We start from the raw sequence: 70841 nt of genomic DNA, 5'->3' as shown, positions 1-70841 counted from the left end.
GTCGGCCTTCTGATGAACTTCTCGAATTTATTAAGTTAACTACTGGAATTTGCTTCCAGCAAACTTCATTAAGTTTGCCCTAAAAAATAAAGCCATGAAATAATGGGTTTAATGTGCAAGTTTTATTTTTTGAAATAAATACGTACTACTTTAAAATATCTGGTCATATACCACTAAAACCATCACTAGAGACCCCAGTGGTGGTCCTACCCCATTGTGGAAAAGACTACCAGATGGAATTAATGAAAGTGCCCTGGGCAGTAGTATGAGGTCACTGTTGAGCCAGGTTCATCTATGTCCCAAGTAAAGGGCTTGCTGCTTTTCATAATTCTTCTGACCCCTCAGACCTACCAGTGTATCTAATCTTATCTTTTCTGTTTGGCAATCCTTCTGTCTGGATGAAGAGTAAATGCCTTAATATGGCTTGCAAAGTCCTTTGGGACCCTAGGATTGGCCCACCATGGCCCAATTAGATTGGTGAAGAAAGGAAGATGGGAGACAGGATTTCCTGGAAGAAGTGACATTTGAGCTGAAATCCAACAGATTTATGACAGAGAGCCAGATGATGGTGGTGAAGAGTTTTTCAGATAGAAGAAACAGATATGCAAAATTCCTGAGGCAGGAACAGTGTACATGTGGGCACCTGAGAGAGGCATGAGGCAGAGGCAGGGAGAGGAGCTTGTAGAGGCCAGTTCCTGCCTGTAGTCCCTGGAGGCCTCACAAGGTCTTAATTGCTTGCTGTGCCCTATGGGGAGCCATTTAGAGTTTCAAGTATAGGAATGACTTCTAGTTAGTTATTCAAATAACAAGTACTCTTTGAGCACCTACTCTGTGCAGAAGGCTGGGAATTTTACAGTAATAAGACTCCTGGTCCCTGCCATCAGGAAGTTTATAGTCTTCTTTTATAAACAAAGTTAAACATACACATAGTTTAAAGAAATAACAAGTATAAGGTTTTCTGTGAAAACAAGGCAGTCCATGACCCTCTTCTCCCATTTCCATTTTCCCAGAAACACCTATTTTCAACTCTTTTAGCTGACTGTATAGTTATTTCCATTATCTCTAAGTAACATGTTTTGCCATTTTTGATGTTTCTGTTTTAAGCACTACCTCTTGATTTTCTACTATGGGGGATAAAATTTTAACTCTCTTTCCCCATTACCTGTTCCACCATACACACAATCCCCACCTCCCCAAACTGCCAATATAATTTGGGTTAGTTCAGTAGTCATTGTTGACATGGCTATATGTAAGACACAATTACTTTCCTTTCCTGTACAACTTCTTGTTTCCTCAGAGTTAATAATTGTCCTGTTTTGTCACTTGCTTAATTTTTATGTACTCCATTCTCCACCAGTTATCTAAATCTCTTCTCAAGAAGTTCATACATGAGGTTGAAATGGCCCCGGTGAGGCCGAGAGGCCCCGGTGAGGTTAGGACAGATAATGGGGACCAGTATAGACTGATGAAAAGGGGTAGATGCAGAGGCAGAGCAGCATTGAACGGACTGTCAAACTTCAGTGGGAAGCCTGGGGAGGGTTTGGGGGGGGGGGGTGGTTAGGGGATCAACCCGGGGACTTGTATGCATGCATATGGGAGTAACCAATGGACACAAGACACTGGGGGGTGGGGGCCGGGGGAATGTCAGGGGGGCGGGGAAAAGGGAGACATATGTAATACTCTTTGTAATACTTCAAGAAATAAAAATTATTTTAAAAAATTAATAAGTAAATAAATAAATAAAAATAAATAAATTTAAAAAAAAAAAAGTTCATACAAGCCCTAACTGGTTTGGCTCAGTGGATAGAGCGTCGGCCTGCGGACTCAAGGGTCACAGGTTCAATTCCGGTCAAGGGCATGTACCTTGGTTACAGGCACATCCCCAGTAGGGAATGTGCAGGAGGCAGCTGATCGATGTCTCTCTCTCTCATCGGATGTTTCTAACTCTCTATCCCTCTCCCTTCCTCTCTGTAAAAAATCAATAAAATATATTAAAAAAAAAAAAGAAGTTCATACAAATCGGGTGTCTCTGGAAGTGGACATGGAGATAAAGATGTTTATTAGGAATCAACACCTGTGAAAGGAATGGGTGAAAGCAGGACTGGGCAAAGGGAGAAGTCCGACTGCAATGAGGCCTGCCAAAGCCTCTGCCAACCTGGCAGAGAGCTCTGGAGCAAGCCTTGCCCATCAGAATGTCCTGAGCCCAGCCGACATGGCCAGGCCCTCAGATTCTGCCTGACTCAGTCACCCAGTGTAGGCTGCCCCAGGGGAGGGTGTGATGTTGGGGGAGGCAGCTTTCTGCATCTGAGGCTATCCCTGAAGGAGCTGACAGCTGGAGGAGGCTGTCCAAACTCTCCAAGTGGGGCAGCAATCCTTTTTTTTTTTTTTTTTAATGTATTTTTATTGATTTCAGAGAGGAAGGGAGGGAGAGAGAAAGAGAGAAACATCAATGATGAGAGTCCTACATGCCCCCAACTGGGGATCAAGCCCTCAACCCAGGCAGGTGCCCTTGACCGGAATCGAACCTGGAATCTTTCAGTCCCCAGGCCGACGCTCTATCCACTGATCCAAACCAGCCACAGCAGCAATCCTTTCTAATGGGGGCTCTCCATGACTACCACTTCATGTATTCTGTCAATTTCATTTTCTTGAAAAAACTTTCCTTGTTTTCCCTCTGCTCCAGGCTGGAGTGTTTGCTCTCTCTCTCTTTTTTTTTTTTTTTTTAAATATATTTTGTTGATTTTTTACAGAGAGGAAGGGAGAGAGATAGTTAGAAACATCAATGAGAGAGAAACATCGATCAGCTGCCTCCTGCACATCTCCCACTGGGGATGTGCCCGCAACCCAGGTACATGCCCTTGACCGGAATCGAACCTGGGACCTTTCAGTCCGCAGGCCAACGCTCTATCCACTGAGCCAAACCGGTTTTGGCGAGTGTTTGCTCTTTATTATAGACAGGGAAACATCCAGATTTTGTTGGGTTTAAAGTTTGTACAAGTTGGGGGCCCTTAAAGAATACAAAATTAGGTATAATTTATTTAGATTGATAAAGCAATAAATTCCTGGAGATTCAGAGCCTTTGGAGTCTCAGGGCCTTTTCTTCTGAGATCTCATTAGGTAATCTGGCAGAAATGCTTTCTGGTTGACTTCCTACCCGCCAAGAACCACCTACAATCCCCAGCCCTCACAGGGGCGGGGCAAGTGCGGGAACCTGAAGTCCAGGCTGTAGGAGCTTCTCAAAAAGCCTGCCTCTGACCCTGCTTCACAATCATCCTAGGGATTCCCTTCGTCTCGCTCCTATGTTGAATTGCCTTTTTCTTGATTTACTCCATCCTTTTGGTGGAGAATCTACTCTAATAGTTTCTTGGGGAAAAGGGTTGGGAAGGTGACTTTTTCCGTTTCTAGAGGAAAGGTGCGGGCATGCTCCTGGGAGGGAGAGCACGCCTTTGAGACTTTGCATGCCAGCAAATGCTCCCTTTTGGGATGGTTTCTTTTGCTGTTTCTTTTTTTTTTTTTTTTTTTTTTTAAATATATTTTATTGATTTTTTACAGAGAGGAAGGGAGAGAGATAGAGAGTTAGAAACATCGATGAGAGAGAAACATCGATCAGCTGCCTCCTGCACATCTCCCACTGGGGAAGTGCCTGCAACCCAGGTACATGCCCTTGACCGGAATCGAACCTGGGACCCTTCAGTCCGCAGGCCGACGCTCTATCCGCTGAGCCAAACCGGCTTTGGCTCTTTTGCTGTTTATTTTGATGTAGTCCCATTTATTTACTTTCTCCTTAGTTTCCTTTGCTCTAGGTCCTAGAGTCTAACAGTGGTCGGCAAACTGCGGCTCGTGAGCCACACGCGGCTCTTTGGCCCCTCGAGTGTGGCTCTTCCTAAGCCTTAGGAGCACCCTAATTAAGTTAATAACAATGTACCTACCTATATAGTTTAAATTTAAAAAATTTGGCTCTCAAAAGAAATTTCAATCGTTGTACTGTTGATATTTGGCTCTGTTGACTAATGAGTTTGCCGGCCCCTGGTCTAGGAGATGTATCTGTAAGCAAATTGCTATGAGAGATGTTTGAGATTTTGCTGCCTATGGTTTCTTTTTGGATTTTTATGTTTTCGTGACTTACATTTACATCTTTTATCCATTTTAAGTTTATTCTTGTGTATGGTATAAGTTGGTGGTCTAGTTTCATTTTTTTTTTTTTGCATGTATCTGTCCAATTTTTCCAACACTATTTTTTTTTTAATGTAAAGGTTTGACATTGCAATCTTTTTTTTTTAATCCTCACCCTACGACATTTTTCCATTGATTTTTAAAGAGAGTGGAAGAGAGGGGGAAAGACAGAGAGAAATATGGGTGAGAGAAACAAATCGATTGGTTGCCTCCTGACCAAGGCCCATGCAAGGGAGGAGCCTGCAACCAAGGTACATGCCCTTGACCAGATTCAAACCTAGGACCTTAGTCCAGCGGTCACCAACCTTTCAGACCTCACAGACTACCAGTGGTCTGCGGACCACCAGTTGGCAATCACTGCTCCAAAGTTTTCCTTAAATCAGAGGTCACCAACCTTTTGGACCTCACGGACCAGCAGCTGGCGACCGCTGCTTTAGTCCGCAAGCCGACGCTCTATCCACTGAGCAAACTGGCTAGGGCTCAGCACCATTTATTGAAGGGACTGTCTTGACTCCATTGAATGCTCTTGCCTCCTTTGTCAAATATTGAGTGTAATGGCTTGGGTCAATTTCTGGGCCTTCTGCTCTGTTCCATTGATCTATATGCCTGTTCTTGTGCCATTACCAGGCTGTTTTGCTTACAGTGGCTTTGTAGTATAACTTGATATCTGGTTTTGTGATCCTTCCAATTTTGTTCTTTCTTAAGGTTGCTGCAGCTATTTGGGGTCTTTTTTGGTTTCATATACATTTTTGGAGTGTTTGTTTTAGATCTGTGAAATATGCTGTTATTTCAATAGGGATTGCATTGAACCTGTAGATTACTTTGGGTAATATGGACATTTTAATGATGTCAGTTCTACCAATCCATGAACACGTATGTTCTTCCACTTGTTTATATCTTCCTCTCTCACTCTTTTAGTATTTTTTAATTGACTTCAGAGAGGAAGGAAGAGGGTGAGAGATAGAAACAACAATGATGACAGAGAATCAGATTGGCTGCCTCCTGCACACCCCACACTGGGAATCAAGCCTGCAACCCGGGCATGTGCTCCTGACCAGAATTGAACTCAGGACCCTTCAGTCCACAGGCCAATGCTCAATCCACTGAGTCAAACCTGCAAGGGCTTTTATTTTTCCAGCTAGGACTTTAAAAATATCCTATATAATAAAAGGCCAATATGCAAATTGACTGAATGGCAGAACAACCGGTCGCTATGACATGCGCTGACCACCAGGGGGCAGACACTCAATGCAGGAGCTGCCACCTGGTGGTCAGTGCACTCCCACAGTGACTGCCCCCTGGTGGTTAGTGCACTTCCACAGGGAGCGTCGCTCAGACAGAAGCCCTGAACTGGGCTCAGGGCTGACGAGCACAGTGGTGGTGGTGGGGAGCCTCTCCCACCTCCACAGCAGCACTAAGGATGTCTGACTGCCAGCTTAGGCCCATGGGCCTAAGCCATCAGTTGGACATCCCCTGAGGTCTCCCGGACTGCAAGAGGGCGCAGGCTGAGTGAGGGACTGCCCCCTGTCCTGAGTGCACAAATTTTGTGCACCAGGCCTCTAGTATATGTGTGTGTGTATGTGTGTGTGTGTGTGTGTGTGTGTGTGTATATATATTTGATTTTAGAGAGGAAAGGAGATAGAAACATCACTGATGTTAATATATTTTTTTTAAGAAGAAAGAAGTACTCTTTGCTCAGATTACACCTCCAGCCCTGGTGGAGGACTTAAGGAGAGATGAAGTATTTTGTTGTAATTGTTGTTAATCCTCTCCCGAAGATATTTTTCTTTTCTTTTTAAAAGATATATCTTTTTATTGACTTCAGAGAGGAAGGGAGAGAGAAAGAGATAGAAATAGAAACATCAATGATGAGAAAGAATCATTTATTAGCAGCCTCTCGCACACCCCACACTGGGGATTGAGCCCACAACCTGGGCATTTGCCCTTGGCTGGAATCAAACCTGGGACCTTCAGTCCACAGGCCAACTCTCTATCCACTGAGCCAAACCAGCTAGGGCTCAACCAGCCTTTTAGGAAGCCTCAGCAAGGTGGAAGAGAGTAAGAATATTTATATAAAGGCATTAATATAAAGATAATCACTGAACAAAAATATACCTTTCTAAATACCAAACAGCTAATAAAACATTACAAAGAAAAAAAAAAAGAGAGAAAAAGTAACTACATAAGGACTAGATATAAAAGAGTTGGAATACCTGTAAATATAAAACAATATGCTCAGAGGGAGGTGAAGAAAGGAAGGGGTTTAGAAGGAGGACACCTGCAATAATGTCAACATTAAAAAAATTTTTTTAAAATATATTTTTATTGATTTTTTTACAGAGAGGAAGGGAGAGGGATAGAGAGTCAGAAACATCGATGAGAGAGAAACATCAATCAGCTGCTTCCTGCACACCCCCCACTGGGGATGTGCCTGCAACCAAGGTACATGCCCTTGGCCGTAATCGAACCTGGAACCCTTCAGTCCGCAGGCTGATGTTCTATCCACTGAGCCAAACCGGTTAGGGCTAAATATATTTTATTGATTTTTGTACAGAGAAGAAGGGCAAGGAAGAGAGATAGAGAGTTAGAAACGTCGATGAGAGAGAAACATCGACCAGCTGCCTCCTGCACACTACCTACTGGGGATGTGCCTGCACACAAGGTACATGCCCTTGACCGGAATCGAACCTGGGACCCTTCAGTCTGCAGGCCAACGCTCTATCCGCTGAGTTAAACCTGTTAGGGCAACATTAAAATTTTTTTTTTTTAAATTTATTGCTTAAAGTATTACAAAGGGTATTACATGTGTCCATTTTATCCCCCCGCCCTAGACAGTCCCCTAGCCTCCCCGATCCCCCAGTGTCTTATGTCCATTGGTTATGCTTATATGCATGCATACAAGTCCTTTAGTTGATCTCTTACCCCCCTACCTCCTGCCCCCCAACCCTCCCCGGCCTTCCCGCTGCAGTTTGACAATCTGTTTGAGGCAGCTCTGCCTCTGTCTCTATTATTGTTCAAAAGTTTATAATGGTCTCTATTATCCATGAATGAGTGAGATCATGTGGTATTTTTCCTTCATTGACTGGCTTATTTCACTTAGCATAATGCTCTCCAGTTCCATCCATGACGTTGCAAATGGTAAGAGTTCCTTCCTTTTTAGAGCAGCATAGTATTCCATCGTGTAGATGTACCACAGCTTTCTAATCCATTCATCTACTGATGGGCACTTAGGCTGTTTCCAGATCTTAGCTATGGTGAATTGTGCTGCTATGAACATAGGGGTGCATATATCCTTTCTGATTGGTGTTTCTGGTTTCTTGGGATATATTCCTAGAAGTGGGATCACAGGGTCAAATGGGAGTTCCATTTTCAGTTTTTTAAGGAAACTCCATACTGTCTTCCATAGTGGCTGCACCAGTCTGCATTCCCACCAGCAGTGCACGAGTGTTCCTTTTTCTCCACATCCTCTCCAGCACTTGTCGCTTGTTGATTTGTTGATGATAGCCAGTCTGACAGGTGTGAGATGGTACCTCATTGTTGTTTTGATTTGCATCTCTCGGATGATTAGTGACTTTGAGCATGTTTTCATATGTCTCTTGGCTTTCTGAATGTCCTCTTTTGAAAGGTGTCTATTTAGGTCCTTTGCCCATTTTTTGATTGGATTGTTTATCTTCCTTTTGTTAAGTTGTATGAGTTCCCTATAAATTTTGGAGATTAGGCCCTTATCAGATATGACATTGGCAAATATGTTTTCCCACACAGTGGGTTTTCTCATTGTTTTGTTGATGGTTTCTTTTGCTGTGCAGAAGCTTTTTATTTTGATGTAGTCCCATTTGTTCATTTTCTCTTTAGTTTCAAGTGTAGGGCAACATTAAAAATTTTTAATAAAAAAAAAAACACCTAGTCCTAGCTAATTTGGCTCAGTGGATAGAGTGTCGGGCCGAGGACCGAAGGGTCCTAGTTTCAATTCCAGTCAAGGGCACATACCTCGGTTGCAGGCTCTATCCCTGGCCCTGGTCAGGGCACATGTGGGGGGCAACCAATTGATGTTTCTCTCTGACATCAATGTTTCTCTCTGTCTCTCCCCCTCCATTCCACTGTTAAAAAAAATTAGTATGGCCGAAACCGGTTTGGCTCAGTGGATGGAGCGTCGGCCTGCGGACTGAAGGGTCCCGGGTTCGATTCCGGTCAAGGGCATGTATCTGGGTTGCGGGCACATCCCCAGTGGGAGATGTGCGGGAGGCAGCTGATCGATGTTTCTCTCTCATCAATCTTTCTAACTCTCTATCTCTCTCCCTTCCTCTCTGTAAAAAATCAATAAAATATATTAAAAAAAAAATTAGTATGATGGAGTCAAGGTCAAACAGATTTATCATTGTATGCTGCTGTAAAAGGACTGAGGAATCTCTATAACAAATTTCCAAAATATATTGTTAAATAAATAAACAAGGTAGAGAAATGTATAGTATTCTACCTTTATAGAATAAAGACATATAAAGATGTAACATATTTATCTGTTTAAATAAAAAGAAAAAGAAAAGATTAAATAAAATAAAAATGGTTACTGCCCTGGACAGTGTGGCTCAGTTGGTTGAGTGTCCTCATGTGCACTGAAGGGTTGCTAAGTTCAATTCTGGGTTGGGGCACATGCCCAGGTTTCATGGCCAATCCCTGGTCAGGGTGTATGTGGGAGGCAGTCGATTGATGTTTCTCTCTCTCTCACCTCCCTCTCTCTATAATCAATAAAACGTATTTTTTTTTTTTAAAAAAAGGTCACTAACTGGGGAGAGAACAAGTCAAAGGATAGGAATAGATTTCTTTGACTATATCTTGTTTTGTAGATTAGACTTGGAAATATGTCCATATTTTACATGATTAAAATTAAACAAGCCCAGCTGATGTGGCTCCATGATTGAGCATTGACCTATGAACCAGGAGGTCACGGTTCAATTCCAGGTCAGGGTACATGTCTGGGCTGTGAGCTCCATCCCCAGTGGGGGGCATGCAGGAGGCAGCCGATCAATGATTCTCTCTCATCATTGATGTTTGTATCTTTCTCTCCTTCTCCCCTCCTCTCTGAAATAAAAAGTAAAAAATTAAACCAGCGCAAGAAATTCTTAAAAATGGAATAACACAGGTTAAATTGCCCTGGCCAGTGTTGCTCAATGGTTGGAGTGTTGGCTCAAGCACCAAAGGGTCTCAGGCTCTATTCCAGTCAAGGCATGTATGTGAGTTGCAGGTTCAGTCCTCAGACCCGGTCGGGGTATGTGTGGGAGGGAACTGACCCATGTGTCTCTCTAGCATTGATGTTTCTCTCTCCCTCTCTCATCCCCTCTCTTCTTCCCTTCCATTCACTCTCTCTAAAATCAATGAAAAAATATCCTTGGGTGAGGACTAACAACAAACCCCACCAAAAAAACAGGTTAACATAAATGTGTACCCAGTTAGTAGCAAGTCACACAGAGAGGACCCATACTAAGTAAGTTTAAGTCACAGTACGCTGAGCATACAGGCTCAGCAGGAAATACTGTACTTCCAAGAACAAAAAGAACGGCAAACAAAACTTTAACCTGCCTTTTGTTATTCTGATACTGTTGTGTAACATGGGATAAAACAATGGAGTACCTTTGATGTTCTAATATTATAATTCAGGATACATATGAGAACTGGGATTCTTAGCATTGAGGAAAATATACAGATGTGAGAAGAGTTCAGAAAAATGTTTGAAGTCTTGAATTTGAATAGAAAATATCAGTGTGTTTTATGTTTAAAAAGATGTTTTATCTTAAAAAACATATCCTACCTCTGTGCACCAAAAAGGCTAGAAACACGACCAACACAGCAGCAATGGGCATTCCAAATCCAGGACCCCCCCGCCCCCCCCCGCGCCCCCCCTTCCAAATAGTCGACTCCAGATCTGGAGCAGGAAGTGTACAAAGTAAGTAAGGAACATCCTATCATACCTGATAGCAAGGAAGTTACCAAATACAAAAGGGTTGTATCAAAAGGACTCAGAAGCCAATTTGAAGAGGCCTCCACTGGACAAAAATAAGGACAACTTGAGCATCATTAAGTTTTATGACTACAATGAACTAAAAAACAGGATAGTTAATTCAGTGATCATGAACACACTAAACACACTAAAAACCCATCCACTGGTCACTTTGGAGGATGCTAGTAAACCAACTCATTACTTTGAAAACTGGCAAAAGACGTGGGCATTTATCTTTCCCAGTAAACTGTAACTCTGGATAAAAATAACAGATGAGTTAAAGTTTCTCTTTTATAGGTATTTCAGGTATTATATGAAGAAGGAATGGAATATTTAAAAGATCACATTTTGCAACCTTTGATAAATTAGTGGATCTAGGCATTTAGCTTCAAAGGCTGCAACATATAAAAAGAGACAGACATGATGTGTCTCCTGATGAAAACATACAACACTATAAAGTTCTGCCACTAAATCTGAACGCAATTACATCTATCTTCTTAATGAACAGAAATACAAAGGATAGAGAAACCTGTTAAATGACACTGTAGAGATATAACAGCAAAATCCAGACTGGGAAAGAGATGAAGCTCAAAGAGATTCCAAGAAACATGCCAACCACTTGCATTATTACTATTTCTTAATTTTTACTGAATGTATTGGGGTGACAATGGTGACTAGCATTTGCATTATTTAGAGCCTGTTTGAATTAAACTTGAGTATTTCATATTAAGGAATATTAATTTTTTGGGTATGCTAATGCTATTGTATATGTGTGTGTGTGTATATATATATTGATTTCAGAGAGGAAGGAAGAGGGAGAGATAGAAACATCAGTGATGAGAATCATTGATCGGTTGCCTCCTGCACGCCCCCACTGGGGATCGAGCCCACACCTGGGCATGTGCCCTTGGCGTATTTGAACCTGGGACCTTTGTCTGTAGGCTGATGCTCTATCCACTGAGCCAAACCAGCTAGGGCTGTAATTGTTTTCTAAAAGTCCATATATAGTCCTGGCCGGGTAGCTCAGTTGGTTAGAGCATTGTCCCAACACACCAAGGTTGTGGGTTCAATCTCCGGTTAGGGCACAGGTAAGAGGCAACCAATGAATGCATAAATAAGTGGAACAAATTGATGTTTCTCTCTCTCAAATCAATAAAAACCAAAAAAGTCAATATAAATACACATTTATGGATGAAATATGGCAGGTTAAAGGTTTGCCTGGCCTATGTGGCTCAGTGGTTGTGTCCACCTATAAATCAGGAGGTCAGGTTTTTTTTTATTGATTTCAGAGAGGCAGAGAGAGAAACATCAGTGATGACAGAGAATCACTGATAGGCTGCCTCCTGCATGCCCCCTGGGATCAAACCCACAGGCAACCCGGGCACATGCCCTTGACCAGAATCAAACATGGGACCCTTCAGTCCACAGCCCGACACTCTATCCGCTGAGCCAAACCAGCTGGGGCAATACAAATATTTTTAAGAAATTAAATAAAGTTGGCCATGAGTTGATAATTGCTGAGGCTGTGATACATGGAAGTTCATGATATTCTTTTCATTTTTCCCCCCTTAAGTCAGCATGATTTAGACATTCACTAGAGATGTGTGATCATGAAAAACAAGGTATCTGGGGTAACTTTCAGGTTTCTTGCTTGAGGGATGGAATGGTGCCGAGGAGTGAGTATATTTTTTCCATTGATTTTTGGGAGTGAAAGGGAGGGGGGAAGAGAGAGAGAAACATTGACATTAGAAAGACACATTGATTGGTTGCCTCCTGCTTGCACCTCGACCAGGGTTGGGGAATTGAACCTGCAACTGAGGTATGTGCCCTTGACCAGAAATCAAACACAGGACCCTTCACTCTGCATGCTGATGCTCTAACCACTGTGCAACTGACTAGGGAGGTAGTGGTGCTTTTCACTAGGTCTAGGAAAAGCAGAGAGGCAGATTTGTGAACAAGATGGGTTCCATTTTGGTCATGTTAAATTTGCGTGCTGAGGTGTTAAATTTAAGGTTGGTAGAAATACTGAACTCAAGATGTGGGCAGGAGATGCAAATGTGTCAATGAGTGACATCACAGGGAGAATCTGTTGAGAAGGGGGTCTCAAAGGGATTTGAGTAAGGATCACAGAGCCTACAAGTAGACAAATGGTATCTTAGAAAGTGGAAGGCCCAGAAAGCAGTCTAGAACAGTTTTTTTAAAAATACTTTTTATTTATTTTTATTGATTTCGGAGACAAAGGGAGAGGGAGATAGAAACATCCATGATGAGAATCATTGATCGGCTGCCTCCTGCATGCCCTCTACTGGGGATCAAGCCCACAACCCGGGCATGTGGCCTTGACTGGAATCAAACCCAGAACCCTTCAGTCTGCAGTCTATCCACTGAACCAAACCGGCTAGGACTAGAACAGTTTATAACAGGAGGAAATGCTTGGACTCCTACTGCATACCACATAAAAAAACTAATTCAAAATGGTTCAAAGACTTAAATTTAAAAGCTAGTTATTTAAAACTCTTCGAAGACATAGGTATAAATTGTTATGACCCTGGGATAGGCAATGGATTTAGATATGACACCAAAGCACAAGCAACAAAAAGTTAAATAAACTGGATTTCATCAAAATTAAAAATTGGCCTGGCCGGTGAGGCTCAGTGGTTGGGTGTTGACCCATGCACCATGAGGTCACTGGTTCGATTCCCAGTTCAGGTACAGGCCTGGGTTGAGGGATTGATCCTCAGTAGGGGGGAATGCAGGAGGCAACTAATCGATGTATCTCTTCTCTTATTGATGTTTTAACTCCCCCTCTCCCTTCCTCTCTCTGAAATCAATAAAATCATATAAAAAATTAAGATTTGTTGAGTCAAAGGACACTATCAAATTAAGTGAAGAAAACTCACAGAATGGGTGAAAACACTTGAAAATCATATATTTGATAAGGAACTAGTATCCAGAACATATAAAGAACTCCTGTACCTCAACAATAAAAATAACCCAATTTAAACATGAGCAAGGAATTTGATAGTTCTAAAAAAAAAAAAAAAAGATATACAAATGGTCAATAAGCATATGGTAAGTTGCCCAACATCCAAGTCATTAAGGAAATACAAATCAATACCACAATGAAATATTACTTCATATCCACTGAGAGGACTAATAAAAAAAGAAACAGGAGAGAAAATGTGTCTCTATGACAGGAAGAAATTAGAACCCTCATATATCGCTGGTGGGAATATAAAATGATGTGGAAAAATGGCCTGGCAGTTTCTCAAAATTTAAACACATAAGTACTCTGTTACCCAGCAATTCCACTCTGAGGTCTATGACCACAGGAATTGAAATATGTCCACATGAAAATTATATGTAATACTCATAGTATTTATAAATGTCCCAAAAAGTGGAAATGACTCAAATATCCATCACCTAACTGATCAATGAGTAAATGAAATATTACCCATATTATCAGGCATTTGGCAATAAAAGGAATACATAGTATGACATGGATGAGAAAACATTATGCTAAATCAAAGAAGCCACTTACAAGACTACATATTGTATTTAGATGAAATGTCTAGAAAAGGCCAGTCTATAATAGATTTAGTGGCCTAGGATTGGGAGGAGGGACAAGAGTGACTTTTTTTTAAAAAATTAAGAAGTATATATTTTTATTGACTTCAGAGAAGGCACATGTGATTTCAGAGAACCAAAACCCGGGCATGTGCCCTGACCAGGGATTGAACCTGGGACCCTTCAATCCAACGCTCTGTACAGTGAGCCAAAGCGGCTAGGGCAAGCGACTTTCTTTTTGTATGGGATTTCTTTTTGGAGTGATGACAATATCCTGGAATTAGTAGTGATACTGAAAACCACTCAACTGTTTGCTTTAAAAGTGAATTTTATGGTGTGAATTATAGCTCAATTTTTAAAAAGGGTGGGGCTTGTGCTCAGCAGTGGGAAATGAAGCCGAACAAGGTGAGGCCTGGAGAGAGCATGGGATCCAAGCATGGCAGGAAGACTGTCCACTCCGTCAGGGTTAAGATAGCCCTTTCCCTCTTGTCCATCATCTGTCCCTCCTTTATTTAATTCCAATAGCTGAACCCTAAACACTCTGTGCTTTCATCCCTTTGGCCATGATTGGCTTAGGAGTACACAGGCAACTCAGTTCTGCCCACTGAAACTTGGGTGGCCGAGGGGCTTTTGGGAAATAATTATTTTTTTATGAAGATTTTTAAAATTGCTTTTTAGGGAGGGAGGGAGGGAAACATTGATGGGTTGTGGGGCATGTGCCCTGACGGGGAACTAAACCAGCAACCTTTCAATGCAGGATGACACCCAATGGAGCCACACCGGGCAGGGTTCACTATTCTTGAGAAAAAAAAGTGGAAGTCTTCTGCCTCTGGACATTTTTTGTCAAGCTGAGGCCTGAAGCAGCGGACTTGGTGAGGTGGTTGGACATATTGAGGGCAGCAGAGGACACAGGCTGTAAAGACCCTTAGAACAACCCTACCTCAGAACTTGTCTTGAGATAAATCCTCATTAAGTCTTTCCCCCCCAAAGCATCCTAATGTAGGTTACTGGTGACTCTTCCTGAGATGGGTAAGAATGGGCTTGAGACAGGGCTCAGGGGAAGGGAGTCCACTTTTACAGACAGTCAAATCAGTAAACATTTTCCAGGAAGTGAAAACAAAAAATTAAGCTCAGCCCAGCTGACATGGCTCAGTGGTTGAGCGTCAACCTATGAACCAGGTCACGGTTCGATTCCCGGTCAGGACACATGCCCGGGTTGTGGGCTTGATCCCGCGTGGAACGTGCAGGAGGCAGCTGATCAATGATTCTCTCTCATCGTTGATGTTTCTCTCTCCCTTCCTCTCTGAAATCAATAAAAAAAAAATATTAAAAAAATTAAGCTCACCCTACCTATCCTAATTTCTAGGTAACAGAAAAAGAGCGTTACTAATGAGTTTAACCTCAGCCAATTATGAGTCTGGTTCTTAATTATAAAATGAGGATAATCTATATAGGACTGACCTAAACATTCAATGAGCACGTAGCAGAGCTTCTAACATAGTCCACAGGCTCACCACGTTTTATTGAATCTGAACTCATACAAATATTGATAAAGTAACCCCCATTTCCTCAAATTCTGCTCAAATACCAAGCTATTGAACCCCTACTCCTAACAGCTGTAATGGTTCCACTCTGGAAGATGCCCCCTCCCCCAATAAAAATTAATCATTACAACCTGGAACTATTTCAAGAATGAAGGCAAATGGCTAAAAATTACTTAAGTGACAAATTAAAAGGGGCCTCCCAAGGAGTCAGAAATTGACACAATTGGGGGTTTGAATCCTGACTACTCATGAGATGTACACATAACCGCTACTCTTTAGATGTACACATAACCTTGAACAAGTTTCTTCATCCGAGCCTGTTTCCTCATCCATAAAAATGGTGTTAACTTACATTACACAATTGTCCCAAGACTGAAGAGCAGATAGAAAACCTACCAAGGAAGAGCTTAACTGGTATGACAGTTTTGACTAAGCAGATAAAAAAAACAACTCAGCAATGTCAAGGTATTTTTTCTCCCCGGTAATGTCCAATTTACTTAATTCCCTCAAAAAAAGAGGCGATTTGTGATGAATTTATTACAAGCTCTATTTCCTAACAGATTAACTTCCTATTTCCCTGGAGGAAAGGGGCTCTCTGCAGAATCTCCAAACTAAAGCAATCAAAGTCTCCATTAATGGCTTCATTTTTGGAGCTACAATTCACCAGTAAGGACAAGAGTTTAATCAATTCACAGAAGACTCTAAGGTCTGCTTGAAAGCAGACTGCCATCTGCCTTCATCTTATGGTCAAGTGTATACAGACACAGAAGCACTTTCTCCTGACACAAGGACTATAATTGGATCTATTAACGTTAATTTTACAGAAATCTTACATGTGAACTGTAGAGGCTATTTTGCTGTTAACTACCAGGCTGAAATCTTAGATCTACCAAGAAAGTACACTGCAGATAATGCTGCACGACCAAGTACAAAAACCACGTCTGGGCTCCCAGCCTTGCACTACTTGTCTACTTACTGCTTCCGGGATCTTCCTAACTCCACCTCAAACTGTATTGTCAATAGGACAGAACTGTTCACTATTACAGATTGACTGTACATGGAACCTTTACACCTCACACCAGAATGGTCCTGTCCTTAGACTTGGAGAAACCAGGCTCCCCCACTAATGGGAAAAGATTAGAGGCAGCATTCCAAGCCAAACTGTATCCAGCTTTATTAAAGATACTTTTCATAAACAATCATGGTATTTCAGGCAGGACATGGGCAGACAATCGTTAACAGTATACAACAACTTCAAACTCCCTTCTTCAAGGAACTACCAAAATCAGAAAGCCACTATAAAACCCAATGAAGTCTTCATCTGATGCTCCGAACAGGGAAAGTTTAGAGTGAGGGTTGACATTTCACATTAAGCATGTTGTTTAACAACTTTTCACAAGCCGACCCTGACTTTCAGGAAATGAAATGAAAATGGCAGAGAATATCAATCTGTAGATCCACAATCTAAAAAGGAACTGCTGCTCTTTTGAGGGATGCCATCTCAATAGTGACACTGGAAAGTCCAGATTGCCCAACATACTGGAAATCATTTTTTTTGGGTCAGGTCCCAATAGGTCTCTGGGCTTAAAAGAGCCAAAGTCTATGCTTAAAGTGGAGAGGGAGAAAAGGACATAAAAACGAATTTTAGTTTTCCCACACGACAAGGTGTTTGTGCCACGATGGCTAATGTGTGTCAACATCAAGAGATCCCTCCTCCCAGGAACCAAGAGGAAGTTTCTCAAAACTAGAAGGGAAAGGTATTTCCCCCCCATGTCAGTCCAGCTTTGGAGATATTCTATTAGTACTATATGTCCTTCCCCCCAAAAATAACAATGAAGTGTTCTGTGTGCTAACAACATAGCTTAAAAAAAAAAAAAAAGTAAAACAAAATTCTGCATTTTTATAAAACTTGATAAAAAATAGTATTTCAAACTGTACAGTCACCAGAAATACACAGTTATCAAAAATGCACACACTTCACTTGGCATCTCCAGCACCTTCAGCTTTCTGTGCCTAAAAGAAAAATAGACAGATTAGTACAACACATCAGAGTTTGAGACTATCTTCACCCATATCCCATATATAACATTATTTTGCTCCTGGGCCAGCCAAAGCTCAGGTTTCAGATACTCTGAAACTGAGACTTAGTACTTCTTTTGAGAATGGCTTGGTAGGAAACTTTGCTAAAATCAGGGTAGGGAACAAATCAGCATTAGAAGACCTGAGGTTATTCTCAGCTTCAAAACTCTGTAACAGTGATGGCAAACCTATGACACATGTGTCAGAGGCGACACAAGAACTCATTTTTTTGGTTGATTTTTCTTTGTTAAATGGCATTTAAATATATAAAATAAATATCAAAAACATAAGTCTTCGTTTTACTATGGCTGCAAATATCAAATGAGGTAGCGGTTGTACCTGGTCTGTTTTGGCATCTCCATTTTCTGCAGGATTATTCCCGTCTTTGCCAGCATCAGCTTTCCCCTTTTTTCCTTTCGGTACCTTCTCTCCCTTCTAAAAGACGGCAGAAAGAAAAAAGCTGTTTCTCCTAATTTCATATTACCAATGTGTGGCCTACAAAGTTCTGTACAAGGCAGGATTGTTTATAAAAGATAACATACAAACTATAAACCCTCTCCCACTGATAAAACAACTGATCAAAAGTAGGCCAAATGATCTATAATATTCTGTGGTCCTAAGTATATAGAATTTTTTATCTGAGTATAAATAGGATAGAATAAGATAGCTTAAAACTTGGGAGGTTCAATACTGAAGAAGTGCAATTTTTCTAAACTAATGATAGTTCTTGATATACAAATCTCAGGGATAAGTCAAGCTATCAAAACAATTCAGAATATCCATTAATGGAGTCACCATTATTATGCTGCATTAAGATACTAAAGGACAGTTTTCATTTTGTGAAAGTGAACAATTAGGGCATAATTATAAGGCCCAGTCCTGTTAACTTTGTCATTTATCTCAACTTTGTGCCAACAGATGAAGTTATTATATAGCAGATCTCCTGTGAACAACATGAAATCCTGCTCAGCCTTATGTGACTCCTAGAAACACCTTGTCCCCAGTCCCACTCACCTTTGCAGGGGCCTTTTTAGGCTTGGGCTCTGGCTTTGGAGGAGCAGGTTTCTTTTATTTGGAGGAGAGAGGGGAAGACAACATTAGTATGATGAGCCAAAGAAAACAAACTACAACCAATTTTTCCATACTTCATAAAGATTTTGTGGCTGACTTCCCATTAAAATGGCCAATCTTCAGAAGTAACAATCAGGAGTGTTCCACTTTGACTATAAGCCATGAAAATTTCCCAACCAGTGAATCTCGAATGGGTGAGAGTCCACAGTGTAGCAGCAGCTCATTAAAACCAGCCACCGACCATCACTCATGGGAAGCTAGTTTCAGGAGTAAAGGTGAAAATTTAAAAGCAGACATACTTACAGCTGATAACCTGGCGGATCTTCTCTGTGGCTATTTTAAAAAATAGAAAAATGAGAAAGTTAGAAATAAAATAGTCCAACCACTTAAGAAAAACAAGAGTCTTAGTGCCAATCTTTTCTGGACTACAGGATGTGAAGAGAGCTTACTTAGGCAAATTCAGGAATAAGGGTATGGTTAATTACCACCAGAGAAGCCCAAAGCTTTGTAAGACTTCAAAAGAAGAGAATAAACAAGACTTACTTCGTCCTTCACCTTGGCTTTATCTCCTTTAGCATCCCCTTCAGCCTATAAAAAACCAAACAGGAACTCAGTAATTTTTAATGACTCACTAAGCTTAACACAGTCCAAAGGAAAAAAATTAATAGTCTTGCACACAACTTCTGTAGGATACACAAATCGTCAGTGTTTAGCACCCGCGCCTCCTATGCAAATACCCTAAGTGCTTAGGAACCGTGGGCGTGCTTATTTGTGTACACATCATGCCAAATCCAGCCCAAAGCTCGCAGGGTGTCGGAACCTCAGCCTTCCCAGTCTCGGCCAAGTGGCCCCAGGGAAACGCGCTGAGCTGGAGCGCGGAGTGCAGTGCAGGGCCGCGCAGCCTGCGCCGCCGCACCAGCAGAAGCAGAAGCAACAGCTGCAGCGGGTGCAAACAAACCCGTCCGGAGGCGGGGCCCGAGCGCCGTTGCTATGGCAGCCGTCGAGGGCGGGAGACGTGAGGCTCGCGCGCAGCCCGGGGAATTCGTGGGCGGCAGCGTAGCGAGTCCCGTGCGCCCGGGCCCTGGGAGGAGGCGGGGCTTCGCGGTGTAGCCCCGCCTCCTCTCGGCGGCGGTTTTTTTGGCGGCAGCGCGTTACCCCGCCCGCCAACCCCAAGCACCGCCTTCCCGCCTTTTCGGGTTTGAATTGCCCGCCCGCGGGGAGGGGGGGTGCCGATGGGGGAGGGGGCGCGGGGCGGGCACGTCTAGCCCGAGGGGAGCGGGGTAAACAGCCACCAACATGGCTCCTCCCGCCGCGGCCGCCGCTCCTCCAATATGGCCTCTGGCGCCCGCGGGCAGCCGAGACGCGCAGGGTTACCCGGGGGCCACCTGACACCGTCTCGAGTGCCGGCGGTAGGGGCAGAGCCTGCTCCAGCCCAGCGCCGAGCCTCGCGCCCCAAAGCCGGGCAAGCGGCGGCGGCGACAGCGGTGAAGGCGGCGGTAGTGGCAGCCCGGCGCCTGGGGCCCTCGCGCCACGTACCTTTCTCTTGGGCATGATGGCGATGGTGGCGGGACGTCCGAGCGGGACGCGGGGATGCAGCAGCGCGCGGGCCTTGCTCGGTCCGGGGGTCGATCTCGTCTCCTCACACTGCTAGGGCTCCGGGGGGTTTATAAAGTTTTTATAGCGCTGGGAGCCCCGGACCGGTTAGAACCGGATTTCACCTCCCGCCGCCGCTCATTGGCCCAGCTGGGGTCACGTGGGCGGGGTTTAAACTCACCTCCTCTGGAGGGAGTGAGGAGGGGGGTGTAGGGGGAGGGCGCGCGAGACGGTGGCGCGCTTTGGGGGTGGGGGCGCAGTGGGGGAGGCGCGCGTCGAAGGCAATAAATGGGGGGGTTGGGTGCGAGCCCGCGGGCTCTGGATTTCGGTATCTCAAGAGCCGGCTTTTGCAAACTACCAAGTTCCTTCCACCTTATGCAACCGAGCTACCCACTTCTCCAAGCTGTGCGCCACTTAGAGCCATCTCAGCCGCTTTCCTTCCTGTTCCCGCTGGGGGCCCCAGAAGAAGGGTTTTCAAGGCCTGGCCGCACCGCCCGTCTCCGCCGGAGGCGGGAGAAAGCGCGCGGCTTGGAGGCACAGGCTGCAGTTCCCAAGGCCAAAGCTAACGCCGAAGTGGGAAAGAGCGGGGAAGCCAGCTTGGCGCAGCCATACGTGCATCGTTCCAAGCTGCCACTCGGAGGAAGCTTTCCGTGCATCTCACCTGGAAGGCAGCCCACCAACAGGGGACTGGAGGTGGAGTGGGAGTTCGGAGGGAGACTACACGGAGAGGTTACTTTCGGGCGCAGTGGGGCAGGTAGGAGCTGTCCTTTCAGCACCCGTTGTCCTGCGGCCTCCCCAAATATCAACGAAGCCCCCCGCCAAAGCCTCGGGTAGCTCTTAGAGGTTCCAGGATTCTCAACCTCAGGACCCTGTCACCGAGTGATGGAGATCCGCCGCCAGCCTACCAGCACTCCCCTCCCCCTACGCTCCACCCGCTTCGGAGACAAGCTCAGCTGCCCCCACCCGACGCGGCCACCAAGCCTGGGCGCTGCAAACGCAGCTGGCGAAATCCCTCCTTCCACACTGGCAGGCTGGCTTCCTTTCACTTGCGCGAGGAAAGGAGGGTGGAGGAAAGCGTCCGGGGATTAGGAAACAAGTAGAGGAACAGGTGGTGTGATGGCAAAAGGGTTCTTCCATTGGCTCCCCTACCCCACACGCCCCCAAAGCTAGGGATCCTGGAGGTAGCCAGGTGCACCTGAGGAAGGTAGACAATTGCAGCAGCAAAACAAGTTGTTCTGTCGCACTGTTCGCAAGCAAGTCTTACATCTAAGAGTTCTTAAATTCCTATGTGACACCCGGAGGAGCACAAGAACACGATCAATATCCTCAAGTGGGGGCTTGGCTCACGGGTGGGAGGATATCTAAGTAGGTCCCACCCAATTTATTGAGGAAAGGCTTAAAGCTGGTTGGTACAAATATCTGCAGAAAGCAACCACAATGCGGCCAAAGCAACTATCTGCATCCCCTGCTTCTGGGCAGCAGAGGCCCGCCTCTTCTTCCCACCTCTACAGTGCTCCTGGGGCTCCCTGCCCATTCACTCTGCGTACCTTTCCCAGCATACAGGATCTCAGGCCAGAGAGAGATACCAGCCTCATTAATCACTTCTGCACCCCAATCATATTAGGGGAAACCCAGAAGAGACAAGACTCAGCCATGCTCACAGGGCAGATTCCGCTTGCTGCCTCCAGTCCCATTCCCTTAATTGTAGGGCTCTGCGTTATAGCCCCATAATTCATGCCTCCCTAATTAAGGCTGTCAACTGCCCCATTGTCAAGATGCAAAATGCACAGCACCTGCTCTCTGGGAACCCTGTGCCAGGTGTGAGGGAGGCTTGCCAAAGGGTGCATCAATCCACTTCTCAATCGCAGTGTCTGCCATTCAAACTTGATTCTCTTGTACCACGTATTTAGGCAGAGGAAGGTAGGGAGACTAGAGTACAGGAAAGTCGGGGGTTAAAGAGTATACTGGCAGCACTGCTTGCAAGACCCCATCCCTCCCCTAGAGGGAGGTGCTGGAGAAACAGTTTGCAGAAAGTAAAATGGGAAGACTGAAGAGTAGCCGTTGGTTGGTATTACTGACTGGTGCTTGCTGCTCTGGGCACCTGAAGCAGAGTTGCCCCCTTCAAAGGCATGAATCCTCTCAGCATCTCTGCAGTGAGGCCTGGCAGGAGAGGTAAGGGAAAGGACACAGCTCTTGACTCAAACCTCTCCTTCCTTATGGGCAGCCATGGCCCTCACAAGCTGACACTCTGACATGCTAAGAATAAATGGTCTCAGGGCCTACTTAGGAAGCCAGGCCTCAAAAGTCTGAGGAGGTGGGAGACGGAGTCTGAGATGGTGAGGGCAGGAGGCAGTCAGTTGGGAAGTGGTTCTTTCCGTGTTCTTCGTTCTGATGTGTTTCAGGGAAGAGGCCTGTGCTGGACTAGATTCACCAGGGCCTATAAGGCCCTTCTTTTACCCTGGAGCCTGGCCCGAGCCCTGTAGGAGGAGGAGGAAAGCTTGTGTGGGCTGAGTCGACAATAGGTAATTGGATTGTAATCGCCCGCCAGGCTTCTGTGCCATTGGGGGCGCTGAGCCTTTCAGTGAGCAATCAGCACTGCACGGTGGGAGGGGGTAGAGATTCAATAGCAAATCCCAGGTGGAGGGCCAAGGGGGAGGACCAGCAGATGGGCAAATTTTCTTTCCATCTCTCCTTCTTCCTTGCCCAAATGACGCCGGCTGCCTATTAGCTATTTACCAGCAGATCTGAGGTGGAGCCAAATCTTTTGTGAAAGTCGGATGGAAAGCTAAGATGGATGGGTAAAGGGTGAGGGTCTGGGGAGACCTCTTCCCCACAATTGGGTGTTGAAGGATGTGCTTGGGGCGGGGGGGGGGGGGGGGGGGGGAGTGAAGTGCATCTAGAAGCACAGGTAGAGGTGGCAAAGGCGGAGGGAGCAGGCAGCAGAAGATCTGGGGCTCCCTGCTTTCCAAACCTATTGGTGGAGCTAAATTTAGTGTATTTGTTGGAGACTCACCCTCAACACTCCCAAGGGGCCACTGTCCCAGGCAACCCAAAGGTATCTATGGCCACCATAAACTGGGCTCCCTGCCAAGCAAAAGGAACACAATTCATCAGGAGGGAGGTACCCTTCAAGAAAAGAATAGGAGTGGGGCCCTAGAGGTGGAGGGCAGGGCAAAGTAGCAGGAGGCCAGCCTCACTCAGGCTGATGCAGTGCCCAGACGTGCCAGCCAATCAGCCCGCTTGAGTTCTAAGGCCTGCAGGAAACCTTGGACTCGCTCTTCCCGTCTGGCTGATAGTTTGTGCAAGCGTGTCCGTCGGAGCTGGGCGTCCCCACTGGCCTGGAGCCCCTCTTGCAGCAGCTGCTCTGTCACTGCAGCCTGGTCCCTCTCCAGCTGCTGCCTCTTCCGCTCCTCTGCATACATGTCTCGGGCCTTCTGCTAAAGAAAAGTGGGAGTTGGGGGAGATCACTGGAGATCATTTTTAGGTGTGGGTGGGGCACAGGGCAGGCCAAGTTAAGTAGAACACTGGGGAAATTGTATGAGATTTGGAAAGGTCAGGCAGTAGTGTGTGATGGGTGGTGCCCATGTTGACGGGGGGGACAGTGGAAGTTCTGGGTCCATCTTGGTTTGTTTTGGGTGGAAGCATCTGTATTTCTTAAAATTCTCAGGTTTGCACTTAGGGAACCAGCGAGTATGGATAGATCTGATTTCTGGTTCCCCCATCTAGCTTTGTGGCTTTGAGTAAATCCTCTCCTAACCTCATTTCTTCATCTGTAAAGTGGGGGTTGTGCCTACCTTGAAGAGTGATTTTAAGAATTAGAGCTAATACATGCAAAACCCTCTCTAGCATATTAGCAGGCTTTCAAACAAACAGCAATTTTAACGTTATATTATCTACTGTAAAGGAAGGTTCTATTTCCTGCTTGGGGCACATCCATGGCATCATTGCCTTTGGTTTCCCAGGTCACCCTAAGGGTGCCATTCTCCTAATTTTTTAAGCTATTTTTTCAGAGTTAGGCTCCAGACCTGCCTACCTACCGTATGGGGACCAGCTGATTCTTCCAGCAAATGATCTTTCTGCTCAGCACTCTTAAGCCACTTATTGATTTCTGCCAGTAGAATAAGTCTTAATGTCCAGTCCACAATCTACTTTTCCTGTTAGAAAATAAGCCCTTGAAGGTTCCACTGAGCCCTCAGGGGCCCCTGGAACTCGCTCTGACGTCAGGTGGGCGATCATACGCCCAGCAGCACTTCTTATACCCTGTGTATATCTCCAGACAAATAAGTCATAAACTCTTAGAGGGCAGAAATTGTGGCTTTTCCTCTGGCACTTGGGGCATCCTGTATGTGTGAAATATTCAACTGACTGACCATGTGATCCCAGGAGGGCAGGGAGGATGCTCGTGGGGAGGGGAAATCCCTTTGGAGCAGAACCAAGGCCCTCTGTTCCTCACTGATGCATTCTGCTCCTGCCACTTTAACGGGCTGTACGTCGTGCCAAAGCCAAGTGAGAAACTGCTTTGCTCCCAACTTGGTATCCTATACTCTGGTGACTCTTACCACATAACTCCACCTATACTACTGTCTTTCTGTACAGTAGTACAGAAGACTACTCAGCCTGTAAACCTCTGGATTGCTGTCTTCATCCTTTAAGGAATACAGCTACACCTCAGGTCTCAAATGCCTCCCATCTTGAATAATTTGTTCATGAAAGAAATGTCTTGGTTGTTGAACAAAACTTGGATTTCAACCTGACAGCCTTTTCATGCTGACACCTGTATGATTACTCACAGTTTTCTTATGCAACAAACAAAAGAGAGAATTCAAGAGTATGAGTCAGTTTACCACTAAACCTTGTGTTGTTAACATCTTAGGAAATTGTGCTGGGAATATTTTCGTATCATTTTTTGTTGCTGCTTATTATTATTAAATACATACAGTAAGTCACTATGCGTCCTAAGAAGTTTAGTGATAGCAGCAATGTGAAAAAGAAAGTTGTGAGAACAACGATAGAGCTTATAAAAGGAAGTAATCCCGGCTAGTGTGGCTCAGTGGTTGAGTGTCGACCCATAAACCAAGAAGTCACTGGTTTGATTCCCCATGAGGGCACATGCCCAGATTAGGGGATCGATCCCTGGTGGGGGGTGTACAGGAGGCAGCTGATCGATGTTGATGTTTCTCTCTCATGGATGTTTCTATCTTTCTCTTTCTCTTCCTTCCTCTCTAAAATCAATAAAAACATATTTAAAAAGAAAAGAAGTAATTATAAAGTATGATAGAGGTATTCCCATGTTTAATCTAGCTACTGAGTTTGGCATGGCAAAATTGACAATTAGAACAATTTTAAAACATTAAGAGGCCATCATGAGTGCTGATGTTGCTAAGGCAGTGAAAGTGCTCACAAAACAATGATCAAAAGCAATTGAGATAGGTTAAAATGGAATCATTTGAGGGACTAGAATGGATTATTTCAATTTACATTATTTCTAATGGGAACTATATTCAGTTTTCAAACAAACTGCTTCTTGAACAGCCTTCCGGATCGAATTAAGTTCAAGAACCAAGGTACCACTGTATCTTCCATGTGCACAAGCACTTGACCCTTGCATTTGACTCTTGCAACAAAGCTAGGAAGGTTCTTTCTGTTGGAGACAGACATGGGGGTTGAGAATAGGAAAGTGATTTGCTAAGGCCTCTCAGTAATAAAAGTTTACTGCATAAATGAAAATTCTGGAATATTCTCCTCTAGGTATTCAAGGGTACTCTTCTGCTATGTAATGAACTCATACATGGAGCTATGAAGACTAAAACAGGCTTGAGAGTTGCCTTGGTCAGGAGAAACCATGGGTCCTATGTACATGACCTTATGTGGGGATAGGGAGATGCTAAGGATACAGTCTAAGCAACCCATGTGCTTACAGGCTGATTAGGACACAGATCTCTACACAAAGTCCCATACTATAGGTAGAATGTAGTAAGGTCATCAAGGAGGCAAGAGAAAAAGCCATGCAGCCCAGAGGAGAGAAAAATTATGGCTATGAAGGTCAAGAAGCAGTGAAACCTCATGGACAGGCAATGTTTGAGCTGGGCTTTTTTTTTTTTTTTTTTTAAATATATTTTATTGATTTTTTACAGAGAGGAAGAGAGAGGGATAGAGAGTTAGAAACATCGATGAGAGAGAAACATCGATCAGCTGCCTCTTGCACACCTCCCTACTGGGGATGTGCCCGCAAGCAAGGTACATGCCCTTGGCCGGAATCGAACCTGGGACCTTTCAGTCCGCAGGCCGATGCTCTATCCACCGAGCTAAACTGGTCAGGGCTGAGCTGGGCTTTAACCAACGGGGAGGACTTGGATAAAGGTGGAGTGTGTACGGTTGGGGGAGAATATTAGGTAATGGAATAATGAGCAAAGACACATGAAATTGAAGACCTTGATCAGGCCAGAGTGAGTCCTCCTGGAGCTCTGGGATTCAAGAAGTTCCTATCCAAAGAACTCTCACCTCTCTAAGCCTAATTCTTTTTTTATTTTATTTAATTAATTAATTTATTTATTATATATTTTATTGTTTTTTTTACAGAGAGGAAGGAAGAGAGATAGAGAGTTAGATACATCGATGAGAGAGAAACATCGATCAGCTGCCTCCTGCACACTCCCTACTAGGGATGTGCCCGCAACCAAGGTACATGCCCTTGACTGGAATGGAACCTGGGACCCTTGAGTCCGCAGGCCGATCGATGCTCTATCCATTGTGCCAAACTGGTTAGGGCTCTAATTCTTTTTATTTTTTTTTAATTTTTAAAATATATTTCTTTATTGATTTCAGAGAGGAAGGGAGAAGGAGAGAGACAGAAACATCAATGATGAGAGAGAATCATTGATTGGCTGCCTCCTGCACACCCCACACTGGGGATGGAGCCCGCAATCCAGGCATGTGCCCTTGGCTGGAATCGAACCTGGGACACTTAAGTCCGCAGGCTGATGCTCTATCCACTGAGCCAAGCCAGCTATGGCTAATTCTTTTTATAAAAAATGTTTTTATAAGAGTTTTATTTGAGCCAAATGCTTTAGTCTAAGCCTAATTATTTTTTTTTAATATATTTTATTGATTTTTTATTTTATTTTTTTAAAATATATTTTATTGATTTTTTTAGAGAGGAAGGGAGAGGGACAGAGAGCTAGAAACATCAATGAGAGAGACATCGATCAGCTGCCTCCCACATACCCCCCACTGGGGATGTGCCCACAACCAAGGCACATGCCCCTGACCGGAATCGAACCCGGGACCCCCCAGTCCGCAGGCCAACACTCTATCCACTGAGCCAAACCAGTTAGGGCTAAGCCTAATTCTTAATCTACAAAATGGGGATGACAGTATCCACCTCACAGGGTGGTTAGAGGAAAAATGAGATAATATAGGTCCAACCTGGTGCCTGCTATTAATGTTTAGCTGTTCTTTGTCAGCACCACTTGTGGCTATGGCTAAATAAGCTATGTTCTGGCAGGACAGAAAGGATGTGGCCACCCAGCCACAGAGGGAAGGAATACAGAGCTGGTTAAAGTTGCTCTATGAAGCTCAGACTTCTTTCAAATAGCAGAGCAGCCCCAGACTGAGTGCTGGGCAGGGAGGCTCCAGCCAAGGCAAAGCCTGGCCCCTGTGTGCCAGGAACCAGCAAATCAATGTTAGGATGATGGAGTCAGGGGAGATCTTAAAGGATCACTTCAGACAAGGACACCAAAGGCTGAAGGGACTGGGCCTTGGTCACACGGTGGCTTCTTGAGAAGGGTTATATAAGAAAACTCACATGAAAACACCTAAGTAGACCTTCAATATGTTAGCTGCCACCACCACACACACTGCCATTATTACTGAGAATCCTAGTCAGATGCAGGTGACTCGGTCTCCTAATGAAACCTGTTTCAAGATCTGGTGATCAAAGCTAATACCTTCAGGGAATAATGGCCTATCTCTCTGAGAAGTCTTCCCTGGGTTGCTGCAGTAAAGAGATTAAAGACTTGTAATTTGAATCTAAGTTCTATCTCTTATTGGTTGTGTTCTTAATAAAATAATTTTGATTTATACATTTGCACAAATGGGGCTAATAATACCTATCTCATTGGGTTCTTGGGAGTATTAAATGAAATAGTGCATATAAAATATTCAGAGTGCCTGACACATAGTAAATACACAGTAAGTAAAAGCTACTGTCATCATTATTAACATACCTATTAGCAGGTGTGTGGAATATATCTAGTATATGGTCAATGCATGCTCACCTTTTCCTCCATCCCCTCCGTCAGGCCAGCTCTGAAGCATGCTTTGGTTCCTCTAGAACAGTGGTCAGCAAACTGCGGCTCGCGAGCCACATACGGCTCTTTGGCCCCTTGAGTGTGGCTCTTCCACAAAATACAGACTTCTGCGCATGGGCCACAAAGTTTCAATCGCACTGTACATGCGCGCCCGCACATGGTATTTTGTGGAAGAGCCACACTCAAGGGGCCACAGAGCCGCATGTGGCTCGGGAGCTGCAGTTTGCCGACCACTGCTCTAGAACAGTGGTTCTCAACCTTGGCTGCACATTAGAATCACCTGGGAATCTTTTTAAAATTCTGTTTCTTTGTTATGGGGTGGGGCCACAACATTAGTAACAAAGAAACAGAATTTCTGGAGGATGAGGCCCAGAAATCAGGATTTTAAAAAGATTCCCAGGTGGCCGAAACCGGTTTGGCTCAGTGGATAGAGCTTCGGCCTGTGGACTGAAGGGTCCCAGGTTCGATTCCGGTCGGGGGCATGTACCTGGGTTGCGGGCACATTCCCACTGGGGGATGTGCAGGAGGCAGCTGATCGATGTATCTCTCTCATCGATGTTTCTGACTCTCTATTCCTCTCCCTTCCTCTCTGTGAAAAATCAATAAAATATATTTAAAAAAAAAAAAAGATTCCCAGGTGATTCTAATGTGCAGCCAAGGTTGAGAACCACTGCTCTAGAATCATACCTGATGAATGCTATGGTTCACCTGGAACTAACCTGAAGCATGCTATGGTTCATCTGGAACTGCAGGATGGCTTCACAGAGGTTCCAAAACATGTATTCTGGCCACAGAACAGGCTGGAACACCAGGCAGGAGTGGGAGGTCTGGAAAAAGGGAGGAGGAAGATAATTTAGTTTAGTAACGTGTTGCTGGACATATCCCTGGGCAGGGTTCCAAAGGAGGGGGAGGCTGAGCAGGACCAAGAAACCCAGAGATGAGATCACACAGGCATCCTGAGATGCAGCTGCTGCCACCAGCCCTGATTCACTCACTAATAGGGGGAGGAGTCATCTGAGGCAGTTAGATCACCTGCCTGTAGCAAGACTGAACTAAAATACCAGACCGACATTTTCACCGGGATTTTTCTAGGAGCCAAATTTAGGACTATGAAATAACATCTGGATTATGTTATTTTGGCTCTTAGTCCTTAGAGGTCATCTGGGAAACACACTGGTAAAGTCAGTGGTGAACAATTGGTAGCTGCCATTGTTATTTTTTTTAAATATTTGTTTGTTAATCCTCACCCAAGGATATTTTTCCATTGATTTTTAGAGAGAGTGGAAGGGAGGGGGGAGAGAGAGAGAAATGTTGACGTGAGAGAGGCATTGGTTGCCTCCTGCACGCGCCCCAACCAGGGCTGGGGATCAAGCCTGCAACTGAGCCCTTGACCGGAACTGAACCCAGGACCCTTTAGTCCACAGGCCGATATTCTATCCACTGAAACAAACCAGCTAGGGCTGCCATTGTTATTTTTAAGAAGCAGAATGTGGCACAGTGGTTAAGAGCATGAGCTCTGGCCGAAACCGGTTTGGCTCAGTGGATAGAGCGTCAGCCTGCAGACTGAAAGGTCCCAGGTTCGATTCCGGTCAAGGGCATGTACCTGGGTTGTGGGCACATCCCCAGTGGGGGATGTGCAGGAGGCAGCTGATCGATGTTTCTCTCTCATCGATGTTTCTAACTCTCTATCTCTCTCCCTTCCTCTCTGTAAAAAATCAATAAAATATATTAAAAAAAAAAAATCTGGTTTTTAAAGTACTATGAAAATTAAACAAGTGAATGTACAGAAAGCAGTCAGAGCACAGAGCTGGATGAACTTTAATAACCTCCACTGATGTGAGAGTCCCTTTGGAACATTCTTGACAGCATCTGTGGGGGGACTGATAGGGTACCCAGGAATTCAGTGCCTCGGGGTATAACTTTAGTTGTCGGATAGCTTGTGATGCTAAACCAATGCCACCTCCCCTGGAACTTCTACCATGGTCTCAGATCTTTTCTCTGGAACAAGTTTGCTTCTTCTTCAAAGTGACATTCTTTCAAATATCTGAAGGCCAAGTTAGAGCGGCCTATTATCTGTTGCCAAGGTTGTAATGACTTGTTCACTTTGTTTTTGCCAACAAACTATACATTTTAGGACAGTAGGGATTATTTCTGACTTGGTCACTGTAACATTCCCAGCACAAAGCAGGAACTCAATATTTCTTTTCCCCAAGGGAAAAAACTGTCACCATGCTTCCCTTTTCCAGACCACTATCCTTCACTCATTCTTTATAAGATGTGAGTTCTAGATTCCTTGCCATCCAGGTTGGCCTCTTCTGGTAAGACCTCTAAGTTTACCAAGAAGTCTCTTCAAACTCAGTGTCCAGAAATAAACTTTCCAGACATGATCTGACCAGCAGAGTAGGCCACAGAACCATAAGCGGCACATTATACATCATTCAATATCGCCAAACACTGAAAGTATCTTCAGTAGCTAAATCTTGTTATTTCACTTTTAAGACTATGGTCCATTAGAATTTCTAGAATTTTATCATGTGAATTGCTTCCAAGCTGAGACTCTCCCTCCAACCTCTCCTTAAACAAAGACTTTCCCTGTGATGTGTACCCAGGGGCCAAGGTAACAAATGATAGAGACTTTTGAGCAAAGACAAACTTATTTGACTCTGAGCTTTTGGGGGACTATCTACACTGGGGGAACTGGGCTGAGAGACAGTGACCCCTAAGAAAGAGTTTGCATTTAGCTTATATCCCTTGTGGACTGTGCTTGAATAGATGCAGCCCTTTATTCTGAAGGAGACAGACAAGTAACTGCAAAGCAAGGTTCTATCCCAGAGGAGCTGGTGTACCTGGTAGGTTACCAGGGCAGAAGATTATACTCAGGGACAAAAGTCAGAAGTCCAATTCCTTGAACATGGGCACAGGTGAAGTTTCCATCGCAGCTGACTAGCCTTGATTTTTGTCCTCTAGGAACGTAAGAGAGTAAGAACTACACAGGTTCTCATAGCCAGGGATAGATAAGAAAGGGATAGCAAACACTGACATTTCTCCAGATTTTAGGTCTCCTCCCCCACAAGGTTCTCTGTGCCTGCATGGCTGGAAGTGGGGATGAGCCCCTCGAATCCATTCTGTGGGTGCAATGCAGTTTTCAGCTAACATGAACAGAATGGTGGTTAGAAACTACCTACCTGCCAGAGCAGGAAGTCGCTGAGCCTCACTTCCCCAGAAGTCCGTATCAAGATGTCCGGATTGGGAGAGTGGTTGGTATAGAGGCACTTATCAAGCAGAGACTCAGAGACATCGCTAAAGTGAGTGGAGAAGAGACAAAGGTAAGCACACATCTCTTTTTGGATTTTTCTCATAGTGACATAAGGCTTCCCGGATTACAGAATACCATCAAATATATTAGTCAATACTACCTAGTACACAGAGGCCCTCAAAACATGCTTAATAAATTAATTAAGGTACGTGAGGCTCAAAGATGATGATTAGTTTGCCCAAAGTCATTTAGCCAAAGACCTAAACCAAATGCACCCACTAGAATGTGCTGTTTTCACTTAAAGCATCTTGTTTTTGCCTGGCCAGTGTGGCCCAGAGGTTGAGCATCGACCCAGGAACCAAGAGGTTGCCCGTTCAATTCCCAGTCAGGGTGCATGCCCGGGCTGTGGGCTCGATCCCCAGTAGGGGGTATGCAGGAGGCAGCTGATAGATGTTTCTCTCTTATTGATGTCTCTATCTCTCTATCCCTCTCCCTTCCCCTCTCTCTAAAAATCAATAAAAACATATTTTAGAAATACTTCATTTGTGATCCAGTAGAATAGTGATAATTGACAAAGTATAGTAAGTACTTTCATTTTTTTTAATCTTGTTTTTTTTTTAATTTAAAATACTAGAGGCCCAGTGCACAAAATTCGTGCACAGGAGGGGGGAGGGGGGGTAATCCCTCAGCCCAGCCTGCACCCTCTCTGATCTGGGACCCCTTGGAGGATGTCCAACTCACAGTTAGGCCTGCTGGCTCCTAACTGCTCCCCTGTCTGATTGCCCCTAACCGCTTCTGCCTGCTGACCTGATCGCCCCCTAATCCCTCCCCTGCCAGCCTGACTGACGCCTAACTGCTCCTCTGCCAGCTTGATCGCCCCCAACTGCCCTGCCCTGCAGGCCTAATTGTCCACAACTGCCCTCCCCTGCTAGCCATCTTGTGGTGACCATCTTGTGGTGGCCATCTTGTGATGACGTTGCGCGACGCCACCTAGGCTTTTATTATATAGGATATTTTTATTGATTTCAGAGAGGAAGAGAGAGGGAGAGAAACATCAACGATGAGAAAGAATCATTGATTGGCTGCTTCCTGCTTGCCCCCCACCAGGGACTGAACCCACAACCTGGGCACGTGTCCTAACTGGGAATTGAAACAGCAACCTCTTGGTTCCTGAGTCAACGCTCAACTGCTGAGCCACAGTGGCAGGGCGAAACATCTTGTTTTTTAAAATACACATAACAAAGAGGCAGCCAACCAAATAGGAGATGATACTTACAAACAGTAGCTCCAACAAAGGTTTAATTTCCAAAATATATTAAGAACTCACAAAACTCAACACCAAACAAAGAAACAAACAACCCAATCAAAAAATGGGCAGACGCGCCCTAGCCGGTTTGGCTTGGCTCAGTGGATAGAGTGTCGGCCTGTGGACTAAAGGGTCCCAGGTTCGATTCCGGCCAAGGGCACATGCCTGGGTTGCCGGCTTGATCCCCAGTAGGGGGCATGCAGGAGGCAGCGGGTCAATGATTCTCTCTCAGCATTGATGTTTCTATCGCTCTAGCCCTCACCCTTCTTTTCTGAAATCAATAAAAAACATTAAAAAAAATGGACAGACGACCTGAACAGACACCTCTCCCAAGAAGACATATGAACAGCCAACAGATATATGAAAAGATATTCAACCTCACTAGCAAGTAGAGAAAGGCAAATCAAAATTAGAATGAGATACCACCTCACACCTGTTAGATGAGAGCATTGATGATCAGTTGCTTCCTACATGCCCCACACTGGGGATCGAGCCCACAACCCCGGCCTGTGCCTTGAGCTAGAATTGGACGAACTGTGACCTCCTGGTTCATAGGTCGACACTCAACCACTGAGCCATGCTGGCTGGGCTGTTTTGTGTTCTTAATGTTCTTTTTAAAAAATTTATTGGGGTGACATTGGTTAATATGACAAGTAATAACCAAGTAATAACAAGTGTTGTAGAGGTTGTGCAGAAAAGGGGACCCTCATTAACTGCTGGTGGGAATGTAGACTAGTACAATCACTATGGAAAACAGTCTGGTGATTCCTCAAAAAAGAATAGAGTTACCATACCACCCAGCAACCCCTCTCCTGGGTATATACCTGAAAAACTTGAAAACATGTACTTTCAAAGATATATGCATCCCTATGTTCACTGCAGCATTATTCATAGTAGCCAAGACATGGAAACAACCTAAGTATCCTGTGATAGAGGACTGGATAAAGAAGATGTGGTATATACACACAATGGATGCTACTCAGCCATAAGAAAGGATGAAATACTGCCATTTGCAATAACACAGATGGACCTTGAAAATATTATGCTAAGTGAAATAGGTCAGTCGGAAAAAGCTAAGAACCATCTGATTTCACTCATCTGTGGGATATAAAACTGAAACTTGTGGACACAAACAGCAGTGTAGTGGTTGTCAGAGGAGAAGGGGTGAGGTGTGAAGGGATTCTAATACACGGTGACGGGAGAAGATTTGACTTTTGGTGGTGGCCACACAGTGCAATATACAGATCTTGTAACATAGAAACCCACACCTGAAACCTATATGATCATATTAACCAATGTCACCCCAATATATTTTTTAAAAAAGAATAAAACAAAACAGCCCAGCCAATGTGGCTCAGTGGTTGAGCATTGACCTATGAACCAGGAGGTTACAGTTCATTCAGTTCCCAGTCAGGGCACACGCCCAGTTGCAGACTCAATCCCCAGTGTGGGGCATGCAGGAGGCAGCTGATCTATGATTCTATCATCATTGATGTTTTTATCTCTCCCCACCTCTCCCTTTCTCTGAAACGAATAAAAACATATTTAAAAAAACAAACACAACATAGACTTTGGAGGTAGATATACTTGACTGGAGTCCAGGCTGTTTCATTTAACAGCATACATTACTTTGGGTGGGTCAACTAAACTTTTTAAACCTTAGTTAATTGAACTTACAAAATGGGGCAAATAATAGTCACTACCTTATATGAAAATGAAATGAGAATATGTGTAATAAACTCTTAGTCTAGTACTTACCGTATAATAAGATCCAATAAATATTAGTTAGTAACTTTTATTTTTATACTGTATTTTTGTTCACGTCAACCTTCCTATATATGGCACTCTAAGTATTCCATCTATATATATAAAAGGCTAAGCGACCGTCTGACCGGTAGCTATGATGCGCACTGACCACCAGGGAGCAGACACTCAACGCAGGAGCTGCCGAGCTGCGGTGACTTGGCAGCAGCGGTTCGGAACCAGAGAGGAGGGAGCCTGATTCTAGGGTGTGTCACTCGAGAACCACCCTCTCACAATCCGGGACCCCTCGGGGGATGTTGGAGAGCAGGTTTGGGCCTGATCCCTGCAGGCCAGGATGAGGGACCACACCGGTGCACCACGCTTCTAGTAGTGAATGAAAGAACAAGGCCCTGGAGCCAGGTTGAAATCCTGGCACCAAGCTTTGCCAACTAGATGGGCCTGAACAAGTTACTTAACTTCCTTGTGTCTCAATATTCTCATCTTAAAAATGGGGATAAGAACAGTATCTACCTCATAGCCTCTATGGGTTACGTAAAATAAACATATATGGAGTACCTGGCAGATGCCTGGCAAAGAGTAAATGCTCAGTAAATGTTAGCAATTATTAGTATTATTAACACTATTGTTTTAAGAGAAACACAGAGACCTACAGTGGGTCAAATGACCTGCTCAAGGTAACTCAGTGAAAAGGAGTTTATTAACTATCCTTTATGCTCAACCTAATCCCTTTTCTGTAATTCCAGACTCAAAAATCCAATCTAACATTAATATGTTTTAAAAATATATACCTTGGAAGAAAGGAAAATGAGGAGTTGGATGATGGTAATGAGAATAGAAAAGTTATAGCTATTGGAAGGGTAGAGCCTAATTGTAATTAACCCATTGACTCTGTTATAAATGCAGATTTGTCTAAATTTGAATAATGTAAAGAGCACTGCCTCAGGTCCTGATTAGACCAGTCTTAGCTGAACACCAAGCTTCCTGAGCTGGTGGGTGGAGACATCAGACTCCTTACAGTGGTGACCCTGCCCAACCTACACCATGTCTGCATGACTAACCCCTCATAGGCAAGTTAGTAAACCATGCAGGGCAGAGAAAATGGATATGGGAAAACTTGTTGGACAAGGAGCAGAAAGAAGATAAAGGTCAGTAGTTATTGGAATGTGGTATGAGTATAAAGTGCACTGAATTTAGGAGTCAAGATCAGAACGCTAGTCCTAGGCATGAATGCATATTACAGCTGCTTGCTAAATAGCTTTCTTTCTAGCATAAACATTTGTCCCTTACTATTTTTTATACATCCTTTATTATTTTAAGTATATATATATATTTTTTATTGATTTCAGAGAGGAAGGGAGAGATAGAAAAATCAGTGATGAGAGAGAATAATTGATTGGCTGCCTCCTGTACACCCCCTACTGGGGATTGAGCTCGAAACCCAGGCATGTGCCCTGACCAGGAATCGAACCATGACCTCCTGGTTTATAGACTGATGCTCAACCACTGAGCCACACCGGCGATGTATCCGTTACTATTTTTAATATACAGTTGACAGATTCCACATGTAAGTAGACCTGCATAGTTCAAACTCGTGTTGTTTAAGGGTCAATTGCATTTTCAAACCATGGTTAGGAATCCAAGGTTGCGGAGGGCTAACTGTAATTATATATGGATTTTCAACTATATGGGTGGTAGATGGCCCTAACCCCCCAACACATTGTTGAAAGATCAACTGTATTATTTCACTCACACAAAAGACTATATGAAACGTCAATTATAAAACACAATATTATAATGAATAATTATGAAATCACCCCCCCACGCCAAGAATTAGAAAATTACCAGTAACTTGTTTCTACTTACATATCTCATCTTCCTGCCTGGTCCCAACCCTGACAACTTACTCATTATCTCAATTTTTCCCCCAACAGTTCATTTTAATTTCTTTTTTAAAAAATTTATTGATTTTAGGAGAGAGAGAAAGAGAGAGAAACATTGATTTGTTGTTCACTTATTTATGCATCATTGGTTGATTCTTATCTGTGCCCTGACAGGGGATCAAATCTACAATCTTGGCATACTGGGATGATGCTGTAATCAACACCAATTGAACTACCCGGCCAGGCTGAGTAGTTAATTTTCAAACCACATCTTAACTGATTTCCTTACAGTATTTGACAGTTTTTCCCACCAGTGCCCAGGCCCCTCCTGACCCACACCTGACCCTCTTTTCTTGGCTTCTGCAATACTGATTGCTTGGCTTTTCTTTCTACCTTTCTCTCTCTCTAAAAATCAATGGAAACATATCTCGAATGAGGATTAACAAAAAAACAACAAAAAAGTCTCCTTTCCTTCTTATCTAAATCCATTCCCACTGAGCAACTTCTATATTTTTTATTTTGTTTCTCAGGTAAATTGAATTATACCTCAGAAGGGAATCAGAAAATTCCTCGGTCCCAAGATTCCATATAACAGAGGTAAAGGACAAGAACTCTGGAATCAGACAGCTTTAGATCTGAGTCCTGGCTCTGGCATTTATTAGCAGAATGACCTTGGGGAAATAATTTCAATGCTGAGCTCAATTTTCTCATCTATTACATGGAGAAAAGACTCAAGTCTCTCACATATGAGATTAATGACTCAATAAAATACAAATAACAGATTGACTGGGTTATTTGTTGTTACCATTATTTTACTATTGCTCTTATTAGTTTAATAATATGAAAGGAACTGAGTAGCCAGGTAGCTTCTAAAGTCTCTCCGAGCTCTAATAATTAGGATTCTATTAGGTTGCTAATGATGGGCAATTTTCTTTTTGCAAAAATATCTGAATCTTGCATAAAACTGTAACACGAGAGACCCAAGAGATTATTTCCCTGACAAACTGCATTCCTGAAAAACAACTTTGAAAAAACACTGCCAAAGAGCCAGGAGGATATCATTTTTTATCGAATACCACAGAGTTCTACCATTTTTCTGGAGCTTCCTGGTGTGCAGTGAACACAGAGAAATTCTGAAGCAAGGGGACCTCCCTCTCCTCGCCCCCCGTGATCTTTCCACATGCTTGCCTGATTTGACTTCTGGCCCATGTACCCGACTTAGGAGGGATTTCATGGTTTGGTGCATGACTGGTTTCCCTATCAGTGACCATGCTAAACTAGGGATACCTGGGATCCAGCAGACCCTGCTCCACTCCCCAGGCCATCTCTCTCACGGCATTGCTGATCTCATGACGGGACGTGTATGCAAAGCAAACGTTCAGGAAACACCTGAGAAGGAAGAACAGAATAATTTACCAAAACAGGACAGAGACTAAGGATTGGAACCACTTATTCCAGAGCACCCTTTCTCTGGAACAAAACACACCACCAAATGTTAACTGTAGACACCTCTGAAAGATCAGATTATGAATTTTAAAACTATATATATATTTTATTGATTTCAGAGAGGAAGGGAAAGACAGAGAGAAACATAATGATGAGAGAGAATCACTGATCAGCTGCCTCCTGCATGCCCCCGACTGCGGATCAAGCCCGCAATCCGGGCCTGTGCCCTTAATTGGAATTGAACCCAGGACCCTTCAGTCCACAAACCGACGTTCTATCCACTGAGCCAAACCAGCTAGGGCAGATTATGAATTTTTTATCATTTAATTTATTGGGGTGACAATGGTTAACAAAATTATACAGGTTTAGGTGCACACATCCACATCATATCATTTGTACACTGTACTGTGTTTACCACCCCAAGTCAAGTTTCCTTCTATCACCATTCATTCCCCCATAACCACCTCCCCCTCACCCCCAAGATTATGAATTTTTCCCCAAGTTTTCTTGAAATAACCATGTTACTAGCTTTGTAATAAAACAAGTATAAAATGACTCTTATTACCCTTCTAATCCTCTCCCCCTTCTATTACCAACCAGCTCTCAGAGGAAGAGAATCCACTGTGATATTAGCTGTCAAGGGCACGTACCACAAACAAGGAGACCAGAAAGGAAATGTGATGCAAAACAAATCCACTGCCAAGCATACACTATATTCCAAAGCCACACAAAATGAAGTTTGGATTCTTAAACTCTGTTCCCCTCTGCATCTGCACCACCTCCCAAGGTCATCCTATCCGTGGTTAAAGGAGTGGGACAAAAAAAGAATTTCTTGAAAGGAATTGTCTTCTGAGACAGAGATAAGGCTTGCTGCATTCCCACCCCATCCCTTGGAGGGGGCTGGGGGAGAAAGGTATATGAAATGAAGGAGGAAGATGGTAAACTGTACGAGTTGGTATACACACATACAACATAGTACTGCAGAATTGTCTCTGGTCTGCCTTGCAGATGGAGGAGGTCTCTAAGTATCTAAAACCACCCCCTCATTGTCTCTGACCAAAGATGCCTCCCAACAGAGCAGTGGTTCTCAACCTTCCTAATGCCGCGACCCTTTAATACAGTTCCTCATGTTGTGGTGACCCCAATTTCATTGTTACAAATTGAACATAATTAAAGCATAGTGATTAATCACAAAAACAATATGTAATTATATATATGTTTTCTGATGGTCTTAGGCGACCCCTGTGAAAAGGTCGTTCGACCCCCAAAGGGGTCTCGACCCACAGGTTGAGAACCGCTGCAGTAGAGGGAGTCAAAGACTAATTCAGGCCCCCAAGGGGAAATCCAAAAACTTACTGGTTGTAGTTCTTGGTGGCCTGCACAGCTTGTGCAATCAGCTCCTGGAGATCCAAGGGCAACAAATGCAGATCACCGAGGACCCGGATACATACTCCATGCTTCTGCAATTTCTCCCTGATTGGGGAAAAGGAGGCAGGGTTGGGACACAGCACCTGCTGAGCTGGAGAGAGCAGGGTGCTTAGATGACACTCAATTAGCAGTTTTTGAGTGCTTTCCTGCGTGTCAGGCACTGTCCTACATGTATTATTTCACTGCATCCCCCCCCCCGCCCCCCCCGCCCAAGAACTCTGAAAGGAGTTCACCACATTCCCCATGCTACAGAGGGAAACTGACGCTCAGATAGGATAGTCAGACAGAGACTGCCCAAGATCATACAGACATCAGTGTTGTGTCAAAACTGAAACCTAGGTCTGTTTGATTTGAAAATCCAAACTCCTTTAAAAAAAAGAAATGTTTGTTTGTTTTTTAATTGATTTCAGAGATGGGAAGAGATAGAGAGAGAGACATCAATGATGAGAAAGAATCATCCATCGGCTGCCTTCTGCATGCCCCCTACTAGGGATTGGACCCAAAACCCAGGCATGCGCCCTGACTGGGAATCTAACCATGACCTCCTGATTCATGGATCCACGCTCAACCATTGAGCCACACCAACCAGCCCAAAATACCAAGTCTTTACCACACAGGACATCGCCTAATGTGTCCTTGTTGGTAAGTTGCATTTGACATATTCTGTGCTATGTTTGTCCCATTTTTTAAAAAATATATTTTTATTGATTTCAGTGAGTGGAAAGGAGAGGGAGAGAGAGATTGAAATATCAATGATGAGAGAGAATCATTGATTGGCTGCCTCCTGCACACCCCCTCCTGGGGATTGAGCCCGCAACCTGGGCATGTGCCCCTGACTGGAATCGAACCCGGGACTCTTCAGTCTGCAGGCCGATGCTCTATCCACTGAGCCAAACCAGCTAGGGCTGTTTGTCCTATTCTGACAACTAAATAAACTCAAGGACAGGAGCTGTACTATTGGTTACTTTTGTATCTTCTGGCAAAATATAATAATCATGACATCTAAAATACTTATATGTTTACTAAGTGCCAGTCAATGGTCTAACCGCTTTTCAGACACCTGCACCATCCATCCTTACACCAACCCTGGAGGCAGATATCATTATCATTTCCCTTTTACAGATGATGACACTAAGGCACAGGGAGGTTGGGTGATTTGCTCAAAATCAGAAGCTGGTGAGTGGAAAGCCAGAATTTGAACCAAGGGAGTCTGGTTCCAGAGCCTGTCCTCCTCATCTTGACATTACACTGCCTCTATACAGCAACTCCCAAAAGGCAGTGAGCATGAACTCACTGTCACCCAACCAGCTTCTCTACCGGGAAGGCTATGGAGAAACTGAACAACTAATGTTTGGGAAATGGAAGCTTAATAACAAGACGTATACTGTAGAGTGGGGGTTTCCGGCAGGTCCTGGAGAACACTGATCCAGAGCTGAAGGCCACATCCACAGCCAATGCATCCTTTAACCCTCAACCACATTTCTTTAAAGGTAAAACAAGACCTAATCACCTATTTTTGAGAACCCACTGAAGCTACAGTAGACAAATGTATGCACAATCAAAGCAAAACATAAATAAGAATACCTAGCCCTAGCTGGTTTGGCTCAGTGGATAGAGTGTCAGACTGTGGACCAAAGGGTCCCGGGTTTGATTCCGATCAAGGGCACATGCCTCGATCCCCAGTTGGGGGGTGTGCAGGAGGGAGCCAATCAATGATTCTCTCTCATCATTGATGTTTCTATCTCTCTTTCCCTCTCCCTTTCTCGCTGAAATTAATATATATATATATATATATATATATATATATATATATATACACAGAATACCTAGATTTAAGTCTTAGTGCCAATACTTATTAGCGACCTTGCATAACCACTTAGCCTCTCTGAGCCCAAGTTTCCCTCACCCTGTAAACTGGGGTAACCATTCCTGCCATAGTCTCAGCATCGGCTAGTGTTAAGAGGTGCATGACTTGAGCGAGGTCTGTAAAGTAGAGGTTACTGCAGTCTGGCCGAAGTGATTCAATTGGTTGGGCATCGTCCTGTGCACAGAAAGGTTGCTGATTCGATTCTAGGTCAGGGCACAGACCTGGGTTGTGGGTTCAATCCCTGATTGGGGCACACACAGAAGGCAACGATGGATGTTTCTCTCTCACATCAATGTCTGTCTGTCTATTTCTCTCTCTCTCTTCCTCTAAGCATGTCCTTGTGTGAGGATTTAGCAAGCCTTTCTCTTCTCTTCACTAGGGTTTAGCTTCCTAACTAATGAAGCTGAACTAGGCCAGTGGTGTTCCAACCTTCTTTTAGCCAAGGGGTGGGGAACCTTTTTTCTGCCAAGGGCCATTTAGACATTTATAACATCACTAGAGGCCCAGTGCACAACATTTGTGCATTGTGGGGGGGTGGGGGTGGGCAGGCCTCAGCCCAGCCTGCACCCTTTAGCAGTCTGGGAGCCCTCAGGGGATGTCCGACTGACGGGTTAGGCCCGCTTCCCCGGGGAGTGGGCCTAAGCCCCAGTCGGACATCCTTAGTGCTGCCGTGGAAGCGGGAGCTGTCACTGCCGCTGCGCTTGCCAGCCATCAGCCTGGCTTGTGGCTGAGTGGGGGAGTGCACTGACCACCAGGGGGTAGCTCCTGCGTTGAGTGTCTGCCTCTTGATGGTCAGTGCACATCATAGCAACTGTTCATTCTGCTATTTGGTCAATTTGCATATTAGTCTTTTATTATATAGGATTTGCTTACTATAATTCACTTAATATAAATTTATGTTGAAAAAAGCTCCTAGATTTATTGAATTTCGAGTCTGACCTGTAGTTGCCTTGGCAGGGCCAGACCAAAATGATTTCATGAGTCTTATACAACCTGTAGGCCGGACCTTCCCCACCCCTATTTTAGCCAAAGTACTCTTTCTTCAAATCAAATCATAAACAGAACCAAACCAGCACCCATACCCCATTTTCTTTGGGTTCTTTGCACACCCACTCCTAGAACTCTGGGGTTCTATCTCACATTGTTGGAAAGCCACCACTAGGGTTTCTTCTTGCTCTGTCCAGGATTTCATAACCTAAGACTGTTTGTTCTACTACTGACTGATTAGAGTAATCTCAGCAGCACCTCTACCACCGTGTATTTTATCTTTCAGGAACTGTAAGATTGCCTCCTAACTCTCAGGCTACAGAGTTGTAGACAACAGCTCAGAGCTGGAGTCAGAAAGATCCTGTCTTGGCTCTGCCTGTCCGATAGCTGTGTGACTCAGGATACACACCTAAACTTCTCCAGTCTTTACTTCCCTCCTCTTTACAATTGGGGTGATATCTTTCTCACAGGGTAATGTGAATATTAAATGAGAATACATGTTAGGTTCAAGGCCTTATCCTATATAATAAAAGCCTAATATGCTAAGTGTCCGGTCGTCTGGTCGGCCATTCAACCAATCAAAGCATAATATGCTAATGATATGCTAAGGCAGCTCAACCACTCACTATGATGTGCACTGACCACCAGGGGGCAGAGGCTCTGACTGGTAGGTTAGCTTGCTGCTGGGGGTCTGGCCAATCGAGACTGAGTGAGACAGGCTGGACATGCCCTGAAGCCCTCCCGTGGTCCCTCCCCAGCTGGCCAACCTCCTGCGTCCCTCCCCGGCCCCGACCATGCACCGGGCTGAGGGACCCTCCCACCCAATACACGAATTTTGTGCACCAGGCCTCTAGTGAGTACTTTAAAAAGCTAAGATTAGTGTGTAGTACAGAAAAATTTGAACACCTGGAATATGCCCTCATGCCTCCATCCCCTGCCCCTTGAGTGTGAACTCTGAGCCACAGGGACTCTGCTGAGAAGCAGGGAGCAACGTCTGTGGCCCAGAGTCTCACCAACCCAAAATGGACAGAAAGAAGCCTGGCTTCTCTCCCCAGCACACTGACTCACAGGGACAGAAAAGACAGAAGTGTCCTTGGCCCAGCTCCACTGGAGCTCTAGGCTCTCTGTTTTCTCACTGTCCTGGACTGGTATGGGAAGGAGCTGGGCAGAGAATGATTATAATGAAGACTTCTGGGCAGTCTGGCTGGAAAGGGCTCCATACTCTAAAGCAAACAAACTCTCTCAATCTTCTGTGTCCCTTTCTGGCTTTGCTCCCTAAGCTTAAACTTAATGACAGCTAATAGTGGTAGCAAAGCTTCTCCATAAAGACCTCTTATGGATCATTCCAGGCCTCCCAAGAGAATATAGTAACTTTTTGGAGATGACTGCACAGCAGAAAATGACTTTTTCAATGTCTTTCTCACTCTACTCCCCTGGCCATAGCTTATTGGTCTTGAGGTGGAAATTTGATCTAAGGTGGGCTCATGAAAGGATCTAGTTCATTCTGGGCTATTCTGTGAAGCAGGGAAAGCAGCTCTGTAGAGAGAAGGAAATGTATAAAGAGGCGCTACCTAATGGATATCAATCCTGGTTTCAGTTTTGCTTAAGGCTGGTTTTACTTGTCCTTGCATTCTGTGAAATACCTCTATATCCTCAAGTAAATGCTCGCTTTGAAAAAAAGAAAAGAAAAACTAGCTTGTCATATTTGCCACTCTAGAGATCTGACTAACATTGAAAGGGTGCAAAGTTCCTTAAATAAGCTTCAGATAAGAGAGCTGAGGGATGTTAGCATAATCAATGGACACAGATACTGGGGCGGTGGGGGCTTGTCCTGGGGGGTGACAGGGGCCTTGGGGGTCAAGTGGGAAAAAGGAGACATCTGTAATACTTTAAACAAAACAAAAAAGAGAGAGAGAGCGCACGAGAGAGTGCTGAGGGTTAGGCTGGAGATCCTGAAAGAATACCCTCCCCCGCTGACAGCATCTTACTGCTCTTCCAGCAAACGGCTGAACTTCTGCCGGGCCATCTCCATTAGTCCGTCCACTTCACTCTTGGAACGTTTGAAGTTCTCAATGCTGAACGCGTACACCGTCACCTCTCGGATGCCCAGGGCCAAACACCAGTGCAGAGTCTGAGAAGGGAGAAGACAAGGAGCTAGGGCAGGGGTGGGCAAACTTTTTGACTCGAGGGCCACAATGGGTTCTTAAACTGGACCGGAGGGCCGGAACAAAAGCATGGATGGAGTGTTTGTGTGAACTAATATAAATTCAAAGTAAACATCATTACATAAAAGGGTACGGTCTTTTTTTTTTTAGTTTTATTCATTTCAAATGGGCCGGATCCGGCCCGCGGGCCATAGTTTGCCCACGGCTGACAGAGTATAAGGAAGAGTAGGAAAGGAAATAAGAGATGCCTCGCCCCGACTCAGAAAAGCATCAAGCTAGGATAACACCAATGCTTCTGTCAGAATGATGATCTAAATATGCAGAAAGCCAGCACTTAAGAGCCGAAAAATGTGAACTTAATGAGTACTAGGCTGATGCCACTGTGGTCTACTGGAAAGAACTCTCCACTGAGAGAATAAAAAACCAGGTTCTAGTCCTTGGCTCCATCATGCACTTATTATGTGACTATAGGCGAATCATTTAACATCTCTGGGCCTAAGTCTCCTTGTCTGTAAAAAGAGCCCGGCTAGCCCTAGCTGGTTTGGTTCAGTGGATAGAGCGTCGGCCTGGGGATTGAAGGGTTCCAAGTTTGATTCCAGTTGAGGGCACATGCCCAGGTTGCAGGCTCCATCCCCAGTAGGGAGCATGCAAGAGGCAGCCAATCAATGATTCTCATCATTGATGTTTCTATCTCTCCCTTTCCTTTTCTCTCTGAATTCAATAAAAATGTATATATTTAAAAAAAAAAAAAAGAACCCAGCTGGTATGGCTCAGTGATTGAGCGTCAACCTATGAATCAGGAGGTCACAGTTTGATTCCCAGTCAGGGTACATGCCCAGGTTGCAGGCTCGATACCCAGTATGGGGCATGCAAGAGGCGGCTGAACAATTATTCTTTCCCATCATTGATGTTTCTCTCTCTCCCTCTCCCTTCCTCTCTGAAATCAATAAAAATATATTAAAAAATAAAAATGCAAATAAAAAGAGATTACAATCCATCCCTCACAAAGTAGCTAATAAACAGTATAAAAACACAAGGTATTATTACTCACAACGTAACTTCATTATTCTGGTAGACAGAGAGGCCAACAGGTTATAAGAAAAAAAGCATCATTTGAGTCTGCATTTCATATATGCTATTTCAACTGATTCTTCAAACAACCCCTTGAGACTGGCATTATTGTTTTCATACCTACTGTAAAGATGATGAAACTGAGGCTCAGAGAGTTGAAGAAATGTGTCAAAAAGTCCACAGTGAATCCATTATATGAAGTTCTAAAACACAAAAACTAATGTATAGTGATACCTCTTCCGCTTTGTTTCTCTAGTTCTGTTTAAATGTCTTCAACCCCCTACCTTTAACCTCAAAGTTCCCTGTCTTAACACTAATCCCTTCATAGACATACCCACAAACCAACTCATTATCACCTGAGGAAGATTACCAGTGAGAACCCTGACGCTTGAATAGGGTCAAGCTATAGACCTTACAGGGTCTTCGCTGGTACACCTGGTTGGTATCCACCACTGACCTCACTCAAAATAGATGTCAAAAGGCCGCTTGCCTGTGGAGTAGCCACTCTGTCTCAGCGCTTCACTAATAAACTCTCACTTAAAAAAAAACAAAAGCAAAAAAGATGCCAATAGCAACAGCTTCCATTTTTTGAGCACCTCCCTTATGCCACGTTCTGTGCCATCTTTTCATTTTACCACCTTGTTTAATCCTCACATAATCTCCTGAGGTAGAGGTTGTTGCTATCCCCAATTTGCAGATCAAGAAACCAGGGTAAGAAAAAGGGAACGACGTAACTCGCTGCAGGTCAGAGAGCCAGGAAGTGGCAGAGCAGGGGTGCCAATGAGTTCTGAGTGACTCCAGCGCTTCAGCTCCTAAGCACCAGGCAAAACTATCTCTTAATTAGTCACAAAAGAGAAGCTGGATTCAACAAATTTAAAGACCTCCACACAGTATTAAAGAGAACCCCACAGCCACTTGCTCAAGGCAAAAAAATACCACTGCTCTAGCATCAGGCCATGTTCTTGTGCCAGGAAGCTAGAGGCCATGTTTCTACTCTTCTTAAAGTTAGTTTCACAAGAATTAACATATTCTGATCTCACTGTGAGCCTTAATGTTTTCCAATCTGCAGCATATATTAAGAACCATAAAATATTCATGACCTTTGCTTAAAGTGATGTCCCAGTTTGGCACTTTTCCCAGTTTAAGCACTGAAAGAATTGTGTCCTGGGAAACCCTCAGACTCAGGCAAACTAGGAAGAGCAGTCACTTTACTATTGCTCCAGAAATGTCACTTCTTAGAATTTATTCTCGAATAGTACTATTTATCATGTCCAATAATAGTGGAGCAGCTAACAAACTGTCAGCTCTTTATGATGATAAAAGGCTCTACAGTCATTAAAAAGTGTAGTTAAGCCGAAACCGGTTTGGCTCAGTGGATAGAGTGTCGGCCTGCGGACTGAAAGGTCCCAGGTTCGATTCCAGTCAAGGGCATGTACCTGGGTTGCGGGCACATCCCCAGTAGGAGACGTGCAGGAGGCGGCTGATCGATGTTTCTCTCTCATCGATGTTTCTAGCTCTCTATCTCTCTCCCTTCCTCTCTGTAAAAAATCAATAAAATATATTTTTTTTAAATAAAAAAATAAATAAATAAAAAAGTGTAGTTAGAAAGTATATATATATCAACCTAGAAAAATACTTGCCAAAATGTCAAGTAAAAACAAGGTTATTGAAGCTATAGATGGAATTTTATAAATGTTAGGTCATGTTAGAACAAGTTACAAGGACTCGGATCAGGCACAGAAAAAATAAACTGTTGATGGGTTAAAGGTGGTGAGAGATGGCAATTTTGTTCTTATTTCTAATATTTTGTGATGTGTCTGGATGATTCAGTTTTTTATTAATGTTGATATAAGACCGATAGCTAGCAAGCAAGCAATAAAACAAACAGCTATACAAAACAATAAATAAAAAGAAAAAAAATACTCTCACACCACAGCAAACTCAGGTTTTCTAGCTATAATCCAATTTTCCGCACTGTTCACCTTGGGTTCTGCCACCCATACCTACCTCAGCCAGCTTGTTGAAGCCCTGTGAGTGGCCCTCATGATGCTCCACTTGGCACTTCTTGGCATAGCGACGGTTCCCATCCATTATAAATGCAACGTGTTTGGGTATTGGGCCTGCCTGTGAAGTGAGAAGACAAATGGTGAACACATCACATACTCTTCAAAGATAAAGGAAGACATTACACCCTGAGCCGAGAGGCTTGAGCTAGATGACAAAAGCCCTGAGGAAGGGAATTGGGTATTAAGCAATTTACTTATTATTTGTTTATTTGTTTAAAGATTGATTTTAGACAGGGAAAAGGGGGGTCAGGGAGAGAGATGGAAGAGAGAGAGAGGGAGAAACATCGATGTTAAGAGAAATACATGAATCAGTTGCCTCCCTTATGCACCCAGACAAGGGATTGAACCCACAAAGTAGGTATGTTCCCTGACCAGGAATCAAACCCACAATCTTCCGGCGCACGGGACAATGTTCCAACCAACTGTGCCACACTGACCAAGGCTACTTGTTATTTTTTTTAAATATATATTTTTATTAATTTTAGAGAGGGAGAAAGAGAAGGAAACATCAATGAAAAGACAATCATTGATCAGCTGCCGCCTGCCTGCCCCAGTAGCCCGCAACCTGGGCATGTTCTGACCGGGAATGGAATCGTGACCTCCTGGTTCACAGGTAGATGCTCAATCACTGAGCCACGCCAGCTGGACCAAGGTTACTTATTTTTATTTATGTGTTTATTAAGCACTTATTACATGCCAAGCACTATTCTAGGCTTTCTGTACCTCACCTTAGTCTTTTTATCATACAACTCTATAAAGTATAGAGTATGAGCTTCATTTTACAGGCGAAAAAACTGAGGCTCAGAGCGGTCAAGTACCTTGCACAAGTCACAGCTAAAAGGCAAAGTGGAGATTTAAACTCGGGTTTTGTCTTTTAACCATATGTTTTTAACCACCACTTTGATTTCATTAGTCTCCAACTGGAAGGCCCAGAAAGGACATTGACAGTGTGGTTGAATGGAGGGGGCATTCTCCACATAAAAGAGACATTCACTCCTGAGCGCTGATTGCTGACACACAGAAATGGGGCCTAATATTGTTGGATCTTCTAATTTTACAAAAGATGCCATATATCAGGAGTTTTATAAAAAAATTCGTGCAAGGGGCTCAGCCCTCACAGCCCCAGCTGCCTCAGCCGGCCCTTCACAGCCTCGGCCGGCCCTGGCAGCCCCAGCTTCATCTGGAAGGTCATCCAGAAGGATGTCTGGACGGTCATTCTGCTGTTCAGTCTAATTAGCATATTAGCTCTTTATTATATAGGATTAAAAGTCAGGAGTCACTTCAAAACAAACAAATGACATTTTGGGGGCTGAAGAAAACTTGGTATCTGGTTCACAGCGGCCCTTTGCTGTCTACCACAGCAAAAATCACTCCGTAGCCTATTTCCGTCACAGGAAGGGCTCTTCACAAACTGCTTCCCCCACACCTCTCTGTCATTTTCTACTTTTGTCTCCACATGCAATCCTTTTTTATTTTTCCAGTAACATTTTATTTATTTATTTATTTATTTATTTATTTTTACTCTTGACTTTATTTTAAATTTTGTTTTATTGCTTAAAGTATTACAAAGAGTATTAGATATGTCTCCTTTCCCCAACCCTCCCCAGCCCTTGACATTCCCCCGGCCTCCCCTATCCCCCAGTGTCTTAAGTCCATTGGTTGTGCTTACATGCATGCATACAAATCCTTCGGTTGATCTCTTACCCCCCTCCTCCCGCCCCTGCAGCCCTTTTTTTAAAAAAATGTTTTTATTGATATCAGAGAAAGGGAGAGAGATGGAAACATCAATGATGAGAAGGAATCATCAATCGGCTGCCTTCCGTTCGCCCCCTCCTGGGGATCAAGCCCACAACCCTGGCATGTACCCCGACTGAGAATCAAACTGTGACCTCCTGATTCATGGGTCACACCAGTGAGCCACACTGGCTGGGATCCACACGCAGCCTTTAAAAGAAATGCCAATCATCTCTTGTTCTTCCCAACACATGACTGCAGTGGTTGCCTGAGGAGATATTTCCATATCTTGGCCTGCCTGAGTAACCTTGGTATTTGTGTGCTAGTGTGTGAGTGAGTATAAGGCTTACTGACTCATAAATTCATTGCTACCCACGACTTGACAGTCTGTGGCTGAAAAACAAATCCAAGCTGACTAGCTTCCTCTCAAACCTATCCACATGCAGAGGATATAACATTGTTGTGAATCTTAAGAAAACAAGCTGAGGGAAGGTTTAGGAAAGCAAGGGAGAGTATAGGAAATAGAGGGACTGCAGTCTTCAAATGGCTGAAAGTCGGCCCCTGTAATAGTAGTAATTAAGACCTGCTATAGGCTCTCTCCCTCTCGGGAGCAGGCCCACACCTTTCCATCCAAGTCTTCCTCCCCGACAGGCGCAGTACCTTTACCCTTCTCTCTCCTAAGCTCCAAGGACCCGCACTTTTGCCTCCAGAACTTCTTTCCTGAGCCCATTTCTTCTACTGCTCACTTCTACCTCCGTGACCTTCCAAATAAACTTTCTTACAGTTTGAAAAAACACATGCACCTACTAGACATTGAGTTTAAATGCTGTCTATGTATGCTTCACTTAATCCTCAAAAAAAACCCACATAAAGTCACATGGTTCATAAAATGATAGACTAGGACTTCTGTTGTTTTGTCTGTCCCCAAAGCTAAAACTCAATCATTACAAAGAAAGATTAGTTATTTTCTCTAAATCCAGAGGATAGCATTAGGAATAAGAGTTAAAAGTTTCAGGGAAATAAATTTCACTTCTCCATAAGGAAAACCTAATAGTCTATGCTGCCCAATGATATTAGGACGTGGATTTCCTGAAAATATGAGTTAGGACAATAATCTGGCAGAAATGCAGACCTAGAAGTTACCCTGAATTGCTAAACTCGACTCAGCATCGTGGATTACTCAATCCGAATAACAGGTTATGATACAAGATGACACAACTGACCAGGTCAACTGGTGCTGTGGGCTCACCTTTATGATGTTGGCACAGAACCGCTCCCACAGCGACAACTCTCCTTCTTTGATCCATGACATAGTTCTTGCCCGAGCGGAAGGTAAGCCCAGAATAAGAAGATATCAACTGGGCAACCTTGGATAAACAGAAAGAGAAACAGAAGCCACCAAGGCTTGCAAACAGCTACGGCTGACGTGCAGGGACTCAGCGGGCAGTGGAGAGCAGCCAGCATTCGAGTCCAAAGACTGGCCAAGCCTCCCATCTTTCCGCCCGGAATCGACAAAGAAGCCAACGAATGGGACCTGCGGGGCTGCGGTCTTTCCCTGCTTCTCCTGGACGGGGGACCTTCTTCCCTTCCCCTTTCCTCGGCGTGGGCACTGGCTTTTCCCGAACCTCTAAGTCTGCTTCCTGCCGCATCAGTGCCTCCACTCCGACCCTTCCCCGCTTCTCCCTTCTCCATCTTCCCCCAGGCCGTTTCCCACTCCCGCTCCCGCTCCCATGTACGAATCCCTTCGACTGTCATCCCCGTTACCTCCTACCTCAGGGGTCTCCCAATTATTTATCCCCTCGCTAGTCTGTCCCCTCTCATTCCCGCGGCTGCCTCCCCGTCCAGTCACCTCTCCTCTCGTGAACCGCTAGGACACAGAACCCGCTCGGCTCTGCCGGCGCCTTCCAACTGCCCAGAGGACCCACAGGCACTTCCTCACGACGTGGCGCTGGAAGATGACGTCATCACCGATCGACGGGATACGCCCCTCGGTAGGCGTGGCCCTGCCCGGCGCCAACAAGCTCGGAGGCGGAGCCGCAGCTCGCGCTCCGCGGGAGCCCAGAGGAATGCGCGCTCACGTGACCGCGTGGGGTGGGCGGCCGGGCTGCAGGCCGCGCGCCGGGGGAGGCGGGGTCGAGGCCCCGCGGGGAGCGGAGAGGTGGTTGGATCTACATTGGAGGCCGCCAGGGGGCTCCGCTCCACGGCGAGGATTCCGGGCTCCTCAGCTGCCGGTGGCCTTCGGGCCTGGGAAGTGGTGGAAGGCAGCGCCCTGCTCGCCGGGAGACCTCGGGCGGCCGCAGAACTGCGCTTTAGGGCCCCTTGTCCGGGTCTTCGCGGGCTGCATCGTTTGGGAAGTTCCCAGCCCTCGTCAGCCGCACACACGCACTTCCTACCAGTGCGTTTGTGCTGAGGTGGGCACTCGGTTTCCAGGCTGTGCAGCCTCAGGACCTACACGAAGGAAAACAGTTTGGAAACCAGAAAGCGCTACTTTAAGGGCTCTGCTATGAAATAGCCGAGCGGCCATCGGCTAACCCTAATAGAAAAATCAAGGGCATTCGCTCTGTACCAAACCTTTCCGGGAAACTGTTGCCGTAATTTGAGGCACTGCAATTCTCTCAAAATTAAAAAAGCAGCCAAAAGAAACCTTTGCAATTTTCAAAGAACCTTCTTGTAGTTTCTCTCACCAAGGAATCAAGGCAAGAAATACTGCGCTAGTAACCCCAGTTCACTGTGCCTTCCACTCTTTCTGATGAGTTACTTCTACCAGGTCCTCCGGATGAGTAAGTAACCCACCCGCGAACAGTAGTATTTTAAGTTGTTGTTAATCCTCACCCGACCATATATTTCCATTGATTTTTAAAGAAAGTGGGAAGAGGGAAAAATTGATGAAACTGTGCTGGGCTGCATATCTGGCACTTTGGCCAGACGGGTCATGCTGTGCTGTCTGTTCCTAAAACGCAGATAGGAAGGTACTGACATCAGGCCAGGCCTTGAGCTATGGTCTCATGGCCCCTTCCCAGCACGCAGGCCTTCTTTCTCAAAAGGCCCGTAAGTCTCATTCCAAATTTGGGAGACAAAGGACTGGAAAAAGTATAAAGAGCGTTTCCTCCATATTGGGGGGCCCAGAATTTGAAAGACACATTTTTCTCTGGGCGTCCACAAAATTTAATAATAAAATGTAACTCTTGCAGTCAGCGCTGCAGTTCAGCCTCTGCTTCGGCAGGGTGCTGTAACTGTAGTCAGCTGGCCATGGAAATCGGGGCTGCAGTTCAGCTTCTGCTCTGGCAGGGTGCTGTAACTGTAGTCGCTGGCCATGGAAATCGGGGCTGCAGTTCAGCTTCTGCTTCGGCAGGGTGCTGTAACTGTAGTCAGCTGGCCAGCTTAATAAAGGCTCTTAAATTTAAATTCTGAGTCGGTGGTCTATCTCCGGTGGTCTATCTCGCTGAGTGAACCCATAACAAAACACATCGATTGGCTGCCTCCTTCGCGGCCAGACTAGGGTCAGGCCTGGGAGGAGCCTGAAACCAAGGTAGGAACTGGGGACCAGCAGGCCAACGCCTTATCCATTGAGCCGAACGGGCTAGGGCAATAGTTGTATTTTCCATCCTTCCTGCTTTGCTTCAGGCTCAGGGGTGGGCAAACTTTTTGACTCGAGGGCCACAATGGGTTCTTAAACTGGAAACTGGACCGGAGGGCCGGAACAAAAGCACGGATGGAGTGTTTGTGTGAACTAATATAAATTCAAAGTAAACATCATTACATAAAAGGGTACGGTCTTTTTTTTTTTTTAGTTTTATTCATTTCAAACTGGGCCGGGGCCGGGCCGTCGTTTGCCCACGGCTGGCTAGCTGTTTCAACAGCCTGTTTTAAGACTTTTGGTACAGCCCTGGCCGGTTTTCTCAGTGGTTAGAGCATCGGCCCACAGACCAAAGGGTCGCAGGTTCTATTCCCCGGTGAAGGGCATATACATTGGTTGCAGGTTCCCCAGTCTCGCCCCCCCCCCCCCACTTACCCCCGCCCCCGTAGGAGTGGGTGTGGAGGCAACCAATTGAGGTTTCTCTCTCCCTGTCCCTTTCACTCTCTAGAAATCAATGGCAAAAATATCAAGTGAGGGTTAACAAAAAAATAAGACTGTTGCTACAAGGTCCCTGGAGTGGATGTATAAAACTTCTTACCCTTGTTTCTGTGCACTTTCAGTAGTAGATGGTATGCCCTCAAGTAAAATATCTCTCTTTTTAAATTCTCTTTCCGTTGGGGAAAGGCTAGATGTTTAAAAAGCATTGTTCATTAGCGAGCTAGCAAACTTGGGCTCAAATACAATGTTAACGTGTTTTCCTATGGCCTCAATTTCCCCAGTTCCACATTATTTGCCTCCCTGGGGTGCTTCAGGGGGTTAATTAATTAAGATTTGTAAAGGGATTTGAAGAGCAAGGGACAAGGTATTATTAGGGTCTCATGCCCCAAGGCATGGCCCCATCCTTTCATCCCAGCCAGTGGCATAGACAAACCCATTCTTGTGCATGCCAGGCTCCTAATCCCCTCTTGAATGTGGCCACTTCCAAAGGAAAGGACAAGAGGCCTAACTAGAAACAAAAATCCACTGTAATGAGGTGCTAAGAGGACTGAACTTTCAAGATGCATTCCTATCAAAATGACTGAACAGAAAACCTAATGGTTCTCCTGTGACTTCTGAGTTCCAATCCAAGGAGGTGAGAATTATGGGAGGAGAAAAGCACCTTAAATATCTTAACAAGGAGATGACAGTTTCAGTAGCAATAAGTCTTTATTCATTCATTTTATTTTCCCAGGGAAAAGAGGGGAAGGGAAAAAGTCAGCATGTGTTTTACAAAATGACAGCAAGTGGAAGTACCCGGCACAGCAAAATCAACCATCAAATAAACAGTCCCCAGTGATGGAGGTCACCAAAGCCCAAGGGGGCTCAGTCCCCTGCAGTTTAGAAATGAGAAGGAATCAGGGAAAGAACAGACAGGTACATGCTTTCCTACCCTCCCTCCCTCCCACCCCATAAATTCAAGATTTCACACAAAGCTTTGGTTTCTAGCAGTAAACATGGAGTTACATTCGTCCGTCTCCTATTAAACAATCGTGTGGCTACTTTGACAGAAGTTTTTTTTGCACCGGCATAAAAGTTCCTGAGTGACGTGGATATACACTCATCGTCCCTTTCTTGGTGTCCCAACCCCACTTTCAAAATGAAAGGTCCCCTCATTGCTGCTCTCTACCCTAGGATTAGAAATTAAAACATAGCAATCTGAATGTTTGGCATGAATCCCCTATCAAGGAATGGTCTTCACTCAGGATATTGGGAAGAAAGGATGGAGTATTCTTAACTTCTTCAGGATTTTTGCACAAATCATTGAAGAGATGGGGTGACACCCCACACATTAAATGTGTACGCATGTGGGTAAGTGGGCTTTCTGGGGTGCGGCTGGAAGAGGGTCTGAGTCAAATTTTAAGAACAGAAGATCTGGTCCAAAATAGGAAATAGGGGAAGAGAAAACAAAAGAAAGGATGGTTCAAGACCCCCACTTCAAGAAGAGGTGTTCCCAAGGTTATGTTTCAGATCCTTTATGCCTGGTGCAGAACCTTTTGTCAAAGATGCTTTGGCTATTTTTCGCAATACAAAAAAGAAGTTTGTAAACAATAAAACCCCAAAAGAACATGGAGAAAGACCAACACATTTACACAAACTAGGCCACCTAGCAATCACCAAATGAGCTACTGTGAAGTCCTACAAAGCCCAGACAAACACAATAACTAGAGGGGGCAGCAATTGGGGGACAAGAACCCAGGATCAGACACACATCACCCAATGCATCCTATTGCATTTGCCCCGTTTCAACACAGTGAGGTAGGTTTTCAGTGATCTCACAGCATGTTAACGAAACCCGCTTTTCTCCGTTAGCTACGAAGACACTAATCGTTGCTGCCTCAGGGAAGGACACTGGCTGAGCACCACAAAGAAGCCATTGCTTATGGTCTCTCTGGAAGCCAAAGAGAAAAAGCAAAGAGTTCTTAAAGGTTAAGGAATTTAGTCGTTGCTTCATATATCCACCCCTGGGCAGCTCAAGATGGGTAGAAAGGTAGTGTTCTTAAAAGCTCTACTTTATCAACACACACATACACCTTGTTGTGCCTGGTAGGCCTAGCCCAATCCAGTTAGGGATGGATCTGGTATGTTATGTTGACTCCCAAACCCCTGGGATTACAGGTATGGGGACAGGAATCCTTGGTTACACATATATAGACAACCTGCATCTAATCTTGGCTTCCCCCCTATGCCTTTCACCTAGGCCCAGCCTCTCCTAACCTTTGCACCAACCACTGATTCCTGTTCAGACCAATTTCCAATCTTCTAGTAAGAGATCAAGTAATGAGGCTACCCCATTAAAATCTAGTCTTCCACAAAACATTGAAGGTAGAGGGGTTTCAAGGGGATACTATGGCAGAAAAGCCAGCTCTAATTGGCAAAAATGAGGTAGTTCAATAGACTGTACACTTCAAATAGGTGTTCTCCCTGATGATAAAACAAAGTATTCCTGCTGTGCAGACCCGGAGCTCCTGCCCACTTATCCCTGAGATTGCTCATGTACCTGAGAACACAGTGCAGGAAAGAGGGCTGTAGATTAAAATACACAAAAATACAAACCCAGAATATTTATATTACGAAAAGAAAAAAAAAGTCTAAATGCACAAGATACGTCATTCGCACACAGCTAGTGCAGCTGCATCCTGGAGAAAGTGGGACCAAGGTGCAGTTATCCAAGGGACCAAATAAATACAATTGTATTGGTCCAGAAATGGGGTGGGAGTGAGCTTAGGAGCTGCAGGTCTGCAGCTGTTCCCCAACCATCCCTTTTGCCTATCGTCACCACCCATTGCTTGGGGACAATTCTCAAGAGTGGGTTACCAGGAGATAAGATGTGGAAAAACCCTGCTGTACCCCTGAGAGAGTCCCTCCCACAGAATGCAGTCATTTGTGGTCTGGGTTCTGGTCTTATGTAAATCTTTTCACTTTGGCAGGGGAAATATTATTATCACATATCCTTCTTTAAAAGGAACACAACTTCCCTATCCAGGCCACTTTCAAAAGCTGGAGATTCTGGGGGTGGAGACTCAAAAAAGCATGTAGGGAGGGAGTTCCCCCAAAGCCCTCACAGGCGTTTGGATCGAATGCGGTTGGAGTTCCTTTGCTTCACCCCTTCCCCCCTGCCAAGAGGGAAGAGGGGGTGATGCTGTGGAACCCGGCCAGAGATACATGGCAGTGCCTGCTGCCCCCACCCACCCTGTCCCCACTTTCTCCGATCTGCCGATTGATGCCTGCTCCTTGAAACTTTCTGATCACAAAAACATAGCCCCCGGCACCCACTGTGGCTCAATTCTGGGCATCTGGGAGCAGGGCAGGGCTATGGATCTCTTCTTCTTCATCCCGAAAGTAGGCTGGCTTTCCCTGTGAGCTGGGGGCTTGCTGGGCCTTCAGTGGACAGGAGGCCACCATGTGGCTGATGCTTTGGCAGAAGTGGCACTTCTTGGGCTGGGGTGGGAGCTTGCATTCCTTGGCGTGATGGTCTAGACCTCCACAGTTGTAGCACCTGGTAAAAAGCAGGTTGGCAAAGTTGAGAAAGGAGTGAGAAGAGATCAGAAGCCTTTCTCTGAGGACACTTGGCTCTTCCCTTTAGGAGACCAATTTCTCCACTTCTAAAAGGAGAAATATGACTAGATACCTTTTTTTAAAAAAAAATCCTCAACGAGGATATTTTTCCATTGATTTTTAGAGAGATGAAGAGAGAGAGGGAAAGACAGAGAGAGATATTGATGTAAGAGAAACACATCGATTGGTTGCTTCCTGCACATGCCCAGACCAGGGCCTGGGCCGGGGAGGAGCCTGCAACCGAGGTACATGCTCTTGACCAGAATCGAACCTGGGACCCTTCAGTCTGCAGGCCAACGCTCTATCCACTGAGCCAAACCAGCGAGGGCTGACTAGATATCTTGAAATCCTTTCCAAACCTGTAATTGTCTAGATCAGCGGTTCTCAACCTGTGGGTCACGACTCCTTTGGGGGGGGGGTCGAACGACCCTTTCACAGGGGTCAACTACGACCATTGGAAAACGCATACATAATTACATATTGCCTTTGTGATTAATCACTATGCTTTAATTATGTTCAATTTGTAACAATGAAAATACATCCTTCATATCAGATACTTACATGACGATTCATAACAGTAGCAAAATGACAGTTATGAAGTAGCAACGAAAATAATTTTATGATTGGGGGTCTCCACAACATGAGGAAGTGTATTAAAGGGTCGCGGCATTAAGAAGTTGAGAACCGCCAAACTGGTTTGGCTCAGTGGATAGAGCGTCTGCCTGCGGACTGAAGGGTCCCGGGTTCGATTCCGGTCAAGGGCGCGTGCCTCGGTTGCGGGCACGTCCCCAGTGGGAGGTGTGCGGGAGGCGGCTGGTCGATGTTTCTCTCATCGATGTTTCTAACTCTCTATCTCTCTCCCTTCCTCTCTGTAAAAAATCAATAAAATAAAATAAAAAAAAAAAAAAAAAGAAGTTGAGAACCCCTGGTCTAGAAGATCTTCAGATTCATATCACCTTGAAAATACTGAAATACCAAGAATAGAAACCACAGACCCCAACTAAGCACTGCTATTTGGGCGAAAGGTAAGACTCTAACACGCCCTTAAAAAACTAAGGAGTCAGATTATATGATCTGTTCCAGCACAAAGCTAAGATGAAGAGACCAGTCATACGGAGACCTGGTGAAGAAGCAACCAGTACAGACACATCTTCTTGTCCCCACAACTTTCACTTTCATATCAGTCTCCTTTAGTTCTAAAATAATCGTGTGAGGCTAATATCACTGTTCCCACTTAGTAATTGAGGCTAGAGCTCACAGAGCAAAATTACTTCTCAAATGCTCTCCTCACATACTGCTCTCTTCTCATCTTCCACATCTATAGCAGGTACCCCAACCATCTAGATAGGCTTCATTTTATTTTATTTTATTTTTAAAAGTAGATTTTTATTGATTCAGAGAGGAAGGGAAAGGGAGAGATAAATAGAAACACCCGTGATAAAAGAGAATCATGGATCAGCTGCCTCTTGCATGCCCCGCACTGGGGATTGAGCTCAAAACCCAGGCATGTGCCCTAACTGGGTCGCACCGTGACCTCCTGGTTTATGGGTCGATGGCAACCTGGCCCAAGAGATGAGACAAGATCGAGAGAGCTCTCCCCATCCTTAGCATGTCTCTACCAGTCCACACAAGCCACCTTCCAATCCATACCTGTCTCCCTTTGATCTGCGCTTCTGCATGTTCTTCCCTTTTGGCCGCCTCTCACTCCCAATACAGAACACCCCACCGGGGCCAGTGACTCGGATAGACTCCAGGCCCTTGGCGGACTTCTTAAAGGTGAACTCCACTGCCTCACCCTCCTTTAGGCTCCGGAAGCCCTCCATGTGCAGTTTACTCTGCGGAAGGGGAACACGGTAGATTTTAATGTTAGTCTCCATCATTACACACACCCTCAATGATAATATACATGTAATCCCTATTAATGCAGGAATCAGTGTGATAACACTCCCATTTTATCAGTAAAGAAAGAGAGTCAACACAATTAAGAACAAGAAATCTACATAACATTAACAAAGAACAATTGTTATATAAACAGATGCCATTACATTTTATATGGCTATTCTCATTTTAATTTCTAAGGAAAAAAATGTAAACATAGCATTTAAGAAATCAACAAGTATAAAAACCATAAAATAAAGCTTATATGGAAATTTTTAGTATTCTTGCAACCTCTTTCCAAGTTTGAAATTATATCAAATAACTAAAAGTTGAAAGAAAAAGACAGTATGACCCAAACAGATGGATCAGAAGATTATAAGGGAAAGACCACTAGGAGAACCAAGCATATGGGGGGAAATCAATAGATGAGAAAAACAATTTAATAATACTGTTGAGAACATTAGCTCTCTATTTGGAAATGAAGCCAGAATTCTACCCTTTATATCATATGCATACAAAATACATTCCAGAACTTAAATATCAAAATGCTAAAAAAAGGGACCAAAACTATAAAATCAAGACAGATAATTAGACAGATAAAACTACAAAAAGCTACTAAAAATCAGAAAGAAAAAACCCCACATAACAGAATATAACTAGGCAATTTGAAGGACAGCATGACAATTTAATTGGTTTGAAAAACACAACACCCTGGCCGGTGTGCTCAGTGGTTAGAAAGTCAGTACTGAAGAGTGGTGGGCTTGATTCCTGGTCAAGGTGGTCAAGGTCAACAGCGAGCCCCTGGGCTACAGGTTTGATCCCCAGCCCTGGGGCGGGGGGTGGGGGGGGGGGTGGGCATGCAGGAGGCAACCAAATGATGTTTCTCTTTCTTCCTTTCTTTTTACTCCCTTCCTTCCTTCCTCTCTCTCTTTCTATCTCTCCCTGCCTCCCTTCCCTTTGGCTGCCTCTCACTAAAAATCAATGGAAAAATTATCCTCAGGTGAGGATTAACAAAACAAAACAAAAAATTGGGAAAACAAAAAACCCAACCATGCAGCCATTTAAAAGAACGTCGAGTCCCTGTCTTGTTCACTGCTGCATTTTGCACATAAATAATGCCTCACACATTTTTGGATTAATGAACAAGAAGTAGATTTTAATTATTTGACTTGGAAAAATGACCAAATATTTTTTTTTCTTTTTTTACAGAGAGGAAGGGAGAGGGATAGAGAGTTAGAAACATCGATGAGAGAGAAACATTGATCAGCTGCCTCCTGCACACCCCCCACTGGGGATGTGCCCGCAACCAAGGTACATGCCCTTGACCGGAATCGAACCCGGGACCCTTCAGTCCAAAGGCCGACGCTCTATCCACTGAGCCAAACCAGTTACGGCAGACCAAATATTTTTAAAAGGAAAATTGATTTAGAATAACGTATGGAGCAATCCCATTAAGCTACTGAATTTAAAAATATTGATATTTGCAAAGAACCTAGCAGCCTTCAAAAAAAAAAAAAAAAAAGAAAGAAAGAAAGTGGGAGTTATTTGCACAGCTAGTTGAGTGGCAACACCCGGTGTCAGAAGAACCTAGGGCTCCGGATTAGAAGCTCACAGCCCATTCCACCTTGCCACTTCCTGCTTAACAACAACACGTTACTGGAGATGACATCCCTCCCAGACCCTCCCCAGAAGGGACTTCATTACACCTTCTTCCATTTACACTGACAAATGTCAACAAGGTGTAATCATCATAGAAAGCAAGGTTCAGAGAAGCAAAAGGAATCACTGTGCACCTTGTCCTGGGGCTGGAGGGAACATGATTAAGTAGCACGAGTCGTGTTTTATGCTGTTGGTGGTGGGGGTAGACTATTTCAAACTGGGTCTCAGGTGAAACATGCTCTTTAGCCAGATGGGATCCCCAGTCATCAGTTACTCACGTTTTTGTTTTAATCTACATGATATTGCTTAAGACGAAACTTCCATTGAAGTAATTTAGAAGTACCTATCTGATAAGAGAGGAATTCTTGCTTAAGAGCACAGGCTCAGGCCCCAGACACATCCTGGTTCATGAAATGCTGCTTCTACCAATATCTGGCAGAGTGACCGTGGTCAACCATTCACCTCTGGGCCTCAGATCCTCGGCATCTGCTAGAAGGCTCTACCGTTGCACAGTGACTACCCTGAATTTGAAGTTAGATTTGACTTGTCTTTTGAGCTGGGACAAGCCAGAGTGAATCAGGAGGTACTGGAGGAGTTGAACCAAGAGCATTCTTGGCCCAGGCATTACCAGCTTCTCCTAGGCTGATACACCCCCAGCTCGGGCTGTGATTCAGCAGATAAGTGATTAAGAACATGTTTGGGCTGAAACCGGTTTGGCTCAGTGGATAGAGCGTCGGCCTGCAGACAGAAAGGTCCCAGGTTCGATTCAGCTCAGGGGCATGTGCCTGGGTTGCAAGCACATCCCCAGTGGGAGATGTGCGGGAGGCAGCTGATCGATGTTTCTCTCTCATTGATGTTTCTCTCTCTCTCTCCCTTTCTCTCTGTAAAAAATCAATAAAATATATTTAAAAAAACAAACAAACAAAAAAACATGTTTGGAGTCTGAGGCCCTGTTTCCTCCTTTCTAACCTACAAAATGGAAGTAAATACTAATTTTATGGTAGTGCTGTGAGGTTCTATGTATGAGGATTATTTGACACATAAATCTCCACTGAGTAGCAATTATTATCAACCTCTTCAAACTGGATCAGGGTAGGGTAACAGTGGGAACCGAGTGTCACGAGACTGGGAATTTTAACTCTGGGTTTTTATCACTAACTAGCAGTGGAAATCCAGAAAACTATCTCCTCTGAGCTCAATTTACTGAGGACAACTCTCCTTATCTATGCCTCATAGGCTTAAGGAGAGAACATAAATGGGGACTATATGAAATTGACTGGTCCTCTCGGGTCACCCACTCCATCACTGGAGGCTCTGAGGTCTATTTAAGACTTTGAAATAGTTGAAAACAGCAACAACAAAAAAACCCTGCAGGCATCTCACCATAACCGGTCTTGGACTGGAGGTCTCTAGGGGTGGCTCCCTGCCCCCTCTGCCCCTTCCTAAAACACATACTTTGAATTCCTCTCTTATCAGATAGGTAATCAGCATGCAGCCCCACTGAGCCAGCCTCACAGGGCCTGCATCAGAAAGGAGCCAGAAATTCTTGCCACCACCCCCTCCCCGCCCCCAACCACACACAAAGCAGGGCCTGCCTCTCTCCCCAACCCCTCCAAAAAAAAAGAAAAGGCTTGGGGGGAGGGGCAAGGCTGGAGCTCCCCCAATAGAGCCCAGCCCCAGGAAACAAAGAGTTGACACTGGTTGGTTCTGATGGTCAGATTCCTGGAGTTCCAGAGGCTGCAGATTCCACACATCACCCCCACCCCGACCCCCACGAGCCCCACCCACCACATTCATCGTTCCTTCCTTCCTCCTTCATGTAGGGGTTATGGTCACTGTGTGAGAAATGCATGTAGAGATACCTATCTTCCCCAGTCAAGCTTGCTGGGTCTGCCAACGTCACCACCAGCAGCCATCTTCCCTTCCCTCCAACCTGCCATCCCACACTTCCAGGGATGGAAATAAACAGGATCTGACTTCCTTCTCTTCCCTCTCCTCCCTTCCCCTGCCATTCAGTGCCTTCAGTCAAATCCTTTACACAGGAACCACAATTAGAGTTACTTATTCAGATAAATTATTTTAAAAGTGATGGGGGGCGGAGGGGGGGTGGGGCAGGTCTCCAATCTTCCTTTCCCAATTTAACGAGGTTCCTGCCAGCTCTAACATAGCCCTCTTTTTGTCACACCATTCCTTTCTTATTTTTATTAATTTTTTAAATTAAAAAAAATGGTTTTTTAAAATTGATTTCAGAGAGGGAGGGAGAGATAGAAACATCAATGATGAGAGAATCATTGATAGCTGCCTCCTGTGTGCCTCACACTGGGGTATCCCGTGGGGCATTGAGCCTGCTAGCCAGGACACGTGCCCTTGGACCGGAATCAAACCCAGGACCCTTTAGTCTGAGGCTGACACGCTATCCACTGAGCCAAACCAGCGAGGGCACGCCACTCCTTTCCCCCTCAGTGGCAGAGTCAGGATTTAAGGATACTAGCTTTGATCACAGGAATCAAAGCTGGAGTTCCCAGCTTTTCTGTAACACCCAGAGCATATTCCAGCTCAAGACTATCTAGGTGCCCAGCAGTGCACACACACATTTGTGTAATAAACGTAGTTTGCTACTATCCAAAATTACTAATATTTACTAAGCAGTGTTTTAAGCACTTTACATGTTGTAGCACATGTAACTCACGCCACGCCTGTGAGGGAGGCCTTACTATGATCCCCATTGAACAGCTGACATCATGAAGGCAGAGGGGTTAAGCACCTTGCCCAAATTCATAGTGAGGGGCACAGCTGGACTGACTGCAACTAGCCTGACTCTAGACCTAGCGCTATGCACTATAATGCAAGTCACATAGACATATTAAAACTTTCTTGCCGAAGCCGGTTTGGCTCAGTGGATAGAGCGTTGGCCTGCAGACTGAAAGGTCCCTGGTTCGATTCCGGTCAAGGGCATGTACCTGGGTTGCGGGCACATCCCCAGTGGGAGATGTGCAGGAGGCAGCTGATCGATGTTTCTAACTCTCTATCTCTCTCCCTTTCTCTCTGTGAAAAATCAATAAAATATATTTTTAAAAAAAACAAAAAACTTTCTAATAGGCAGGTTTAAAAAGTAAAAAGCAGCCCGACCGGTGTGGCTCAGTGGTTGAGCATCGACCAACGAACCAGGAGGCCACGATTTGATTCCTGGTCAGTGTTTTGGGCTCAATCCCCAGTGGGGGGGCATGCAGGAGGCAGTTGATCAAGGATTCTCTCTCATCCTTAATGTTCCTATCTCTCCTTCTCCCTTCCTCTCTGAGATCAATAAGTAAAAATATATTATTAAAAAAGTATAAAGCGCCCTGGCTGGTTTGGCTCAGTGGCTAGAGCGTCGGCCTACAGACTGAAGGGTCCCAGGTTTGATTCCCAGTCAGGGCATATGCCTGGGTTGCGGGCTCGATCCCCAGTACGGGGCGTGCAGGAGGCAGCCGATCAATGATTCTCATCGTTGATGTTTCTATCTCTCTCCCTATCTCTTCCTCTCTGAAATCAATAAAAACATTAAAAATAAATAAATAAGTAAAAAGCAGGTGAAATTTTATGACTCAGTCCTGTGGTGTTCTCAGAATTGGACCTGAGCTTCATTTCTGAAAGTAGAGGGTTTGGTGGGGCTAGAACAAACCAACTGGTTCTCTAGTTTGTTAGGGAGGATGAGAAAAGATCTGTCCAGAACCCCCCCCCCCCACACACACATCACTTCTGCTCAGACATAGTAGCCAGGACCACAGCTCCTGCCTGGAGTTCTCCACCAGATGGTGCTGCTCATCAGCCCATTGGTACAAAGGCAGCCAGAGGGAGACCAGCAGCAGGAAGGAGTTGTCTGTGAACATAAGTGTTCGCCTAGATTTCTCTTCCCAGCAACTTTGGGTGCACATCTCTTCTGTCCTCAGGAAAACGGAGTTTCAAGGAGACTGAACTCAGATGAGGACCTGTCCCGGGTGAGTCCCGATTGGGCGGGGTGCTTACTCCTCACCCTGCCCCCATCCTCCCACTCAGAGCATCGAAGAGAGACTCTTGGAGTTTTAAGCCAGTAACCCTGCTCCTGTGCCACTTACAAAAGCCATTAACTTGGATTTCGGATTCCTATCTAAATTACACTAACTCCAAGCTGAGATCATTTAAAATTAGTCTGTATTAACTATGTACTATTCTTTAAAGCTTTCTCTTCCTCCTCCACCACCTACTTTGACCTCCCAAGACTTAACACATAGTAATTAAGCAATTACCATTCATGCCCACAGGAAGGAGGGGTAGAGGTTTTCCCTCCACCCCACCCCCAAATTTAACCCAGAAGGATGGGAATTCCAGAAGGATGGCGTTATGCTTTGATTAAGAATGTTCCAGAATCTATTTGCCCTGGAGAAAGTCACTGAAAATGACATACAGGGCAAGTAGTAATGTCACCAAATACAAGTTCTAAATTTGTCATAGTGGAAGCTTTGCTCAGGATGGTGGTTGAGCCTTTACTGGGGACATTGTGTAGTAAGCATGTCTCCTCAGAAAGAAAAGGATCCAAGTAACCCAGGTACTTCTCTACCAACTTCCTTGAAAGTCAAAGTGATTCATTCTTTCTTAATGTTTTACCCTATTAAGATGGAAATAACTAATGAATGACCGCCAACCAGAGAGCAGCCAACAGTGAACATTCCCTCCCCATTTCCAGGCTTTTGCTCCTGAGAAGACTTCTGCTGACAAGGCCCCCAAACTGTGTATCAGATTCCTCAGGAGTCCCATGCTTCTTCGCATTCATTCCTTCTGCCTACCAACGGTGAACTAGACAGCTAGCTGGTCCCTCTCTTTGAAGAGCTTACAGGTTAGGCGAGGGGATAAGACAAGTACATCACTGACCCAGATATGAGGTGAGTAAATCAGAGGCACCAGAAATGAAGGCTCTTCTTTTGCCTTCAAGTCTTCTAATAGAGCCCTTTAGCCAGAAAGCTACTTCTTAAATATTTGGGCCCTGGCCGGTGTGGCTCAGTTGGTTAGAGCATCATCCCTTACACCAAAAGGTGGTGGGTTCGATCCCCAGTTGGGGCATGTGCAGGAGGCAGAATTCCAGATCCAAATACCTAGGGCTGATGAGAAATCGCTGCTTTATTTTTTTAAAGGCTAAGGCTGATTTTGTTTCTCACGCATTCATACCTGGGGGGCATAAAGTGAGAGGGAGCATAAGAACAGTAGTGGTTAGGCACTAAATAGGCCCACTTGGAAAGGGAAAAGATTAAATTGCTTTTCCGGGCTTTGATTAAATTGCTTTTCCCCCTTCCTCTCTCCTTAAAAAAGGGCTCCCAGACCACCTCCCCTGGCAGATGTTTCCTTAGAACAATTATATCCTTCTCACCACCTGCACCCCAACTCCAGGGCGCCCAGCAGCAGCAGCCAAAGAAGGGGTGGTTTTCTTCTTAAAGAGAAATGTCTTACCCTTCCTCCACTTTGGGAACACTTTCCTCCCCCAGGACAATATTTAGGGATCATCCTACAATGACTTGATTCCTCTCTAGTAGATTTCCAAAAAAAAAAATAATTCAAATTTCTCAAGTGCAGGGACTGAAATCATTAGTTTAACTTACTGCTACGACAGGGTTTGAGGATTAATGCAAGCCCAGGCAGTGTGCCATCAAGACCTATCAAGTAAGGCTCAGTCACTGTCCCATGACTGTTGGTCATAAATTCTTGATTCCTTATCCCAGCTCAACTCCCTCCAGATAACTTATTCAACTGTACAATGTCCTTCCAAAACTCTGAAGTCCAGATCATCTCCGGGCTAACCCAATGAAACGGATGGTGTGGGCTCCACTCCCCAAACCTGAAGGTTCCTGCTCTATGCCATCTAATATTCCCAGTTGCTTTCGATCCTAAGGTTAAGTGCCTTGAGGCATAGATCCATTTGCTCAGGAAAATCTTCCCCGGGCTTTGATTATCACTGTGGGAGTTCAGAACTAGTCATACCAAGATGTGCCTCTGTGGTGTGTGGATTGTTTTCAAGAGAGACTTCTGCCCCCGCCTATAAGATCTTGAATTAGGGGCCCTGTAAGAGTTTATCAGAGATGACCTCATTGACCTATCCACAGAGCAAGACAAACTTCTATTTACTAAACATCTGCTCTTATTGTACTGCAATAACCCTTTGAAGCCCCCCAGGGCACCGTACCTCATCCCTAGCTCAGAATGTCTTACACACCCATGTTCCCTTTATATTTTTATAATGTGCATGTGGGGTCTCTGACTCTCCTATATGTGGGGTTCCCAAACATATATATTAAATTCAGTTATTCTCTCTTACTAATCTGTCTAATGTCTACTGGATTAGACCAGCCAAAAGAACCTTGAGGGTAGAGGAAAGTTTCTTGATGGGGTTACATTCCCCTAAACCCCTCCCTATTTAGCAGCCTTGGGAATGAAAGCAAGAAAATGTTGTTTCTGACTCTTCCTCCAAGACTCCCAAAGTTGGGGCAGCTATCTAGTCCATCTCCAGACCAAGAAGGATTATAATCTCTTTGTGATCCGATAAATGGCAGTGGGGGGGGGGGGGGGGCTGGCACCCTGCTGAGGAGGGCCATTCAAAGCTGGTTCCTGTAATAAAGTGATTTAATAGATCTAAAGAGGCCAATTCCCTTCTTTCTCCCACAATTACTTCCTGTGGTTATCAAACACGTATGTAAATGAGACAGGGAAAGGTGGCCACGTCACTAACTAGAACTAGTTGTCTAGTGATGTTCAAGCAGTCCAGTGACCCCAAGTGACCAGCATTAACTGGCAGGTCCCCATCTCCTTGCATCCTCTATCTCCCTTGTTGCCCTCACTCTACATCCTCAATGAGGACTTCCAACCAGTCCATCCAGCATCTCCCTTCTCCACCCCTCCCCCTCCAGAATACCATCCCTCAGGCTCCAACCCTTAATCCCCACATCCTCCTTTCCCCTCCCCCATGGCTCCAAAAGCCAACCTTCCCCAAGTAACCCCTCCCTGCCCGGCCTCGTGCCAACCTACTTGGCCTGGGGTTAGCAAATTTTTTTCTCAGGCCCAACCCTAAACCTCCAAAAGTGAAAGGGACACAGGCAGCAACTTCCTCTCCACGTTATGGGGAGCTGGTGCCCCAGGACCACCGGAAGGTATTTAGGAAGAGGTGAGAGGGAGGCCAGGAAGGAGGAATCCTGAAGTCCCTGGCAACTTGTTTGAAGCTGGAAATGTTCGGACAGCATGAATGGCTGTCTGGGGCCATAAATGACAAGCTGAGAATAGGTCCAGAGGCTGGCCTCCCTCCACCCCATGCCCTGCGACTCTGAATTTCACCCCCACCGTGCTGCTTTGCTTTAACTGAGAACTTGGGGTTGCGACCTAACTCCCTCCCAGCCTGGCTCAGGAATCTAAGGCCTGGGCTCCTTAAGCTTCCCTTTCTGGTAGGAACTGGACAGCAAAAAAACCCGCTTGGTGAACTGTATGCGAGACTGGTCGTTTGGACAAGCTTTCAAGCCCCCAGATAGACCCTTTAAGGATCTGACAAACCCACCTAGGCCGCAGGGATTGAGTTTTAGGAGATCGGACGGACTTCGTAGCTTTACCCCCCCTTGGATCCCAGAGAGGTTTCCTTCCCTCTCCCCGCGGGGAGCTCCACTCACAAGTTAGTGAAAAGCGCTGGGCGCTGAGGGCCCCGCTATGGCCGGGCATGTGCTTCCTTGGCCGGCCTGCTCGCCCTCCCCCCACCGGCAAGCACAATACAACCTTAGTTTCTGCCACATGGGGTCACCTCCTTGCCCCTGCCTCCTTCCCAGGGGAAAGAGGTAACAAACACGTGGTGAGCCAGAAGGGTTCCCGGAAGGGGGTGGGAGGTGCTGATAATGGCTCGGCCGCTCGCTCTCGTCCTGTAGGAGTTACCAGGACTCAGGTCCGGGGCTCTACCGCACAGATGGGGACGCACAATGAGGGTCCTGGAGCTCCCTCAGTCCAGTGGCCCCGCGTGGCCGCCCACCCCTGAATATGCGCGCCCACATCCCCTTCCCGCTAAAGTTACCAGAACCGGTCTCACCTGGTGCACAAAGACATCTACGGGTGGGTCGAGCGCGACCCCCGCGCGGGCGGTCATGGACAGGAAGCCGAACCCCATGCGCACGTTGAACCACTTACAGATGCCGGCTCCGTGCAGCAGCTGCGGCTCCTCCGCCGCCCCGGCAGCGTCCTCCCGCGCCTCCTCTGGCGCCTTGGCGCAGCCACCTGGAAACGGGGAGGGCGCTCAGCTGGGGGGCCACGGGGTTGGAGGACCCTCTCAGAGTCCCGGCTGGGACCCCGGACGGTCCAACCCGTGGGTGCACACCCCGGAGGCTGCAGCTACCAAGCAGCCGGCGGTTAAAAACCTGTCCCGGCTGCCTCCCGCGCTCCCCAAGCTTACACGGAGGCCAGCGGTGCCCCGAAAGTTTTGTTCCTTTTCCCACAACACGTTGCCCGGGACAGACCGCCGGACAGGCCCCTCCTCTCCTCTCCCGCTGCCCCCGCAGCCTGTGTGTGCACGCCTCGGGGAAACCAGCGTTCTTTGCTCCAGGGATGGCCCCCTGAAGCAGGAGGCCGCACAGACTTGGGGTCCTTCGGCCAGCCCGGAGGACACTTTCCCCTTTCCCTTTTAAGTGGTTGCTGGGCGCCCCAGCAGCCTAGGGTGACCCCAGTAAGTACCAAGCTCGAACCTGCAAACTGCTGGTTTGACACGGAGCCCATGGTAGTCGGCTAGGCCCGCGGCCCGGGCCCCAGGTCGGGCGGCTGCTGGCCCCAGAGAAGTCCGGAGGCAAAGGGGTGGCTCTGAGAAGAGGCTGCTACATCTTCCCCAGCACAATAGCGGTGGGAGGGCCCACGGCTTTTCAAAGGCTCCCAAATTCTAAAAGACAATGACCCAACCCCCCGCGGGCAGCCCCCTCCCCTCTCCTCCCTCGTCTTTCCCCTCCCTCTCCCTCCGACTCCAGCTCCTGCCCTCCCCCACTCTGCGTCCTCTGACACCTCTGGGGTGTCCCTTCTCAGAACCTGGAGGTTTGACACCCCCTCCCCACACACACATCTGGAAATAGGGGCCGTCAGCCCTACAAGTATTGAGTACGCGGAATTTGAAATCCTTCACTTTAAGGACTCATTGGGGGTGGGGGTCCCCAAAGCAGCATACAGGTGAGGGTACTGTGTGTGTGTGTGTGCCTGTGTGTGTATGTGGGGGTAGTTTTAAAACCATGTGACTGCTCCCACACACACTCACACACCACCCCCACCCCCCGCGCAGATAATTATACATTCCAGAGAGTTGGGGGAGGGAGGTGTGAGCCTGGCAGCGCTGGCCAATCAGAGACACAAACCACCTGTCAAGGGAGAAATGGATGAGCCCTCCCCCTCCCCCAGCCCTCCAGCGCCCCTCCCCCTCCCTTCCCCTTCGGGCCTCGGAGCTGACCCGGCTGCTCGGCGCTGACCCGCTCTCACCCCCCACCCCTGTGTGCTTAGATAGACCTGGAGTTCACGATACTAGGAAGCCTGGGATGGGGAATTCGGGGGGGGGGGGGGGGGGGGGGGGGGGGGAGACTGGAGACCCCAAAGAACTGATCTCCAGTCCAGACCAAGGCGCTGCCTCTCAAAGTCTGTTCGTCTCTGAGTGTGTCTGCTTCCCTGAGTTACCGACTGAGTTTTTCTGAGTGTCTCAGAGCGCTCCTAATTGATTCTGTGTAAAGAATCCTTGCTTCTTCCCTTCCAAATCTGTGTCTAAAGTTGACCCCACGTGGAGCTTTCTGACAGAGCAGGAGGAACCCAAAGAGGCTTGAAGCGCGTTCCTCTCTCCACCAGCGGCCCGCGTGCTCCCCCCATCCCCATCCTCTCCCTAGCAGTTGCCGGGAGAGGAACTAGGTGGGTACGTGGGTCCAGGCATTTCCTCCAGCCTCCGGACACTCAGGCTCCCAGACCATCCGCGTTTCAGTCCCACCCTAAAGCGTGCTCCCTCCCCACCGTGGGGTTGGTGGGAAAACTAGAGTTGGGGCTCTCCTGGTTTTAAGAAGCAGCCTCCCCTTGTAGGAGATAAAGCGGCTTGGCCAGGGGGGTGGCTATTGCCCTGGTCGGAGATGGACAATGGCCCGGGGCTCAGTGCACGGCCCTGGCCCTGCCCCTTCACTTCCGGTGCTCAGTTCAAACTGGACAATGCCAGCTCCGGCCAGTTCCCCTCCCCCACTGCTGCAACCCATTTAAAGGGACAGAGCCTGCTTTCGGGGGCTTCCGCTTGCTCTGAATTCAATTTTCTCCACCAAGTGTGCAAACACTCAACTGCTTTTCACCCTGCGCCC

The 70841-nt window shown here is 45.5% G+C and overlaps 3 protein-coding genes across 4 annotated transcripts; all 3 read right to left on the bottom strand.

Moving 5' to 3' along the window:
- Nucleotides 1-16425: 16425 nt before the first annotated feature.
- On the bottom strand, nt 16426-20170 carry HMGN2 (high mobility group nucleosomal binding domain 2). The gene is made up of 6 exons (XM_036348026.1): nt 19963-20170; nt 18970-19014; nt 18730-18759; nt 18370-18420; nt 17695-17790; nt 16426-17289 (listed from the first exon to the last, which is right to left on the bottom strand). The coding sequence occupies exons 1-6, from the start codon at nt 19975-19977 to the stop codon at nt 17254-17256; spliced, it is 273 nt and encodes a 90-aa protein (XP_036203919.1). The 5' UTR covers nt 19978-20170; the 3' UTR covers nt 16426-17253.
- Nucleotides 20171-21350: 1180 nt separating this feature from the next.
- On the bottom strand, nt 21351-51268 carry DHDDS (dehydrodolichyl diphosphate synthase subunit). Of its 2 annotated transcripts, none has more exons than XM_036348023.1 (9): nt 51148-51268; nt 50548-50665; nt 47506-47622; nt 44251-44393; nt 39337-39453; nt 37822-37923; nt 31514-31628; nt 29048-29155; nt 21351-23456 (listed from the first exon to the last, which is right to left on the bottom strand). In XM_036348023.1, exons 2-9 carry the CDS (start codon nt 50608-50610, stop codon nt 23217-23219), a joined length of 1005 nt encoding a protein of 334 aa, XP_036203916.1. In that variant the 5' UTR covers nt 50611-50665; nt 51148-51268; the 3' UTR covers nt 21351-23216. The 2 variants fall into 2 exon arrangements, with proteins under 2 accessions (XP_036203916.1, XP_036203918.1); XM_036348025.1 differs by having other exon boundaries at nt 21351-23453.
- A 5426-nt stretch (nt 51269-56694) lies between these two features.
- LIN28A (lin-28 homolog A) lies at nt 56695-69252 on the bottom strand. Its single transcript, XM_036352934.1, has 4 exons — nt 69222-69252; nt 68573-68757; nt 58621-58805; nt 56695-56911 (listed from the first exon to the last, which is right to left on the bottom strand). The coding sequence occupies exons 1-4, from the start codon at nt 69250-69252 to the stop codon at nt 56695-56697; spliced, it is 618 nt and encodes a 205-aa protein (XP_036208827.1).
- Between the last annotated feature and the right edge of the window lie 1589 nt (nt 69253-70841).

Source organism: Myotis myotis, unplaced genomic scaffold (genome assembly GCF_014108235.1).
Source record: "Myotis myotis isolate mMyoMyo1 unplaced genomic scaffold, mMyoMyo1.p scaffold_m19_p_2, whole genome shotgun sequence".
Classification (NCBI taxonomy): Eukaryota; Metazoa; Chordata; class Mammalia; order Chiroptera; family Vespertilionidae; genus Myotis; species Myotis myotis.
This window is presented reverse-complemented; position numbering and strand designations above follow the sequence as displayed.

Bases quoted from the DNA above. Each gene is read 5' to 3' on its own strand.
- DHDDS (XM_036348023.1), bottom strand. From the start codon at position 50,610: ATGTCATGGATCAAAGAAGGAGAGTTGTCGCTGTGGGAGCGGTTCTGT. The intron at 47,623-50,547 runs GTGAGCCCACAG...CTCACTTCACAG, and splicing joins TCTGTGCCAACATCATAAAG to GCAGGCCCAATACCCAAACA. The intron at 23,457-29,047 runs GTTAGTTCCAGG...ACTTTTCTTTAG, and splicing joins TGAACCATAGCATGCTTCAG to CAGAAGGCCCGAGACATGTA.
- HMGN2 (XM_036348026.1), bottom strand. The intron at 17,791-18,369 runs GTGAGTGGGACT...GCCGTCTTTTAG, and splicing joins CTAAAAAGGCCCCTGCAAAG to AAGGGAGAGAAGGTACCGAA. The intron at 17,290-17,694 runs GTACAACCGCTA...TTTTTCTTTTAG, and splicing joins GAGATGCCAAAACAGACCAG to GCACAGAAAGCTGAAGGTGC.
- LIN28A (XM_036352934.1), bottom strand. From the start codon at position 69,252: ATGGGCTCCGTGTCAAACCAGCAGTTTGCAG. The intron at 68,758-69,221 runs GTTCGAGCTTGG...CCCCGTTTCCAG, and splicing joins GTCAAACCAGCAGTTTGCAG to GTGGCTGCGCCAAGGCGCCA. The intron at 58,806-68,572 runs GTGAGACCGGTT...CCCCTTCCGCAG, and splicing joins TAGATGTCTTTGTGCACCAG to AGTAAACTGCACATGGAGGG.